This window comes from Dama dama, chromosome 20 (genome assembly GCF_033118175.1).
Source record: "Dama dama isolate Ldn47 chromosome 20, ASM3311817v1, whole genome shotgun sequence".
Lineage (NCBI taxonomy): Eukaryota > Metazoa > Chordata > Mammalia > Artiodactyla > Cervidae > Dama > Dama dama.
In genome coordinates, this window is record NC_083700.1 from 14,750,489 (window position 1) to 14,822,577 (window position 72,089).

The 72,089-nt window shown below is 40.5% G+C and overlaps 1 protein-coding gene across 6 annotated transcripts; it reads left to right on the forward strand.

Moving 5' to 3' along the window:
- Positions 1-28,140: 28,140 nt before the first annotated feature.
- LOC133040591 (T-lymphocyte surface antigen Ly-9-like) lies at positions 28,141-59,430 on the forward strand. 6 transcript variants are annotated; one of them, XR_009689013.1, is made up of 8 exons: positions 28,319-28,340; positions 29,466-29,591; positions 37,540-37,920; positions 54,209-54,505; positions 56,146-56,274; positions 56,473-56,535; positions 56,811-58,633; positions 59,124-59,430. XR_009689013.1 is itself a non-coding variant. In XM_061120479.1 (7 exons), exons 1-7 carry the CDS (start codon positions 28,283-28,285, stop codon positions 56,864-56,866), a joined length of 1,083 nt encoding a protein of 360 aa, XP_060976462.1. In that variant the 5' UTR covers positions 28,141-28,282; the 3' UTR covers positions 56,867-59,430. The 6 variants fall into 6 exon arrangements, 5 of the variants coding, with proteins under 5 accessions (XP_060976462.1, XP_060976461.1, XP_060976463.1 ...); XM_061120479.1 differs by having other exon boundaries at positions 28,141-28,340; positions 29,493-29,591; positions 56,811-59,430; XM_061120478.1 differs by having other exon boundaries at positions 56,811-59,430.
- The last annotated feature ends 12,659 nt before the right edge of the window (positions 59,431-72,089 follow it).

Consider the following 72,089-nt stretch of genomic DNA (forward strand, 5'->3'; position numbering starts at 1 on the left):
TCATATGGGGCTTCCCAGGTGGCACTAGTGGTAAAGAGCCCACCTACCAATGCAGGACATGTAAGAGATGCAAGTTCGATCCCTGAGTCAAGAAGATCCCCTGGAGTGGGGCATGGCAATCCACTCCAGTATTCTTGCTTGAACAATTCCCTGGACAGAGGAGGCTGGAGAGCTACAGTTCATAGGGTTGCAAAGATTTGGACAAAACTGAAGCAACTTAGCACACACACACAGGGTAGTTTTATTCCTAGTTATTTTCAAGGAATCTCCATACTGTCTTGGTGTCTGTATCAATTTACATTCCCATCAACTCTGCAAAAGGGTTCCCTTTTTCCACACCCTCTCCAGCGTTTATTGATTGTGGATTTTTTGATGATGTGCATTCTGGCCAGTGAGAGGTGATTTTATACTTATAGTTTTGACTTCCATTTCTCTAACAATGAGCAATGTCGAGCATCTTTTCTTTTATTTAATAGCCATTTGTATGTCTACTTGATGATCTTCTTGTTTCTTGAAGTAGAATTGTATTGCTATAAACTTCCCTCTTAGAACTGCTTTTGCTGCATCCATCCCATAGGTTTTGCATCATCGGGTTTTATTGTCATTTGTTTCTAGGATTTTTTTTTATTTCCCTTTTTATTTCTTCAGTAAGCCATTTATTATTTAGAAGTGTATTGTTTAATCTCTATATCTTTGTTTTCTCACAGCTTTCTTTTCCCTGAGAGTGAAATCTAGACTCCTAGCATTGTGGTCAGAAAAGATGCTTGATATGATTTTTATTTTCTTAAATTTACTGAGGCTTGATTTGTGACCTAAGATGTGGTCTATCCTGGAGAACGTTCTATGTGCACTTGAAGAGAAAGTGTATTCTTCATTAAGATGGAATGTTCTGAGGATATCAATCATGTCCATCGGGTCCAATGTGTCATTTAAGGCTTGTGTTTCCTTATTAATTTTCTATTTTCATAATCTGTCCATTGGTGTATATGGGGTGTTAAATTTCCCTATTATTATTGTGTTACTGTCAAGTTCCCCTTTTATGTCTGTTAGTCTTTGCCTTATGTATTAGGTGTTCCTATGTTAGATGCAATATTTTAAACTGTTATGTCTTCTTCTTTGCTTCTCTTTTGCCTTTGGATGTGGGGTATGATTTTTCCGTAGGATGCAACATTCTCCTGTCAATGGTTGCTCAGCAGTGAGTGTAATTTCGGAGTTCTAGCCGGAGAAGATGAGTGCACGCCTTCTACTCTGCCATCTTGGCCATGGTAGGGCAAAGGAAAAGCCCCAGCAAGCTAGTAGAAGGGGGAAAATCATGTTTAGAATCAAACCCCAACACACCCCTGAGATTCTCAGAGGACTCAAACAAAACCTTGTGCACACCAGGACCCAGGGACTCCACAGAGACTAAGCCACACCTGCCGTTGAGTATTTGAGTGTCTTCTGCAGAGGGAAAGTTGAGCAGTGGCCTGCCACAGGGGCAGGGGCTCTAAACTTCCTGGAGGAGACCTCCAGGAACCCTACCATAGAGCCGCTGAGCAGATGATGCACAAACTGCAGAAGAAGTATACCAAATAAATTCTTACACTGTTAAGAATGTTCTAGGACCCACAACAGATTTCCCAACCTGGGGATCTGGCAAAGGGACTGAGAACCCACAGGCAATTTGACTTTGGAGGACAGAGGGACTTGATTACAGAACTTACACAGGACTGGGGGAACAGACTCGTGGAGGGCACAAACAGAACGTTGTGTGTAACAGGACCCAGGATAAAAGATCAATGATCCCACAGGAGACTGACCCAGACTTGCCTGTGAGTGTCCAGGAGTTTCTAGTGGAGGCATGTGTCAGCAATGACCTGCTGCAGGGTCAGGGACACTGAGTGCAGCAGTGTGTGCATGTGACGTTTTGAAGGAGTTTGTCATTATCTTCATTACCTCCACCATAGTTTGGTCTCTGGTCAAACAACAGGGAGGGAACACAGTCCCACCCATCATCAGAAAATTGGATTAAAGATTTACTGAGTATGGTCCTGACCATCAGAACAAAACCCAGTTTCCCCCGTTGGGGAAAGAGTGGGGGAAAGACTGATGAGAGAGACAGTCTCTCCCATCAGGAAGCTTCCATAAGCCTCTATCCTTACTCATCAGAGGGCAGACAAGATGAAAACCATAAACACAGGAAACTAATCAAGCTGATCACATGGACCACATCCTTGTCTAACTCAATGAAACAATGAGCCATGCCGTGTAGGGCCACCCATGATAGACAGGTCATGGTGGAGAGTTCTGACAAAATATAGTCCACTGGAAAAGGGAATGGAAAACCACTTCAGTATTCTTGCCTTGAGAATCCCATGAACAGTGTGAAAAGTCAAAAAGATATGGCACTGAAAGATGGACTCCCCAGGTCAGTAGGTGCCCAATATACTACTGGAGAAGAGTGGAGAAACAACTCCAGAAAGAATGAAGAGCTAGAGCCAAAGCAAAAACAACACTCAGCTGTGGATGTGACTGGTGATGGAAGTAAAGTCCGATGCTACAAAGAACAATATTGCATGGGAAACTGGAATGTGAGGTACAAGAATCAAAACAAATAGGAAGTGATCAAACAAGACATGGCAAGAGTGAACATTGACATTTTAGGAATCAGTGAATTAAAATGGACTGGACTGGGTGAATTTAATTCAGATGATCATTATATCTACTATTGTGGGCAAGAATAGCTTAGAAGAAATGCAGTAGCCCATGAGTCAACAAAAGAGTCTGAAATGCAGTACTTGGGTGCAATCTCAAAAATGACACAATGATCTCTGATCATTTCCAAGACATACTATTCAATATTACAGTAATCCAAGTCTATGCCCAAACCAGTAATGCTGAAGAAGCTGAAGTTGAATGGTTCTATGAAAACCTATAAGACCTTCTAGAACTAACACCAAAAAAATAAAAATAAAAAAAGATGTCCCTTTCATCACAGGGGACTGGAATGCAAAAGTAGGAAGTCAAGAGATACCTGGAGTAACAAGCAAGTTTGGCCTTGGGGTACAAAATGAAGCACGGAAAATACTAACAGAGTTTTGCAAAAAGAATCCACTGGTTATAACAAACACCCTCTTGCTACAACACAAGAGACATCTCTCTACACATGTACATCACCAGATGGTCAATACCAAAATCAGATTGATTATATTCTTTGCAGCCAAAGATAGATTAGCTCTATACAGTCAACAAAAACAAGACCAGGAGCTGACTGTGGCTCAGATCATGAACTCCTTATTGCCAAATTCAGACTTAAATTGAAGAAAGTAGGGAAAACCACTAGATCATTCAGGTATGACCTAAATCAAATCCCAAATGATTACACATAATCTACATATATAGGTTCAAGGGATTAGATCTGATAGAATGCCTGAAGAACTATGGACAGAGGCTCATGACAGTGTACAGGAGGCAGGGATCAAGACCAACCCCAAGAAAAAGAAATGCAGAAAGGCAAAATGGCTGTCTGAGGAGGCATTAAAAACAGCTGAGAAAAGAAGAGAAAATAAAGGCAAATGAGAAAAGGATAGATATACCAATCTGAATGCAGAATTCCAAAGAATAACAAGGAGAGATAAGAAAGACTTCCTCAGTTATCAATGCAGAGAAATAGAGGAAAACAATGATTGGGAAAGAGGAGAGATCTCTTCAAGAAAATTAGAAATACAAGGGAACATTTCATGCAAAGATAGGCACAATAAAGGACAGAAACAGTATGGACCTAACAGAAGCAGAAGATACTAAGAAGTGGAAAGAATACACAGATGAACTATACAAAAATATCTTAATGACACAGACAACCATGATGGTGTGATCACTCACCTAGAGCCAGACATCCTGAAATGAGAAATCAAGTGGGCCTTAGGAAGCATCACTACAAAGAAAGCTAGTGGAGGTGATGGAATTGCAGTTGAGCTATTTCATATCCTAAAAGATGATGCTGTGAAAGTGCTGTACTCAATATGCCAGCAAATTTGGAAAACTCAGCAGTGGCCACAGGACAGGAAAACATGTTTTCATTCCCATTCCAAAGAAAAGCAATGTCAAATAATGTGCAAACTATTACACAATTGCATTCATCTCATACACTAGCAAAGTAATGCTCAAAATTCTCCATGCCAGGCTTCAACGGTGCTTGAACCATGAATTTCAAGATGTTCAAGCTGGATTTAGAAAAGGCAGAGGAACCAGAGATCAAATTGTTAACATTTGTTGGATCATAGAAGAAACAAGAGAGTTCCAGAAGAACATCTATTTCTGCTTTATTGACTATGCCAAAGCTTTTGACTGTGTGAATCAAAGCATACTGTGGAAAATTCCTAAAGAGATGGGAATACCAAACCACCTTACCTGACTCCTGACAAATTCGTATGCAGATCAAGAAGCAAGAGTTAGAACCAGACAGGGAACAATGGACTGGTTCCAAATTGGGGAAAGAGTATTTCAAGGCTGTATATTTTCATCCTGCTTATTTAACTTCTATGCAAAATGCAAATGCATCATGCAAAATGCTGGGCTGGATGAAGCACAAGCTGGAATCAAGATTGCCAGGAGAAATACTGATGACCTCAGATATGCAGATGACACCACCCTTTGGCAGAAAGTGAAGAACTAAAGAGTCTCTTGATGAAAGTGAAAGAGGAGAGTGGAAAAGTTGGCTTAAAATGCAACATTCAAAGAACTAAGATCATGGCATCCGGTCCCATAACCTCAGGGAAAATAGATTCGGAAACAGTGACAGGCTTTATTTTGGGGGACTCCAAAATCACTGCCGATGATGACTGCAGCCATGAAATTAAAAGATGCATCCTCCTTGGAAGAAAAGCTATGACCAACCTCGACAGCATATTAAAAAGCAGAGACACTAATTTGCCGACAAAGGTCCATCTAGGCAAGGCTCTGGTTTTTCTAATGGTCATGTATGGAGGTGAGAGTTGGACCATAAAGAAAGCTGAGTGCTGAAGAATTGATGCTTTTGAACTGTGGTGTTGGAGAAGACTCTTGAGAGTCCCTTGGACAGCAAGGAGATCAAACCAGTCAATCGTAAAGGAAATCAGTCCTGAATATTCACTGGAAGGACTGATGTTGAAGCTGAAACTCCAATTCCTTGGCCACCTGATGTGAAGAACTGACTCATTTGAGAAGACCCTGATGCTGGGAAAGACTGAGGCAGGATAAGAAGGGAATAACAGATGATGGATGGCATCACCAGCTCAATGGATGTGAGTTTGAGTAAGCTCTGGGAGTTGGTGTTGGACAGGGAAGCCTGGCATACTGCAGTCCATAGGGTTGCAGAGTTGAACATCTCTGAGCAGCTGTACTGAACTGACTGACTGTCTGATGTCTTCTTCTTGGATTAATCCCTTGATCATTATGCACTGTCCTTGGGAAGGACATATTCTTCCATGACTCATCTGGTAGGTTTTGAGGAGTTTGCCGATAGATGCCAGTATCATTTGCAGCATACCATGGACTCTGAAGATCAGTAGGGAAGAAAGTATCAACTCCTTGATAGAGCTGGTGTTTCAAATGATGGGGAAATTAACAAAACTGTCATCTCTAAATAAACTCCCAAGTGATACAGAGGGGTCTCTGCCTCATCCTATCTTTTATCTCTCTTTTAGTTGATGAAGCAACATAGGAGCCTGTCATACACTCAAAACCTGGGGGAAAGTTATTAAGTTCCCCATCTACTGTACATGTGAAGTAATTACATTTCTTGTTTTCTGACCTGACTTTCCACATTCTTTGTCCATAAGTATATAATCCTGTCTGCTTAGGTTTTTGCTTAGGTTTATGACATTTCTTTCTGGTAAGTGAAACATCTACTATGTGTGAGCAGATATGTTATAGAAGCACGTTCATATTTTTCATTAACTGTAAGTATTGAAACAGTGGCTCACATTTTAAAATATAGAACTGAGTTGGATGAAGGACTTAGTATGTGCCTATCTTCAGTATTTACCACCCCCAATGACCATTTTACTTTTTAATGAAAATTTAATGTCATGAAAGGGAATCCCTGGAATTCTGGTCTACTAGTACAATCAACACATTCATAATAAAAGAAATAGCTCATAGACAAGGGATTCAAATTAAAACAGGTATTTTACTGAACATCTACAAGTGATCTGACTGGTGGCATGAACAAGAGCCCTACTTACCTAATCCATAAACTGCTGAAATAGATAAATACAGCCCCCCCCCCCCCACCAACAGCTGTGAAAAGCTCACAGGCTCAAATAAGTTCAGCAATTTCCAGGGTTATTCAGATAATAAGTGAAGAAGATGAGACTCAGATATAATTCTGTCAAGTCCCAAAGCCCTGGATTTTCCAGGACAGCAGAATAAGGAAGCAGCACAATAAGGATAGTTTATAATGTGAAGGGCACTGGTCAGGACAGAAGCAATGTGGGTCAGCATGTGTCCCCAGAAAAAGGTCACCAGCAACCTGTGCCCCAGAGCAGTGTTTCCAGTCTGGCAGGAAATTCCCAAATGTGGGACACTGAGCCAGCTCAGGGCTTAGTGACTGAAGCAGACAGTGACTAGACTGGAAAGGAGGGCCTAGCTGTGCAGAGACACAACCGTGACCATAAGTATGTGCTGGTGAAACACAGCACTGGTTGCCACTTGCAGTGCAGCTGAAAGAGGCTGGCCTTACTCAGGAACATGTGTGACACCGCAGCGTGCTCACAGGAGGCCTGGAACAAAAGTGAGATGACAAGACTCCCACTCTCAGGTGCTAACCCTGCACTTGCACCAGCCTGAGAGTGGGATCTCCTTGCCTCCTCTGTGCACAGGGCCAGGGGTCTGCGTCAGAAGGGGAGGGCAAAAGCCAGTGACCAGTTCACATCACAAATGACAGACAACTTGCTGAAGTGCTGTGGGAGCCCAGCACAGAGAGCACATGATTCCATCTGGGGCAGGATGGGGAAGGCTCCCAGGGGACCATTTGAGCTTGATTTGAAAGAAGAGGGAGGGAAGGGCCTTACCCCAGGGAGTGGGAGCAAGTATGCAGGCTGGAGACTGATGGGGTTTCTTTACTTAGGCCCATAAGGGGCATTGACCCTTAATATGGGGAGGTTTTTCCCAGTTAATTGCAGCTTCTGGGGCTCTCCTTCTCCCTCTGTCCCCACTGTGATTCTCAAAGATCTTGGGCAAGTTCTCAGGAGCTTTGAGTGGAGATCTGCAAAGCCTGCCCTCTTACCTATGGGGTAGAGTAGTGTGACTTGAGCCCCTGTGGTGGGTAGAAAGTTGTGTTGGGTGTTGTGATCTGTTCTCCTCACACTGGAGAGAAAAGAGATGCTCAGAACCAGTCCAGCCAAGAACTAAGTTTTTTATAAAGAAAGCCCTGCAGAAAGAGGCCTGACCTATGTGCCTGGGGAGTCACCCACACACTATGGTTGGGCAGGAGCCATGCAAGGGGTATAAGCACAATGTGGGAGCAGTCTCTCTACCATGGGGGGGCTTCTCCAGGTTCAAAAGGTGATGTAGTTTGTGCGACTGATCAGATGGTGGTTAGACTAAGATGAAAAGACCCTGTGAAAGCTGGACCATGAGACTCTCTAGGAGGACAGTTCACTGCCCCAGGAAGGACAGCAGGGTTCACTAGCCTTCAGCTCCCAGACAGTGAGGGTCCCCGGGCCCTGCTGGGAGACCAGCTGAGCTTCTTGTGCTAGTGGCTTTTGCAGGTGTGGGAGAGGCTGGAGATTCTGGCCTATCTGTGACGCACTGAGCATAGAGGGAAGTGGCTGTGGTTGGCCAAATGTTGCTTTATTTCTCAGAGGCTACTGAGACACACCACAGGCCTTTGTTCCTCTCCTGAGGTGGTGTGAGAGAGGTGAGAAGCTGTGCTGGGACAGGTCTGGCCTCCTCCCCCTCGTGTGGCCTCTCAAGATTTGAAACCATCTTAGTGTGGGAGATTCACTGTGATGAAAAAGACTTGAATTCAGAAAGACCCTTGGTTGGGGTAGTATAGAACTGGTCCTAGTACTGACTTTCTCATGTATTGACTTCCCAGACCTTGGGCTTATCCATTAATGTCTTTGGATCCTCAGTTTCCACACCTGGAATATGGGAGGTGATCACAGTTGTACCTATATGCAACTCATGGGTGAAAGTGTTTCACATACCAAAAGGTGCTTGACAAATGATGGGCATTTGTTGTAGCCTGGCGGAGCAGAGACCAGAACCTGCCCCATGACTCCAGGGTGCCGCAAACTGTGCCCTCGTGATTGTCCTAGTAAGCATGCTGAAGGGATATAATTGTGGCAGACGGTGCTCTCTGCTCTGCTTCACTGCCTGCTCCTGCATCCGTCCCCCTGGAAACAAAACAAGATGTTTCTGATCAACAGCAAAGCCTTAACTTTACTCCCTCTTCATGGTGCTCTGATCAAACTCCCCAGTATAGCTATTCCCTAGCATATTAAAAAGCAGAGACATTACTTTGCCAACAAAGGTCCGTCTGATCAAGGCTATGGTTTTTCCAGTGGTCATGTATGGATGTAAGAGTTGGACTGTGAAGAAAGCTGAGCGCCGAAAAATGGATGCTTTTGAACTGTGGTGTTGGAGAAGACTCTTGTGACTCCTTTGGACTGCAAGGCAATCCAACCAGTCCATCCTAAAGGAGACCAGTCCTGGCTGTTCATTGGAAGGACTGATGCTGAAGCTGAAACTCCAATAATTTGGCCACCTCATGTGAAGAGTTGACTCATTGGAAAAGACCCTGATGCTGGGAGGGATTGGGGGCAGGAGGAGAAGGGGACGACAGAGGAAGAGATGGCTGGATGGCATCACTGACTCGATGGGCATGAGTTTGAGTAAACTCTGGAAGTTGGTGATGGACAGGGAGGCCTGGAGTGCCGCGATTCATGGAGTCGCAAAGAGTCGGACACGACTGAGCGACTGAACTGAACTGAAAGATCTCATGTGACTTCTACCAATAAAAGTGCAGGCTGAAAGGAGCCATTTTGTCTTCTTGCCATGACCAGCAGGAGGGCCCCCTGACTCCCCACTTGCCAAATTACACGTGTCTGTCTTTTCATTTCGCTCTCGCCCCCTCATCAGGTCTTCCTCTGTGCCAGACGCGGCAGGCATTGGTGGTGATTTAGCTGACTGACCCGAGACCAGAAGAAACGTCCATTATGTTGATTTAGCGGCAGTAGATCAAGCAGTGACCTCATTTATCCACATCAAGCTTCCTCACGTCGTTAACCCTTTAGATCTTAGCCCCAGCAGTACTCCCATTTCACTGCCATGGATACAGGGGCCCATTTCAATAAGCTGAACCCAGAACCTCTTATCACCCACCTTTTGGAGCCCTACATCTCTACAGGAGTTTCTCTCGGACCCAGTCTAAAAAATGGAGATAATTTTCTTTTGTCATATGGAAAAATATAGTTGTTTTTATTTTATCTTTGATACAGCATCAAATAAGTTAGTTAAACAAAATATTCAGTTCCAAATGACTTTCAAACCCACCTGGATCAGATAGAAATTTTATACTCTCTTTAGATTCTCTCATCATCACCTGTCTTTCATATAATTTATTACAGTTTTAAAATTTTAGTTGAGAGTGAAGCATACTTTTAGCTAGTGCTAAGAAAAACTTTTACTAAAAGGCATATTTTATATCAATGATTTTTTGGTAGAATCAAAGAAACAAATCCAAATCAGAGATCCCAGAAACTACATCTGGAACCATACTGTAGAACTGGGCTGCTAACAGTGTCTGCCTCTGCCATGAACAGGAATCTGCAATATCAGGAGATGCTACTCTCTAATCGTGCTATCTCTGCTTGCATTCCATGCCAGCAAAACAGAGGTTCAACTCCTTGCCTAGGCCCCAATATGTCTCAGTCTCAAAAGTCTTGTGTGTATAAAAACGGTGGTGGAAACTTAGCCATCAGAAGTCTGATAATGGGTTTAAAACTTTTTATAAAAATTAAAATATAATATGTCAAAATTCATGAACTGAAACTAAAGTAGCACTTAGCAGGAAATTTGTAGAATTAAAGAGTTAGATTAAGAAAAAAGAAATAGCTGATTAATATTTCATGCTCTAACACAGAAATACAGAACAGACTTTTGAACTCTGTGGGAGAAGGTGAGGGTGGGATGTTTCAAAAGAACAGCATCTATACTATCTATGGTGAAACAGATCGCCAGCCCAGGTGGGATTCATGAGACAAGTGCTCGGGCCTGGTGCACTGGGAAGACCCAGAGGAATCGGGTGGAGAGGGAGGTGGGAGGGGGGATCGGGATGGGGAATACGTGTAAATCTATGGCTGATTCATATCAATGTATGACAAAACCCACTGAAATGTTGTGAAGTAATTAGCCTCCAACTAATAAAAAAATTTTAAAAAAAATATTTCATGCTCTAACTTTAGAACAAGCAAAAAAAAAAAAGGAAACAAAAAATATCAGAGGAGAAACAAATAGAACTGATAAATCTTTAAAAAGGTGTATATTTTTTAAGTTGTAGTTAAAATCACTCTTAATTGTGAAAAACTGAAAGCTTTTACCTGATTTAAAAAAAAAAAAAAAAGATGTTCTGGTAAACCACTTGTATTCATCATACTGACTTCTATCTATCCACTAAGACAATAAAATAAATAAAAAGTATACAGATCTTAAAGGGTAGGTGGTGGGAAATGAAACATTTTTGTAGACAAAATGTTTGTCTATGGAGAAAGCTTTCTAGAACTAATAAGTTTACTAAGATTAAAAGAAAAAAAGAGGTCAATGGAGGAAAAAACATACTTTTGTGTACTAATGAAAGATACCAGGTTTAAAAATTTTTAATTACATGTTGTGGGGAGTCCATTGGGGTTCTTGAAAAAATCTGTAGGGACAGAGATCATCTAGCATAGTGATCAAGAGGGTTCAGTAGGCACTAGCGGAACAGAGCCCCAACAGGATTTGAGGGTTTATCCTGGCCTCAGGTACTCACTTCTAGTCCCCGATCCATCCCCATTACCATTCAGTCTATATTGAAAATATGAATTTTTGTTTAAATTCAAATTGGGGCACTTCTTCCACAGATTATTTGCAGAGTACTTAATGATAATATCGCTGTATACTGTGGCTAGTGCACCTTGTGTCCTGTCGAATTCTTCCTTCTTATTCCCTGCCACTAGCAAAGCTGAGCTTCTGAAAAACTTTAGGGGGAGGAGCCCAGTTCAATACATTCACTGTACAATTCAGAGAAACAATTTTGGTCCCTGTCCATTGAAAATATTGCATTTTCAAGTACTTTGAGTCCTCCTTTCTATTTGTAATCTGAGTTTGGGGGTGGCTTTAGTAATAACTGACAGAGTTGCATGTCTGGGGGGCTTGTGTGTCAGTGTTTATATGTGTGTGTGTATCTGTGTTTGGGTGTGTGTGCTTCCTTGAAGAGGCTGGGATTGGTATGATAGATTCCCATGGTTCTTTCTGATCTTTAGAAATATAATTTAGGTGGAGCTTGCAGGCTAAGGTGGGAAGATTGAAGGAAAGAGAAGAGACATAATTTTTATTTGTTTGAATTTTAAAATTTCAAACAAACAGCAACTTTCTTTATTTGTACTGGGGGTAATATTGGTGGTGGGGAAAAAAAGAGAGAATTTGCTATGCAAGAGAAGATAACTTTTCAATGAATTTTTAGACTCAGGTAAATCAGCTTATGCTATTAATACTTTAACCTCTCCCACTAAAGAAAGAATACATGTATTGCCTGAATACACAAGCAGTGATTGTTTCTGTATTTATTTCCTGTGAGAGAAGAAGCCTTCCTATTTCTCACTAGGTTCAATATAATACCAAAAAGGAACATGGAAGATTGCAGTACAGTGTGACAAGAAGTTACAGAGACATAGTGGAGTATCTCCACCGGTCAGCAGTCAGAGAGAGGGGTGGGGATGGGCAAGCCTATTCCAGGAAACCACAACATCTAGGGCTGTGGGGTAAGCTGAGAAACAACGTGATGACTTAGTGGAACTCTGCTCAAGTGTCCTCACCAAAAAGTACCAAAAACAACTAAAGTTTCACTATTTCTTTCTTCCCAACAATAAGAAAAAAATAATTGCATGTGAGGTGCTTAGCACAGGACCTGACATGTCTCTTGCACTCGATCAACTGCTCCTCAAGGTGGAAGAGAGAAAGGAGTCGAGGACAAGCTCCAGGTTTCCAAAATGGGCCACTTACTGAAACTTGTTATTGTTCAGTCACCAAGTCGTGTCCAACTCTTTGCAACCCCATGGACTACAATACGCCACGCCTCCCAGACCCTCCTCTTCTCCTGGAGTTTGTCCAAATTCATGTCCATTGAATAGGTGATGCCATCCAACCATCTCATCTTCTGTTGCCCTCTTCTCCTTCTGCCTTCAATCTTTTCCAGCATCAGGGTCTTTTCCAATGAGTCAGAACTGAGAATAGGGCCCCAGAAATAGGTTGGAAGCTGAAGACAACAAATGCAGCATCAGACACATTGAGACTGAGCCCCAGTGAAGACGTCTAGTAAAGTTGAATGCAGGGTCTGATGCTCAGCAGAGAATGATTTGGGGAAAGAGTTTGGGGCATCAGCAGCATGTGAATGATAACAGGAGCTGATGGAGTAGGTGTCAGTGAGAGAATGAGAACTGAGATGAAAAGGCAACTGTCTTCAAACACTTGGAAGCAGCAACGTTTGAGGGAAGGACAGAAGTAAAGGAAGAGGAGCCAGAAAAGGAGCCTGAGCAGGATGGCAGGTAGGAAGGGGAGACACAGGGGAGGGGGATATGAAGGAAGCTGACAGAAGAGAGACTTTACCAAGAAGAGAGAAGTCAACAGCGTCAGTGTTGGAGTGGCAGTGGGTCACCCTGTGAAAGCCTAAGGAGTCCTGATGAAGAAAGGCCAAGAAGTGAATGTCTTGAGGCAAGTGTAGAGGTGTGACTGTGATGTGGAAGCGACAGGATTAGGACAGTAGTTGTGGTTATGGGGTAAAGGGTGAAGTCAAGAAAGGGGTGTGCTAAGAGCACTCAAGGGCTCCAGGAAAGGAGTGAGCAAAGTAGGATCAGTTGAAAATACCCAGAGAAAGAGGAAATATGTAAGAAACCGTTTTCCCAAACAGATGAGAAAAGATCAGGCTTGAAGCACAGGTGAAGGTACTGTTAACCATTGAGAAGTTTACACATTCTCCCAAAATGTACATGAGGCATTCTCCAAAATAGGCCATATGTTAGGCCATAAACAGCCTTGTTAAACTCAAAAGATGGAAATCATACAAGTTATATCCTCTAACTCCAACTGAATGAAAGTGGAAAATGGTAGCAACAGAAATATGGAAATATGTGGAAATTAAGCAATATATTCTTCATCAACCAAAGGGCAAAAGAAACAAGGAAATTGGAGAGTTTACTGAGATGAAAAAAACTGAAAACACACAACATTCCAAACTTATGGGATGCAGCAAAGGCAGTACTTGAGGGAAAGTGTAAGTATAAAACCCCATGTTAAAGAAGAAGGATCTCAAAACAATAACCAAAACTTCTAACGCAAGAAACTATAATATAAAGAACAAACCAAACATAAAACAAACAGAAATACAGAAATAATAAAGATTATATATGCCAATGTATGGATTGATATATCACATCTTATTTATTCACTCATCAGTTGTTAAATATCTGTGTTATTTTGACTTTTTGACTACAAAGATAATGCTGATTATTCTCCGTAAATGTGGTTTCAATTTTCTTGGATGTTTACCTAGAAGTGGCATTGCTGGGTCATATGGTAGCCCTATGGTTACCTTGCTGAGGAACTGCCAAAATATTGTTCAAAGTGGCTGGACCATTTTATATTCTTAGCATCAGTGTATGAGGGTTCCAGTAGCATATTGGGCACCTACCGACCTGGGGAGTTCATCTTTCAGTGTCCTATCTTTTTGCCTTTTCGTACTGTTCATGGGGTGCTCAAGGCAAGAATACTGAAGTGATTTGCATTCCCTTCTCCAGTAGACCACATTCTGTCAGATCTCTCCACCATGACCCGTCCTTCTTGGGTGGCCCCACATGGCATGGCTTAGTTTCATTGAGTTAGACAAGGCTGTGGTCCTGTGATCAGATTGGCTAGTTTTCTGTGATTATGGTTCAGTGTGTCTGTCCTCTGATGCCCCCTCGAAACACCTACCATCTTACTTGGGTTTCTCTTACCTTGGATGAGGGGTATCTCCCACAGGCGCCCCTCCTGACCTTGAACATGAGGCAGCTCCTCTTGGCCCTCCTGTGCCCGCGCAGCCACTGCTCCTTGGACGTGGGGTTGCTCCTCTCGGCCGCCGCCCCTGACCTTGGGCTTGGGGTAGCTCCTCTTGGCCACTCCTGCACTGTTGCAGCCTGGTGGGGTAGCTCCTCTCGGCCGTGCTCTGCGGTCCGTCGCAGATGTTCAAGCTTGTTTTAGAAAAGGCAGAGGAACCAGAGATCAAATTGCCAACATCCGCTGGATCATTGGAAAACAAGAGAGTTCCAGAAAAACATCTATTTCTGCTTTATTGACTATGCCAAAGCCTTTGACTCTGTGGATCACAATAAACTGTGGAAAATTCTGAAAGAGATGGGAATACTAGACCACCTGACCTGCCTCTTGAGAAACATATATGCTGGTCAAGAAGCAACAGTTAGAACTGGACATGGAACAATAGACTGGTTCCAAATAGGAAAAGGAGTACATCAAAGCTGTATACTGTCACCCTGCTTATTTAACTTCTATGCATACTACATCATGAGAAACGCTGGGCTGGAAGAAGCACAAGCTGGAATCAAGATTGCCAGGAGAAATATCAATAACCTCATATATGAAGATGACACCACCCTTATGGCAGAAAGTGAAGAGGAACTAAAAAGCGTCTTGATGAAAGCAAAGGAGAAGAGTGAAAAAGTTGGCTTAAAACTCAACATTCTGAAAACTAAGATCATGGCATCTGGTCCCATCACTTCATGGGAAATACATGGGGAAACAGTGGAAACAGTGTCAGACTTTATTTATTTATTTATTTAGCTCCAAAATCAGTGCAGATGGTGATTGCAGCCATGAAATTAAAAGACACTTACTCCTTGGAAGGAAAGTTATGACCAACCTAGATAGCATATTTAAAACAGATACATTACTCTGCCAACAAAGGTCCATCTAGTCAAGGCTATGGTTTTTCCAGTGGTCATGTATGGATGTGAGAGTTGGACGGTGAAGAAAGCTGAGCGCCAAAGAATTGATGCTTTTGGACTGTGGCATTGGAGAAGACTCTTGAGTGTCCCTTAGACTGCAAGGGGATCCAACCAGTCCATCCTAAAGGATATCAGTCCTGGCTGTTCATTGAAAGGACTGATGCTGAAGCTGAAACTCCAATACTTTGGTCACCTCATGTGAAGAGTTGACTCATTGGAAAAGACCCTGATGCTGGGAGGGATTGGGGGCAGGAGGAGAAGGGGACAACAGAGGATGAGATGGCTGGATGGCATCACTGTCTCAATGGACATGGGTTGCGTAGACTCCGGGAGTTGGTGATGGACAGGGAGGCCTGGCATGCTGCGATTCATGGGGTCGCAAAGAGTCGGACACGACTGAGCGACTGAACTGAACTTATGAGGGTTCCAATTTCTCCACATTCTTGCCAAGAGTTGTTACTGTTAGACTTTTTTATTCTAGTCATCCTAGCAGGTGTGAAATGGTATCTCAATATGGATTTGATTTTCATTTCCTAATGATTAATGTTGTGCACCAATATGTTTGTTTACTGGACTTTTATATATACACTTAGGAGAATTATATATTCAACTCCTTCATTTATCTAAAAAAATATTTGTCTTTTATTACCGAAGTAGAAGAACTCTTCATATAATAGTGACACTATACTTATCAAATATGTAATTTGCAAATCTTTTGTCCCATTCTCTGGGGTGTTGTCTCAGTCTGTTCATGCTTGCACAACAAAAATGTTGTACACTGATGACTTAAACAACAAACATTTATCTATGTTCTAGAGACTAGGATTTCCAAGATCAAGGTACCAGAAGATTCAAGGTCTGATAAACCAAGCCTGCATCATAATTTATAGATAGAAACCTTCTCTCTGTGTCCTGAATGGTGGAAAGGGTGACAGAGCTTAATACTTGGGCCACCTGATGTGAAGAGTTGACTCTTTAGAAGAAATGGACAAATTCTTAGAAAAGTATAACTTTCCAAACCAGAGCCAGGAAGAAATAGAAAATCTTAACAGATCCATCACAAGCACAAGAATCAAAACCAAAATCAGAAATCTTCCAGCAAACAATCCCAGGACCAGATGGCTTCACAGCTGAATTATACCAAAAATTTAGAGAAGAGCTAGCACCTATCCTACTCAAACTCTTCCAGAAAATTGCAGAGGAAGGTAAACTTCCAAACTCATTCTATGAAGCCACCATCACCCTAACACCAAAACCAAGCAAAGATGTCACACAAAAAAAGACAACTACAAGCCAATATAATTGATGAATATAGATGCAAAAATCCTTAACAAAATTCTAGCAAACAGAATCCAACAACATATTAAAAATATCATACATCATGACCAAGTGGGCTTTATCCCAGGGATGCAAGGATTCTTCAATATTCACAAATCAATCAATGTGATACACCACATTAACAAATTAAAAGATAAAAACTGTATGATTATCTCAATAGATGCAGAGAAAGCCTTTGACAAAATTCAACATCCATTTAAGATAAAAAAGAAAAAAACCTCCAGAAAGCAGGAATAGGAGGAACATACCTCAACATAATAAAAGCCATATATTATAAACCCACAGCAAACATTATCCTCAATGGTGAAAAATTGAAAGCATTTTCCCTAAAGTCAGGAAGAAGACAAGGATGCCCACCCTCACCACTACTATTCAACATAGTTTTGGAAGTTTTGACCACAACAACCAGAGCAGAAAAAGAAATAAAAGGAATCCATATTGGGGAAAAAAAGAATTAAAACTCTCACTGTTTGCAGATGACATGATCCTCTACATAGAAAACCCTAAAGACTCCACCCAATAATTACTAGAACTAATTGATGAATTTAGTTAAGTTGCAGGATATAAAATAACACACATAAGTCCCTTGCATTCCTATACAATAACAATGAGAAAACAGAAAGAGAAATTAAGGAAACAATTCCATTCACCATTGCAATGAAAAGAATAAAATACTTAGGAGTAAATCTACCTAAAGAAACAAAAGACCTATATATAGAAAACTATAAAACACTGATGAGAGAAATCAAAGAGGACACAAATAAATGGAGAAATATACCGTATTCATGAACCAGAAGAATCAATATAGTGAAAATGAGTATACCACCCAAAGGAATCTATAGATTCAATGCAATCCCTATCAAGCTACCACTGGTATTTTTCAGAGAATTAGAACAAATAATTTCACAATTTGTATGGAATTACAAAAAACTTTGAATAGCCAAAGCAACCTTGAGAAAGAAGAATGGAACTGGAGGAATCAACCTGCCTGACTTCAGGCTATACTACATAGCCACAGTCATCAAGACAGTATGGTACTGGCACAAAGACAGAAATATAGGTCAATGGAACAAAATAGAAAGCCCAGAGATAAATCCATGCACCTGTGGACACCTTCTCTTTGACAAAGGAGGCAAGAATATACAACGGAGAAAAGACAACCTCTTTAACAAGTGGTGCTGGGAAAACTGGTCAACCACTTGTAAGAATGAAACTAGAACACTTTCTAACCCCATACACAAAAATAAACTCAAAATGGATTAAAGATCTAAATGTAAGACCAGAAACCATAAAACTCCTAGAGGAAAACATAGGCAAAACACTCTCCGACATAAATCACAGCAGGATCCTCTATGACCCACCTCCGAGAGTAATGGAAATAAAAGCAAAAATAAACAAATTAGACCTAATTAAACTTAAAAGCTTTTGCACAATGAAGGAAACTATAAGGAAGGTGAAAAGACAGTCTTCAGAATGGGAGAAAATAATAGCAAATGAGAAACTGACAAAGAATTAACCTCAAAAATATACAAGCAGCTCCTGCAGCTCAATTCCAGAAAAATAAGCGACCCAATCAAAATATGGGTCAAAGAACTAAACAGACATTTCTCCAAAGAAGACAAATGGCTAACAAACACAAGAAAAGATGCTCAACATCACTCATTATTAGAGAAATGCAAATCAAAACCACATTGAGGTACCATTTCACGCCAGTCAGAATGGCTGCTATCCAAAAGTCCACAAACAATAAATGCTGGAGAGGGTGTGGAGAAAAGGGGACCCTCTTACACTGTTGGTGGGAATGCAAACTAGTACAGCCACTATGGAGAATACTGTGGAGATTACTTTAAGAGATGGAAATAGTACTGTCGTATACCCAGAAATCCCACTGCTGGGCATACACACTGAGGAAACCAGAATAGGAAGAGACACGTGTACCCCAATGTTCATTGCAGCACTGTTTATAATAGCCAGGACATGGAAGCAACCTAGATATCCATTGGCAGACAAATGGATAAGAAAGCTGTGGTACATATACACAATGGAATATTACTCGGCTATTAAAAAGAATGCATTTGAATCAGTTCTAATGAGGTGGATGAAACTGGAGCCTATTATACAGAGCGAAGTAAGTCAGAAAGAAAAACACCAGTACAGCATATTAATGCATATATATGGAATTTAGAAAGATTTTCACAATGACCCTATATGCGAGACAACAAAATAGACACAGATATAAAGAACACTGTTGGACTCTGTGGGAGAAGGCAAGGGTGGGATGATTTGAGAGAATAGCATTGAAACATGTATATTATCATATGTGAAATAGATCGCCAGTCCAGGTTCAATGCATGAGGCAGGGTGCTAAGGACTGATGCACTGGGATGACCCTGAGGGATGGGATGGGGAGGGAGGTGGGAGGGAGGGTCAGGATGGGGAACACATGTACACCCATGGCTGATTCATGTGGATGTATTGTATTGTGGTGGTTTTTTGCCATACATCCACATGAATCAGCCATGGGTGTACATGTGTTCCCCATCCTGACCCTCCCTCCCACCTCCTTGTAAAGTAATTAGCCTCCAATTAAAAATTTTTTAAATAATATCAAAAAATATAAATAAACTCAAAAAAAAAAGAAAGGAAAAGAAAAGACCCTGATGCTGGCATAGTCTGAAGGCACAGGAGAAGAGGGCAGTAGAGGATGAGATGGTTAAATAGCGTCACTGACTCACTGGACACCAATTTGAGCAAACTCCAGGAAATAGTGAAAGGCAGGGGAACCTGGCATGCTGCAGTCCATGGCGTCACAAAGAGTCAGACATGACTTAGGGTCTGAACAACAACAAGGCAGAGAGAAAGTGGCAAAGATGACACTATTTGATTAGTCTTAATGCTTCTGGTCAGAAGTGGTAGTTGTGCTTCTGTTCACATTCTGTTGATCAAAGCAAATCACCTGGATAAGTCCAACATCAGTAGTGCAGAGAGGTACCATCCTCACATAGGAAGGGCAGTTATTATTTGGGAACAATAATAAATACATTTTATTCTTTATGTTACTTGTCTGGCTAGAATCTATAGCATAACGCTGAATACAAGTGGGGAGAACAAACTCTTTTTTCTGATCTTAGGTGGAAAACTTCCCAGTCTTTCACTACTAAGTATGAGGTTAGCTATGAATTTTCACAGATACCCTTTATCAGTTAAGGAATTTCTCCTCGATTCCTACATCATTTAATGAAATGATGTTGCATTTTGTCAAATACTATCTTGTTGTCTACTGAGTTTGACTATTGTGTTTTCCCTTTAACCTACTAGTATAGTATTTTGTTTTGATTGATTGTCACATGTTCAATCACCCTTGAATTCCTAAGAAAAATCTCACTTTGTCATGCTATATAATCCTTTTAAAGTGATAGTGGATTTTGTTTTCTTAATTTTTGAAGACTTTTTAACCTTTATTAATGAAAGGTATCAGTCTATAGTTTTCCTTTGATATTTTTGTCTGGTTTTGGATCAGAGTAATTCTGACATCATAGAATTAGTTGGGAGTGTCAGAGACAAAGTTACTCTGTGAATTGCTTTAGACTCTAAGGGTTGCCATAACACAATACTAAGACAAGGTGGCTCAAACAACAGCCATTTACTTTCTCACAGTCCTAGATGCTGAAAGTCGAAGTTCACGATGTTGGCAGGTTTGATTTCTCTTGCAGTCTTTCTCTCTGGTTTGCATAAGGCCCCTTCTTGCTGTGTCTTCACATGGACTTTCTCTGTGTGTGCACATAACTCATCACCTAAGGAGCCCAGTGATTCAGATGTAGTGCCCTGCCTTTAGGACTTTTTAACCTAACTGCCTCCTTAAAGACCCTATCTCCAAATACAATCACATTAAGAATTAGGACTTCAAAATTTGAAAATAAGGGACAAGCGGATGGGTTATAATTCAGCTCACAACTGGAGTGTTTTGAATAATTATTCTATCTCATTGTTTGTTATAGATCTGTCCAGATTTTCTATTTCTTCTTCAGTTCATTTTGATACTTTGTGTATTTCTTGGAATTTCTCTATTATCTAGGTTATCAAATTTGGTCATACAACTATTCATACTATTTCCTCATAACCTTTTTTATTTCAGGGCATTGTTAATTAACATCTTAATTTATACAAGTTTGTTCAGATTAACACCAACTAAGTTCAATGGGCTTTACCACCTAGTGGTAAAGAACCTGCCTGCCAATGCAGGAGACATAGAGATGTAGGTTCAATCCCTGGGTTGGGAAGATCTCCTGGAGGAGGGCATGACAATTCACTCTGGTATTCTTGCCTGGAGAATCCATGGACAGAGGAGCCTGTGGGGCTACAGTCCATAGGGTTGCAAAGCATTGGACACAGCAACTTAGCATGCATGCAGTATACAAAAGCTTTGATCTTACATACCTGTTTCTCCTTCATTTTCGCTGCTACTGTTGTACTAAGTTTACCTTTCATCTAGTGTGCCCATAACACATTTTTATTTTAACTGCTTTCTGCAAATTGTCTTTTAAATAAGATAAGAGAAAAAAAACTGTGATAAACAACCACAAAAAAATTACATTGCTTTTAATATTTACCTTTTTTGTTTCCTCTACTGGTACTCTTCCTTAGTTTATATGATTTTATTTATTGTACATTGTCTTCTATTTTAGCCTGATAAAGCAGGTCTGCAAGTAAAAAATTTAGTTTTTGTTTATCTGTGTGTCTTAACTGATACTTAAAGAATAGCTTTTTGTTATTGAGCTCTTGGTTGACTTTTTCTCTCAACACCTGCATTTGTCATCCCTGGGTCTTCTCCACTCAGTGGTTTCTGAAATAAACTGTTAATCTTATTGGGTAATCCCTTGTAATATGATGAGTCACTTTTTGTTTCTACTTTCGAGATTCTCTGTCTTTTGATAACTTGGTTATGAAATGCCTATGTGTAGACCTCTTTGAATTTATTCTATTTTGACATATTGAGCTTATGGGGGGGGGGCGGAATTTATCACTTTGAATCTTCTGTGTGGTCCTTTTATTTTCTCTTCTCTTTTTATGAGAATCCATTATGTGTGTGCTGATACTGTCCCTCAGTTTATTGCTGATGGTGTCCCTCAGTTCTCTGATAATCTGTTTATTTTTTGTGTTTTTTTTTTTCTTTCCATTCTTAAGGCTGGATTATCTAAATTCTGATATTTTTTATTTGTTAGGGTTTTTTTTCTGCCTGTTCATAAATGTTATTGAGTTCCTCTAGTGATTTTTCTACAAGTTATCATATTTTTAAACTCCAGAATTTCTACTTGGTCCTTTATCTTTCTATATCTTTGATGACACTACTATTGATGATACTTTGATCTTATGTTTTCCTTCTGTTCTTCATATTTGATTTCCTTCAGTTCTTTGAACTTATTTAAATAGCTAACCTAGAATCTTTGCCAAGTAAGTTCCATATTTGGTTTTCCTCAGGGATATTTTCTATTGATTGTTTTTTTCTATGTGTATGGATCATATATTCTTGCTTCCTTGTCTTGTATGTTTTATTGGAAATTATACATTTAAAATAATAAAATGTAACAACTCTGGAGATCAGAATCTCCTCCCTAAAAAGACTTTTTAAAATTGAGATATATTTGACATGTAAAATTGTGTAAGTTCAAAATGTACAATATGTTGAGTCAATAGTGAGTACAATGTAATTACTATGACAGCATTAGCTAACACTTCTATCATGATATGATTCTAATTGCTTTGTTGTTGCTACTGCTACTGCTTGTAAATTTTTGTAATTTTTATTTAAAAGTTGACTTTTTATTTGACTTTTCTGAAAATATTCTGAATTTTGTTGTGTGTGTCCAGTGGAGTTATTGATTGGTTGGCTTAATAGGCAACTAGCGTTGAAAGGAAATCTCCTTAAATGTCTGGAACTAATGCATCTTTTAGTCTTTGGTGAAGATCTTTGTTTGAATTTTGGTCTTGTCTTCAATACTCATTCATACAATTCACAGCTCTGCCATAGGCTTCAGTTCCTTCTTCATCCCATACTTGTGATGATCTCCAAGGTCAGCTGCAAATCAAGGAATAGGACCATCTCAGGCTTTTTCTGAAAATGTACATAGCTGTATGCATTTTCTTTACTTATAGAGCCCATAGAATATGTCAGAACTTTTCAAAGCATCTATGAACATATCATTACCAAGATTTTCCTGCTAAGATATTAGTTAGTGTCTTGTTTGCATTACCAGTTATCCAACTCCTCAGGTATCCACAAAATGGAAAAATTGTTCGTAATTACTTTGATGAATGCCACTGGGTAAAATAATTTCACAATGGAAGAGCTCTGAGTTAGGTTAAATACAGACTTCCTTGCAAACGAAGTCTTCCAAATTACCAGCAAATACTTGATATCATGACAATTTATTAGCAATGATTCTGTCTTTTCAAAGCTCCTTGTTTGTCTTTGTCACCTTGAGATACTATAACAAAATACCATAGAATGGTGATTTAACAAGACTTTTTTCTCACAGTTATGGGACTGGTTAAAAATCAAATTGCTGACTGAATCAGTTCTTGGTGAGGGCCTCTTCTTGGCTTGCAGATGGCCAGTTCTTGCTGTATCTCACAAGGAAGAGACAGAAAGAGCTCTCAAGTATCCTTTCTTGTAAAGACAATAATCTCATCATGAGGGCCCCACCTTGTTGACCTCATCCAATTCCAGTTACCTCCCAAATGCCCTATGTCCAGAAAACATCATATTGGAGGTTACTGATACAACATAAAACTTTTGGAAAAAAACCAACATTTGGTTCATAATACTGTTGTGAATGTGATTCAGCCTTTTGTTGTTGTTGTTGTTGTTGTTGTTTTTTACTAGACGCTTCTCCAGTTGCCATAAACCATTGGATACTTTCTAGCATTTTGAAAAAGATCTCCAAAAGTGTAGTTGATTTTCTCACTCTTCCTAAGAAGAAGAGAATTTTGTATGATCCTAAATTTTCTACCTTCCACATTTTAATACGTATGTTAAATTATTCATTGTTTTCTAATCACATCTAAAGTTTTTCAATGTGTGCTATGTGTGTTATGTCTTTAGTCGCTAAGTCATGTCTGACTCTTTACAACCCCATGGAATGCAGCATACCAGGCTCCTCTGTCTTCCACTATCTCACAGACTTTGCTCAAATTCGTATCCATTGAGTTCATGATGTTATCTAACCATCTTATCTTCTGCCATCCCCTTCCCCTTTTGCCTTCAGTCTTTTCTAGCATCAGGATCTTTCCTGAGTCAGCTCTTCACATCAGGTTGCTAAAGTATTAGAGCTTCAGCTTGAGCGTCAGTCCTTCCAATGAATATCCAGGATTGATTTCCTGTAGAATTGACTGGTTTAATCTCCTTGCAGTCCAAGGGGCTCTCAAGAGTCTTCTCAAGCACCACAATTTGAAGGCATCAATTTGTCAGTGCTCAACCTTCTTTATGGTCCAACTCTCACACATGACTACTGGAAAAACCATAGTTTTGACTATACAGACCTTTGTCAGTAAAGTGATGTCTCTGCTTTTTAATACGCTGTCTAGATTTGTCATAGCATTTCTTCCAAGGAGCAAGCACATTTTAATTTCATGGTTGTGTCACAGTCCACAGTGATTTTGGAGCCCAAGAAAATAAAATCAGTCACTGCTTCTATTTTTTATACATCTATTTGCATGAAGTTATTGGACCAGATGCCATGATCTTAGTTTTTTGAATGTTCAGTTTCAAGCCAGCTTTTTCACTCTCCTCTTTCACCCTCATCAAGAGACTCCTTTATTTACTCTTCACTTCCCGCCTTAAGGGTGGTGTCATCTGCATATCTGAGCTTGTTGATATTTCACCCAGCAATGTTCATTCCAGCTTGTGATTCATCTGTTCCAGCATTTCTCATAATGTACTCTGCATATAAGTTAAATAAGCAGGGTGACAATATACAGCCTTGTCATACTCCTTTCCCAATTTGGAACCAGCCTGTTGTTCCAAGTCCAGTTCTAAGTGTTGCTTTTTTTTTTTTTTTTTTGGTTTGACCGTTTGGTTTCTTTTTTTTTTTTTTTTTCCCCTCTCTCTTTTTTTTTTTTTTTTTTTCCTTTTTTTTATTAGTTGGAGGCTAATTACTTCACAACATTTCAGTGGGTTTTGTCATACATTGATATGAATCAGCCATAGAGTTACACGTATTCCCCATCCCGATCCCCCCTCCCACCTCCCTCTCCACCCGATTCCTCTGGGTCTTCCCAGTGCACCAGGCCCGAGCACTTGTCTCATGCATCCCACCTGGGCTGGTGATCTGTTTCACCATAGATAATATACATGCTGTTCTTTAGAAACATCCCACCCTCACCTTCTCCCACAGTGTTCAAAAGTCTGTTCTGTACTTCTGTGTCTCTTTTTCTGTTTTGCATATAGGGTTATCATTACCATCTTTCTAAATTCCATATATATGTGTTAGTATGCTGTAATGAGGTACAAGCCAGTGAGGATGGCTGTTATCCAAAAGTCTACAAGCAATAAATGCTGGAGAGGGTGTGGAGAAAAGGGAACCCTCTTACACTGTTGGTGGGAATGCAAACTAGTACAGCCACTATGGAAAACAGTGTGGAGATTTCTTAAAAAACTGGAAATAGAACTGCCATATGACCCAGCAATCCCACTTCTGGGCATACACACTGAGGAAACCAGATCTGAAAGAGACACGTGCACCCCAATGTTCATCGCAGCACTGTTTATAATAGCCAGGACATGGAAGCAACCTAGACGCCCATCAGCAGATGAACGGATAAGGAAGCTGTGGTACACATACACCATGGAATATTACTCAGCCATTAAAAAGAATTCATTTGAATCAGTTCTAATGAGATGGATGAAACTGGAGCCCATTATACAGAGTGAAGTAAGCCAGAAAGATAAAGAACATTACAGCATACTAAGTGTTGCTTCTTGACCTGCATACAAGTTTCTCAGGAGACAGGTAAAGAAGTCTGGTACTCCCATAAGTTGAAGAATTTTCCAGTTTGTTGTAATCCACACAGTCAAAGGCTTTAGTGTAGTCAATGAAGCAGAAGTAGATGTTTTTCTGGAACTCCCTTGCTTTCTCCATGATCCAATGAATCTTTGGCTCATTGAAACCACCCTTCATCCTGTTTATGATTTTTATTATAATTTTTATTGATGTATAGTTGATATACAATGTTAGGTTAGTTTCAGGTGTACAGCTTGTGAGTCGATATATTGATAGCTTATACTCCATTAAAAGTTATTACAGGACTTCCCTGTTAATCCAGTGGTTAGGAATCTGCCTGCCAGCGCAGGGGTCATGAGTTCCATTTCTGGTCTGGTAAGATTCCACGTGCTGCAGGGCAACTAAACCAATGTGCAACAAACTACAGAAGCCTGCACACTCTACAGCCCGTGCTCTGCAACAAAAGAATTGAGAAGCCTCCACACCACAACTAAAGAGTAGGCCCCACTCACCACAGCTAGAGAGAAAGCCCATGCACAGCCAAAACAAAAATGTTACTGCAAAATAAAGGCTATAATTTCCTGTGCTGTGCAATATATCCTTGCTGCTTATCTATTTTATATAGTAGTTTGTATCTCTTAGTCCCATTCCCCCATTTTTTCCCCTCCCCCTTTCCCTCTCCCCACTAGTAATCACTTGTTTTCTGTATCTGTGAGTCTGTTTCTGCTTTGCTATATATGTTCATTGCTTTTATCTGATAACTTTTAACACCAAATAGATACCTGATTATAGAGCTGGAGGTAAGGAGGAGAAAAAGGACAATGAAGGCAAGTTGTCACCCTGCAACTGCTGCCATCTGTTCCCCTCCCCAGCCCAGCTATGAAATGCCCTGGTGCTCTGCTGCAAATGCTACAGGCTGGAGTGGTGGCTTTTCTCTCTCAGGCCAGCCAGAATGGTCAGGGAGAAGATCATAACTCAGATCGTCTCTACCAACATCTTTTATCTAAGCACCTAGTCTTTCTTACTCCTGGGGCTGAAGTTTCCTTCTACATCAGGCAGTGATCATCCTTTCTATACTGAGGTCCTTTCTCTCTCAGTTAAAACTTGAGTTTCTCAAAATCTACAGTCTTCTCTCCCTCCTGGTCAAGTCCATGGCTCAACTGATGTCAACAGTGTGTGAACACCTTGTTGCTTACTTAAAATATAACTTTGGACAAGTTATTTAATCTCTTTGGACACTCTGGACACTCTTCTATAAGGTGTATGTGATGATTAGATAATAGAATTGCTTTGAGGATTTGATTCAGCAAGTAATGTCAATTAACTGAAAAGATATGCATAAATCTTCTGGTAGAGTGCAGGTATTGAATCAAAATTTTGGCCACCTGATGTGAAGAACTGACTCATTAGAAAAGACCTTGATGCTGGGAAAGATTGAGGGAAGGCAGAGAAGTGGACAACAGAGGACGAGATGGTTAGATGGCATCACCAGCTCAAAGGACAGGAGGACATGAGTTCGAGCAAACTCTGGGAGATACTGAAGGTCAGGGAAGCCTGGTGTGCTGCTGTCCATGGGGTCACAAAGAGTTGGATATGACTTAGTGGCTGAACAACCACAAAGTCTTCATGTAATTCAGTCCTTAAGTGGGGTGTCCTGTCCTGTGCAATTCAAATAAGATAGACATCATCACTCATATTTTCTAGAAGTCCAGAGCCTTCCTATAATTTCTGTCATTTCCTAGAAATTTTGACCTCATTGTCATTTCTCTGACTGGTTTTCCTGGGCTCCCCATCTCATTCAGCTCTACATTTCTTTCTTATCCTATACCCTATAATACACATGTATATACTTGGCTGCAACAAATTCAAGCATCCCTTCCTTTAATTCTCCGAAACATTACCAGTACCAGGTAGTTCCATGTAGTAAGCTCTTACCAAAAGTTTGGTAAGGCAATGTGTACATGTGTATGTGCTATGCCTTAGCACAGGAAGTCTGGGATGCCAAAAATGAGATAAGATCTCTGGATATTCTTAAAGTCCCTGACATTATACCAGCATGGATTAACTGTTGCCTGACTCTTCTTCCAGTGTCTTTGGTCTCCAGTGACATTACTGGTTTCCCCTCTCCAGGGTCCTCCTTCCCACTGCCCATCACCCACATGGTTTTCAGAACTAAAATGTTCTCACACTAGGATTTCTCTCATGACAGTTGTGAGGACCAATTGGAGGAGGGGATTGTGACTTGCTCTCCAATGCCCTAAAGGCAACCAGTGAATAAGCAGCCAGTATTTAATTCAATATAAATAGTTTCTGACCACAGGATGCACAAGCCACATTTATGCTGATTCGTCTGCTATTAGGTGGAGTAGGGAGAAAATAAAACTAGTCTGAATACTCTCTTGTTTGGGATATTGCAGAAAAGATTTTGGAAGGAGCACAGACTAGGCTTCAGAAGACATCCTTGAAGCCACTAAGATGGACAGAGAAAGGGGCTGTGATTGGGGGCGGGGGGGGGGGGGAATGTGTCTTCAGCTTGCTGTCAAGAGTCCAGGTCTTGCCCATTGTTTAGCTCTGTGACCTTTTACAGATTAAAAAAATCCCTCTTGGAGGAGGATTTTACATTCATAAGATTTCACATGAAGTACCTGACTACCAGTACCAGGTGGACCCAGTCCTGTGGACCCAGCTTTGGGGCTTTCTGCCTGAGCAGCTAAGGGAGAAGTTTCAATGGGAAGGAGAAGGAGGTACATTAGGAGGGTGGTGCTGCTCCTCCAGAATATGAGAGGTGAGAGTCTTGGATAATGTGGGGTATCCAGCATGGTGAGAAGAAGCCAGGGCCTGACCCTCAGCCAGTTGTGTGGATTTGGAAGCAGCTGAGGCTGTGGTCAGGAGGAGTGTGTAGATGTCTATCTCTTCCCCTCTGTGAGAGCAAGAATGTACCCAAAGGTGGAGACTAAAGGGAAATGCTTGGCTGTGGCACAATTTCTATGGAGGTGTCTGGCTTTGCCTTGTGTATATAGGGAGCCCAGGTGACAGCCGGGAAGGCCAAACAGATGCAAGCAACAGGTAAATGCCAATATTTGTGTTGGGATGTGGGAAGTTCACACTTCCCCCAAAGAACTTTGTTCCTTGCCACAGCTTCTTACATAGGAAACTGAGTGTTGAAGTTTCTGAAAAATTAGAAAATTTGACTTGTTAAATGGACAAGACAGCAGCCACGAAGCCAAGATGGGGCTTTGCTGTTGTTTAGTCTCTAAATCGTGTCTAACTCTTTTGCAACTCCATGGACTGTAACCTGCCAGCCTCCTCTCTCCGTGGAATTTTCCAGGCAAGAATACTGAGTGGCCTGTGATTTGCTTCTCCAGGGGATCTTCCCAAGCTGAGAACTGAACTTGCATCTCCTACATCTCCTGGGTTGGTGGGCGGATTCTTTACCACTGAGCACCTGGGAAACCCAAGATGGGGCTTAGCCTCTCTTTTTTGAGGAGCATGACTTCTTTGCTTGACCATAGCCTGGCACTGCTGAGCTGGGCTGCCTGAGGCAGAGCTGTTACCCCAGGGAATCACGGAAGAGTATGTGAGAACTCCAAGCTGGCTGTGACTTCACTGAGTGGAGTCTGTCCAACAGTATGCCAGGCACATCACAGAGTGAGATTATTTATACATTCATTTTAAAATTACTTATTGAGTGGGTACTGTATATGCTGGGGATAAGATTAAAGGAGTTTCTCTAGACTGACAGAGCTCGGGCTTCCCAGGTGGCGCTAATGGTAAAGAACCCGCCTGCCAATGCATGAGACATAGACTGACAAAGAACTAACATGCTGGCCAGTGGTCCACTGGAAACAAATTTGTTAGCTCCACCCTGAGGGTGGGAAGCTGGGGCCCAAGCTTTTCTCTTCTCTTGCAGCTACCTTCATCAATATTTCCTCTACAGCTGAACTGGATGGCATGCAACCTGCAATGAGGCTCTGCTCAGAAGACCCCCACCTCTGTTGGACCTCCTGGCTCCTGGGATTCATCAGTCTCTTTCTCAGTGAGTGGCCTGGGCTTCTGGGGAGGGAGGGATATCGGATAAAGCCAGCAAAGCAGGACCCTACCACTTGTAGATCTCTCTAGGTTTTAATGTCTTTGTTGAACAAAAAGGGAAATCAGCTCTGTTATAAGTTTTCAAATGCAGAGTACCTGGTTTAGAGCCCCAGAGTGCAAAGAAAGACTAATATGGCCTTTTGATTATGTGGCAAGTCTGGGACCCCTGAGCTCAGGCAGCCCTTGCCTGCATTAAGAGAACCATTTCCAGGGAGGTGAGGTTGCTTCTGCTGCAGTAACAGGGAAGCCAAGAGAGCCTGCCGAGGGTCCTGAGGAGAGGGAGGGAGACAAAGAACATGGCTCCTTAGGGCAGAGGGCAAGGGACTGAGGTTCTCCTGGTCTAGACTCAGAGGGGCCCTGGAAGCTTATACAACACATCGTGGAGGAGGAGGCCACCAAGAGCCCCAGGTCTGGGCCAGAGGAAGCAACTCTAGTCAGGCTCCTTGGGCTTCTCTACTAGAAAGGATAGTGAACATGCACTCTCCACCAGGGTTTGGGGTGCAGATCCTAGCAGATCTTCACAAAGGAAAGGGTCCTTGCAGCCTCCAGTTTATCACAAAAGAGTTTATAAATTTTGCATTCTACCTCAGTGTTAGTTTTCATTTTCAAAAGTTGAAAAATTACCTCCCAGTAAAACAAGTTCTCTGGGAGGTTGCCCTCTATAATACGAAGCACTGTTTTAGGGCAAAATCCTAGAAACAATTGATCTTTACATCAATTTGGAAATGATTGAACAAGATGGGAGGTTTCTGTACAGTGGAATATTATGAATCCTTAAAAATAAAAAAAACAGTCTACCAAATGGCTGGGAGGTATTTCTAATTTTTGATAGTGTCAAATGCATGGATTTCCATCAGTAAGATGCAGAAAACTGTATGTAATAAAATTCTAATCTTGTGAATAAAACAGTAATATTTGATATTTAAACTCATCTGTACACCCATGTATTTATGAGAGTAGGAGAAAATGCTGAAGAAAATGTAACAGATAACTAACAGAGGATTAAAATGGGGGAAAGTTCGGAGGTAGGAGAAGAAAAAGTGGAGAGGATAAGGAGTTGAGCAAAAAAGAGGAACTGAAAGAAAAAGAGAATGTCCTAAAGAAGGTTGCATACCAAGCAATTATTCTTCAATAAAAAATAAATAAATTTGGAAAATATACAGAAAGAGTGTGAATATATCTATAAATTTATGAAAAATTAGACATTTGCACATATAAAAATTAAATAAAAATGAATGAAGAAAAGAAGAAAATATAGTGGATTGTGAATTCTGGATAAAATTAAACAAATTAGAGAGCATTGGTAAAAATGGGCCAACTTATATTAATAAAGGGCATTGAAATGAGGACTATATCCATTTAACTAAATTGCTTCTGCCTACAGTAAAATGTAGATTTTCTTCACTTTTCCAGTGTTCAGTTCAGTTCAGTCACTCAGTCGTGTCTGACTCTTTGCGACGCTATGAACGACAGCACGCCAGGCCTCCCTGTCCATCATCAACTCCTGGAGTCCACTCAAACCTATGTCCATTGAGTCGGTGATGCCATCCAACCATCTCATCCTCTGTCATCCTCTTCTCCTCCTGCCCCCAATCCCTCCCAGCATCAGGGTCTTTTCAAATGAGTCAACTCTTCACATAAGATGTCCAAAGTATTGGAGTTTCAGCTTTAGCATCAGTCCTTCCAAGGAACACCCAGGACTTATCTCCTTTAGGATGGACTGGTTGGATCTCCTTGCAGTCCAAGGGACTCTCAAGAGTCTTCTCCAACACCACAGTTCAAAAGCATCAATTCTTCGGTGCTCAACTTTCTTTATAGTCCAACTCTCACCTCCATACATGACTACTAAAAAAACTATAGCCTTGACTAGATGGACCTTTGACAAAGCAATGTCTCTGCTTTTTAATATGCTATCTAGATTGGTCATAACTTTCCTTCCAGGGAGTAATCATCTTTTAATTTCATGGCTGCAATCACCATCTGCAGTGATTTTGGAGCCCAGAAAAATAGTCAGTCACTTGTTTCTACTGTTTCACCTGCCATACTGTAAATATATGTTCAAGATTATAGTCTTATCCAAAGTCTAGGGCTAGAAATTCACAAATGAAAAATAAAGAGATGGAGACAAAGTGAGATAAAAGTAGAAAAAAAGAGAGAAATGGTTTGAATTTCTCAAGTTAGAGATGAGACGATCTACACACAGAGAAGAAAAATTACTTTCTCAGGGTTCCCCAGGATCTGGGAAGGAGTGGAATTTGTTGCCACCTTAGTCCCAACCTCCATGGTACTGAATGAGATGGATACTTCCCAGTGGAGGTTGGGCACCCTGGGTGAACTAGAAGGGGCATCATTGGAAGGAACATTAAATTGCTGTACACGTTTGGAGGGGTGGGTGGTGAGGAGTGATGCTGTGGGTGAAGTATCTTTTCCTTTATCATACTTAACACCTTTAACCCTTTTCTGGACATGAGCTTGTAAGTGGGAAAGGAAGCTTGAAGGTGAGTTCAGTTCGCACTGGAATTTCCCAGAGACACAGAAGCTACTGGTAGGTCCTGGGAAGATGCACTCACCAGAGCAATAGTCTCCTTCATGCCCTCAGAGTGTCCCTGTGTCTACTGGCAGAAAACAAAGAAGAAAAGGTCCCTACCATCACTGACATCTAGAGAGAGTCATGGAGACGGAGGAGACAGTGCAAAGGTACAGGTGGGTTTGATTATGAGTTGAGAGAAAACGGCTATTGATTTCCTGGTGTGATGATGAAGGAAGGGTCAGAAATGTGAACAAAATTTTATGTTGATTTTTAAATTTTATAGCATTTAAATAAATTTCACTCTCTTGTTTATAACCACAGCCTTTCTGGCTTAATTTTCTTTCTCAGGATTAGACCTTTTGTAGTTCACAATGCTCTTACTGTCTGCTTTCTTTTTCTATGTCTTCATTCATCTTCCTCACAGCTGGTGCTCACCACCAGCTTCTAAGTCCATCCTCCCTGCAGCCTGAGGGCTGAGCCTCCTCTCTCCCTGGTTCCCTCATTTCCAGCAAGTGTAGGGTCTGGCAGGGCTACTGTTTAACTCAGCGCAGACCAGAAGTCCCTGCTCTGCTGTGTGTGCATGCTAAGTCTCTTCAGTCGGGTCTGACTCTGCAACTCCATGGACTGTAGCCCACCAGGATCCCTTGTCCATGAGATTCTCCAGGCAAGAATACCAGAGTGGGTTGCCATGCCCTCCTCCAGGGAATCTTCCTGATCCAGGGACCAAAGCTGCATCTCTTATGTCTCCTGCATTGAAAGGCAGGTTCTTTATGACTAGTGCCACCTGAAAAGTTACCCCCTGCCCTGCTCAGTTCAGTCCACTTCAATCGCTCAGTTGTGTCCAACTCTTTGCAACCCCATGGATCGCAGCAGTACAGGCCTCCCTGTCCATCACCAACTCCCAGAGTTCACACAAACTCATGTGCATCGAGTCGGTGATGCCATCCAGCCATCTCATCCTCAGTCATCCCCTTCTCATCCTGCCCCCAATCCTTCCCAGCATCAGGGTCTTTTCCAATGAGTCAACTCTTCGCATGAGGTGGCAAAAGTATTGGAGTTTCAGCCTCAGCATCAGTCCTTCCAATGAACACCCAGTAATGATTTCCTTTAGGATGGACTGGTTGGATCTCCTTGCAGTCCAAGGGAGTCTCAAGAGTCTTCTCCAACACCACAGTTCAAAAGCATCAATTCTTCGGTGCTCAGCTTTCTTCACCGTCCAACTCTCACATCCATACATGACCACTGGAAAAACCATAGCCTTGACTAGATGGACCTTTGTTGGCAAAGTAATGTCTCTGCTTTTAAATATGCTATCTAGGTTGGTCAGAACTTTCCTTCCAAGGTGTAAGCGTCTTTTAATTTCATGGCTGCAGTCATCATCTACAGTGATTTTGGAGCCCAAAAAAATAAAATCTGACACTATGTCCAGTGTTTCCCCATCTATTTCCCATGAAGTGATGGGACTAGATGCCATGATCTTAGTTTTCTGAATGTTGAGCTTTAAGCCAACTTCACTCTCCTCTTTCACTTTCATCCAGAGGCTTCTTAGTTCCTCTTCACCTTCTGCCATAAGGGTGGTGTCATCTGCATATCTGAGGTTGTTGATATTTCTCCCAGCAATCTTGATTCCAGCTTGTGCTTCTTCCAGCCCAGCGTTTCTCATGATGTACTCTGCATATAATTTAAATAAGCATATGACAATATACAGCCTTGACATACTCCTTTTCCTATTTGGAACCAGCCTGTTGTTCCATGTCCAGTTCTAACTGTTGCTTACTGACCTGATACAGGTTTCTCAAGAGGCAGGTAAGGTGGTCTAGTATTCCCATCTCTTTCAGAATTTTCCACAGTTTATTGTGATCCACACAGTCAAAGGCTTTGACATAGTCAATAAAGCAGAAACAGATGTTTTTCTGGAACTCTTGTTTTTTCAATGATCCAGCGGATGTTGGCAATTCGATCTCTGGTTCCTCTGCCTTTTCTAAAACCAGCTTGAACATCCAGAAATTCATGTTTCACGTATTGCTGAAGCCTGGCTTGGAGAATTTTGAGCATTACTTTACTAGTGTGTGAGATCTGCTAAGCCCCTGTAATTACTTGCTTCCCCTTTCCCAGGAGAGAAAGTTGGAGGATGATCCTCCAGGAGCTGCTCAGATCCTGGTGATAAGACAGCAATGCTGGGAGAGAAGCCCCTGGGGAGGACAGGGACAGGGTGGGGAGCTGGTGGGAGCTCCTGCAGGGGAGAAGCATGGGGCTGGGAGAGGGGAGCCCTGGTGCCAGGAATGGCTCTGCCCTGTGTGATCCAGGACAGGTTCACCCCATAGGTTGCCTCCTCCTCTGTGACAGGAGGGGCCTGGGCAGATGCCTCCCTAAGGGCCTTCCCAGCTTCTGTCCCCAGATAGGACTCCCCTGTGTGTACGTCAAGGCTCTGCTCTGTCTCCTCATCCCATGTATCCTAGTCCTGTGTCATGACAGGGACTGACAGCAGTGAGCCTGCTCAGGGTACCTGCAAAGAGGAGACCCCCGAACATTACTGTGGTCACTTCTCGGCCCTGCATGGAATGAGGGATGCTCTTCTTCAAGCATCCCCCTTGAAATCCAGGCTGGCCCTCTGTTTTCTCTGCCTCTGCTCCTGAGAGGGGCATTTAGACCACCTCCTGAAAGACATTGTCTTTCACAGTCTATGGAAACTTTGTTTGCAAACCATGCTCTGGAAATATAGTAAAGCAATATTAGGCCTAATGTAAGGCTTCAGGCCTGTGAGGGGAGCTGAAGGGACTGGGATAGAGGCCTGACCCCAAGGAGATGCTTAATTCAGTGAACAAGTGATTAAATAAATACAAAGAAATATCTGAAATACACATATATATGAATACTGGCCTGAGTCACCCTCTACTTCTAATGAGAGCCAGGAATGGGTATAAGTACAATAGAGGAAGGCAGGCTTGACATGAGGAGAACTTACTCATTTGGAGAGGGAACTTTTCCCCCTGGCAGGCAGAGACCAACCCATATCCTGACCGCCTAGAAAAAGCAAAGTATGTTCCCTTCAGGATAAGAGTGTTCTGCGTTACTTTCTCTGGTTCTGTTCTGTCCTACCTTGTCCCAAAAAAGGACAGAGGGTAGCTGGTTCCTGGGGCCTGTGTCTGACGAGGACGGGTGGGCTCAGGATGGGGTGGCCCTGAGAGGAATGTGCCCACTGGTCTCAGCTCTGCAGGAAAGTGATCGAGGAAGGCCCACTGCAACCTCTCGGGGACTGGCTAGGGAAGTGCTGACTCGGTGGCAGGGGCAGCAGAGCTCACTAAATGATCACTTGCTCACTCTCATATTCTAGTCCCTGGTAGTTAGCCAGGGCCTTGTGACCAGTGCTGGCCAGAAAGCAAGAGCAGAGAGCACGCTACTTCTGGACAGAAGTGTGATTCTCCTGTTTCCCCTCCCTGCTGTGGGGCTGGGAGCCTGTGAGGACCCTGTGGGCTCCATGGAGGTGGTGTAAGCCTCCACTCCGTGCGACGGGATCCCTCCCTCGCTCCCTCATGGGGACTGTGGTGGGGCATATAAACTCCTCTTGTTCTAAGATCTTGAGGTATTTTAACTGCTTGTTACACAGCACAGCCTAGCCTCTCCTGACTACCACACTGCTTAGAAGCAAGAAGGAGAACAGCATTCATATTTGTATTAGGTATTTACTGTTGTGTAACCTGTCACCCCAAAAGTTAATGCCTTAAACACCATCAAGTATAGTGTCACATTTGCTCTAGATCAGGGCCCAGGGGTGGGTCAGCTGGGTCCTCTGGCTCAGGGTCTCTCAAACTGAAATCAAGGTCTTGACTGAGGCTACATCAGCCCAGGATCATCTGGGAAAGATCTGCTAGCAGGAAGCTCCTGTTGGGCTGAGGGCCTCAGCTCCTCCCTGGATGTTGCCCAGAGGCTCCCTCAGTTCCCTGTTACATGGGTCTCCCCAATAGGGCAACTGACAGCATGGCAGCTGGATTCCTCAGGGCAAGCAAAGGAGAGAGTGAAAGACAGAGTGTGTGAGAGTGTAAGCAAGAGGGAAGTCACAGTCCTGTGTACTCTAAAACCACTGAGTGACATCCACTGTGTCTGCTGCGGTCCATTCCTGAGAGCAAGTCATTAGGTGCAGTCCACACTCCAGGGAAAGGGGTTAAACAAATGTGCAAACACAAGGAAGCAGGGATGTAAAGAGACATTTTAGAAGCACCTTCTACAGTTATGCACCTAATTTGTGCCTGAAAATGTGCTGGGTGCTTTTCACTTGTGATGTCATTTAACTTATACTGACCTTATGAGTTCGGCAAGGAAATGTCAGGTTAGCAAATTTATGTAACCTATTCAATGTTAAACTTCATTAGAAAGAGGACTTGATTCCAAAAGTTATTTCTTTTTTTTTTTTTTTAGTGATATTTGACTTTTTTTTTTTTTTTCCATTTATTTTTATTAGTTGGAGGCTAATTACTTTACAATATTGTAGTGGTTTTTGCCATACATTGACATGAATCAGCCATGGATTTACATGTGTTCCCCATCCCGATCCCCCCTCCCACCTCCCTCTCCATCCCATCCCTGTGGGTCTCCCCAGTGCACCAGCCCTGAGCACTTGTCTCATGCATCCAACCTGAGCTGGTGATCTGTTTCACCCTTGATAGTATAGTTGATTCAATACTGTTCTCTCTGAACATCCCACCCTTGCCTTCTCCCACAGAGCCTAAAAAAATGCTGGAGGGGGTGTGGAGAAAAGGGAACCCTCTTAGATTGTTGGTGGGAATGCAAACTAGTACAGCCACTATGGAGAACAGTGTGGAGATTCCTTAAAAAACTGGAAATAGAACTGCCATATTACCCAGCAATCCCACTCCAGGGCATACACACCGAAAAAACCAGATCTGAAAGAGACACGTGCACCCCAATGTTCATCGCAGCACTGTTTATAATAGCCAGGACATGGAAGCAACCTAGATGCCCATCAACAGATGAATGGATAAGGAAGCTGTGGTACACATACACCATGGAATATTACTCAGTCATTAAAAAGAATTCATTTGAATCAGTTCTAATGAGATGGATGAAACTGGAGCCCATTATACAAAGTCAAGTAAGACAGAAAGATAAAGACCAATACAGTATACTAACACATACATATGGAATTTTAAAAGATGGTAACAATAACCCTATATGTAAAACAGAAAAAGAGACACATCTGTACAAAAGTTATTTCAATTAATTGTACTTGACTGTTTTACTAGAATTACGGAATTATCCTGGGTGGCTTTCTTTACAAAGAGGTTTGTGTGGGTTCTTTGCTTTATTATTGATGAAAAATATATATGTCCAATTTCCAATCCTTTAGGCATCTGCAGCACTGGGACCAAGAATCCTGGTGCACGTGGTTCTGAAATTCAGGATTCTGGAGCCCATGTTCCCCTGCAGGGGATCCGAGGAGGTTCTGTGTTGTTTCATGTGATCAAGAAGCAAGAAGCTGAACCAGAGGAGGTCTCATGGGGCTTTGGCCCTAAGTCAAACTACAGAGTCCTGCTGCGAGTCCATCGTGGGGCAGACACTCCAACCTGGGTCAACCTCCAGGACAAGTACCAGCAGAGGGTCTATGTGCCCAACAACTTGTCCCTGAAGATTGAGAACCTGACCTGTGAGGACAGTGGACACTACCGGGCTCGAGTCAGCTTTACTGGGGGATTAGAATTTACCCAGGTTTTCCTCCTCACGGTCTATGGTAAGTGACACCTCCTCACCATGGATTCCCTCCTTCTTTTGTCCTAGGAGGGTCACATAGACCCCCATTTTGTAAGATTTTATTTAGACCCCAACCTTCAGACTCTGTCTTCTCACCCAGTAATAAGGTGTGCATGTTAGCCAGAAAAGGAGAGCAGACTTGAGAGTCACCAAAGGGAGAAATCACTTCAGTATTTTGAAGGAGGAAAATGGGAATTTATATGGTAACTTTAATTGTTCTTTCTAAAACTGAATTGCTTAATTTCTCTACTTGTTTTCTGTTACTGCTGTAACAAATTACAAGAAAAACTTACAGCCTTCAGTTCAGTTCAGTTCAGTTGCTCAGTCGTGTCCGACTCTTTGTGACCCCATGAATCGCAGCATGCCAGGCCTCCCTGTCCATTATAAACTCCAGGAGTTTACCCAAACTCAAGCCCATCGAGTCGGTGATGCCATCCAACCATCTCATCCTCTATCGTCCCCTTCTCCTCCTACCCCCAATCCCTCCCAGCATCAGGGTCTTTTCCAATGAGTCAACTCTTTGCATGAGGTGGCCAAAGTATTGGAGTTTCAGCTTCAGCGTCAGTCCTTCCAATGAACTCCCAGGACTTATCTCCTTTAAGATGGACTGATTGGATCTCCTTGCAGTCCAAGGAGTCTCAAGAGTCTTCTTCAACACCACAGTTCAAAAGCATCAATTTTTCGGCCCTCAGCTTTCTTCACAGTCCAACTCTCACATCCATACGTGACCACTGGAAATGGAAAAACTATAGCTTTGACTAGACAGACCTTTGTTGGCAAAGTAATGTCTCTGCTTTTAAATATGCTATCTAGGTTGGTCAGAACTTTCCTTCCAAGGAGTAAGCGTCTTTTAATTTCATGGCTGCAATCACCATCTGCAGAGATTTCAGAGCCCAAAAAAAATAAAGTCTGACACTCTTTCCACTGTCTCCCTATCTTATGGCCTTAAAACCTCTCAAATTGATTACGCTATCATTTTTTAGGTCATAAGTCAGACTTGGGTCTCATGGGGCAAAATCAAGGTGTCGGCAGACCTGTATTCCTACCTGGTGACTCAAGGGAGAATCCATTTCTTGCCTTTCCCACCTTCAAGTGGATACCTGATTTCCTTGGCTGGTGTCCGCGCTTCACTCACCTTCAAAACATCAAATTCATCTCCCATTGCATCTATCTGATCTGTTCTGCCTGTCTTTTTCACTTTTTTTTTTTTTTTTGATGAGAAGTTTTTTTTTTTTAAGTATGCCTTTTACTGTGATCTGTGACAAATAAACTAGATTCAGCCTTGTAGTTAACAATGACACAACAACAACAGCTTGATAGCAACAAGCAAATTTTTTATAAAAAAAAAATTAAGAAGTCCTTGAATATTTGCATTTGCCATAATACAGATACAAAATACACAGATATATCAGATGGGCTCTTAAATTATAAAAAAGTTTATATTAACTATATAGTATTGTTTTTCAAAAGAACTGTAGGTAATTTTCATATGTGTGTGTGGGGGGGGCGGGTGTATGGACTTCCCCAGAGGCTCAGCAGTAAAAAAAAAAAATCCACCTGCAGTACAAGAGTCACAGAAGACATGGGTTCTATCCCTGGGTTAGGAAGATCCCCTGGAGGAGGGCTTGGTAACCCACTTCAATATTCTTACCTGGAGAATCCCATGGACAGAGGAGCCTGGCGGGCTGTGGTCTAAAGAGTTATGAAGAGTTAGACATGACTGAAGAAACTGAGCATGCACATATACTAGTGAAACCATCACCATAACTTATGCCAAAACATTAGATTCATCCTCTCCAAATGCTTCCTCCTGCCTTTATTTGACAGTTGCTGTTGTTGCTTGTGTAACTGCTCACAATTTAAGTGTAGTCTACAGTGTTATATATTATAATTACTTTACATATATTATGTAGTATTGTTAACTTTAGGCACTATTCCATACAGTAGGTCTCTAGGATTTATTCATCTTGTGTAACTGAACCTTTGTACCTTTTGACCAATACCTACTCATTTCACCCTCTTCCCAGATCTGTGCAAGAACCCTTCCACTCTTCACTTCTATAAGACTGATAATATTAGGCTCATCATATAAGTGGTTTCATGTAGTATTTATTTGTTCTTTTCTCTCTGGCTTGCTTTACTTAGAGTAATGTCCTACTGCTTCATCTATGTCACAAAAGGCAAAATTTCCTTCCTCTGTAAATTTGAATAATATTCTTCTAGAGGAAAGTGAAAAAGGAGAGTGAAAGAGCTGGCTTAAAACTCAGTATTCAAAAAACTAAGCTCATGGCATCTGGTTCCATCACTTCATCGCAAGTGGATGGGGGAAAAGTGGAAATAGTGAGAGACTATTTTTGGGGGTCCCAAAATCACTGCAGACAATGACTGCAGCCATGAAATTAAAAGATGCTTGCTCCTTGAAGAAAAACTATGACAAACCTAGACAGCATATTGAAAAGCAGAGACATCACTTTGCAAACAAACGTCCATCTATTCAAAGCCATTGTTTTTACAGTAGTCGTGTACAGATGTGAGAGTTGGACCATGAAGAATGCTGAACATCAAAGAACTGATGCTTTCATATAATGTTACTGGAGAAAAGTCTTGAAAGTCCCTTGGACAGTGAGGAGATCAAACTAGTCAATCCTAAAGGAAATCAACACCAAATAGCCATTGGAATGACTGATGCTGAAGCTGAAGCTCTAACACTTTGGCCACCTGATGCAAAGAACCAGTTCTTTGGAAAAGACCTGATGCTGGGAAAGATTGAGGGCAGGAGGAGAAGGGTGAGACAGAGGATGAGATTGTTGGATGTCATCACCAACTCAATGAACATGAGTTTGAGCAAACTCCAGGAGACAGTGAAGGACAGGGAAGCCTTCAGTTCAGTTCAGTCCAGTCGCTTAGTCTTGTCCGACTCTTTGTGACCCCATGAATCGCAACACGCCAGGCCTCCCTGTCCATCACCAGCTCCCGGAGTTTACTCAAACTCATGTCCATCGAGTCAGTGTTGCCATCCAGCCATCTCATCCTCTGCCGTCCTCTTCTCCTCCTGCCACCAATCCCTCCCAGCATCAGGGTCTTTTCCAATGAATCAGCTCTTCGCTGACTTCACCTTCACTGAGGTGGCCAAAGTATTGGAGTTACAGCTTCAGCATCAGTCCTTCCAATGAACAGCCAGGACTGATCTCCTTTAGGATTTACTGGTTGGATCTCCTTGCAGTCCAAGGGACTCTCAAGATTCTTCTCCAACACCACAGTTGGAAGCCTAGCGTGCTGCAAATCCAGGGGTTGCAAAGAGCTGGACATGAGTAAGTGACTGACCAACAACAATATTCCTTTGTATGTGGCTCAGAAGGTAAAGCGTCTGCCTACAATGCAGGAGACCCAGGTTCAATCCCTGGGTCGGGAAGAGCTCTTGGAGGAGGACATGGCAACCCACTCCAGTATTCTTGCCTGGAAAATCCTGTGGATGGAGGAGCCTGGTGGCTACCGTCCATGGGGTCTCAAAGAGTCAGACACGACTGAGCAACCTCACTTTCACTTTCACAACGTTTATCATCTCACCTGGCAACAGATATTTAGGTTGCTTCCATGTCTTGTATATTGTAAAAATGTTGCAGTGAACATGAAAGTGCTGATATATTTTTGAAATCCTGATTTCATTTCCTTTAAATATATACCCAAAGTATAATTCCTGAATCATAGAGTAGTTATAAGTCATAGTCAAAGTTACGGTTTTTCCAGTAGTCAAGTATGGATATCGGGCATGGAATAGTAGTCAGGTATGGCGAGTCGGTCCATAAAGAAGGCTGAGCATTGAAGAATTGATGCTTTTGAACTACGGTGTTGGAGAAGACTCTTGAGAGTCCCTTAGACTGCAAGGTGATCAAGCCAGTTAATCCTGAAAATTCACTGGAAGGACTGATACCGAAGCGTAAACTCCAGTACTTTGGGACCTGATGCAAAGAACTGACTCATTGAAAAAGACCCTGATGCTGGGAAAGATTGAATGCAGAAGGAGAAGGGGACAACAGAGGATGAGATAGTTGGATGGCATTACTGACTTGATGGACATGAGTTTGAGCAAGCTCAGGGAGTTGGTGATGGACAGGGAAGCCTGGCGTGCTGCAATCCATGGGGTCACAAAGAGTTGGACACAACTGATTGACTGAACAACAGCCAGTTATATTTTTAATTTTTGAGAAACTCTATACTATTTTCCAAAATGGCTGCACCAATTTACAATCCCACCAACAGTGTATGAGTATCCCTTTTTCTCTACCCCATCATCAACACATCTTTTTTTTCTTTTTGTTAGTAACCTTTACTACTTGTATACTCACTGTGGTTTTAGGCTTCCCCTGTGGCTCAGCAGCAAAGAATCTGCCTGTAATGAAGGAAACACAGGAGATGCAGGTTTGATACCTGAGTCAGGAATATCCTCTGGAGGAGGAAATGACACCCTGTTTCAGGATTCTTGCACACACTGTGGTTTTGATTTTTACTTTCCTGGTGATTAATAATGTTGAGTGATTTTTCATATACCTGTTGGCCATTTTTATATCTTCTGTTGACAAATGTCTATTCAATTCATTTCCCCACTTTTAACTAGATTATTTAGGTTTTTTTCCTATTGAGTTTTATGAGTTCCCTTATAAAATTGAGTATTGAGTAAAATAAAATTATGCAAAGTAAAAATAAAATTATGTGTTGAGTTCCCTTATAAAATTTGGACACTAACTATTTATCAGATTTATAGTTTGCAGCTATTTTCTTCCATTTTTTAGGCTTCCTTTTCACTCTGTTGATGTTTCCCATGCTGTGCAAAACCTTTTCAGTTTAATATAATCCCATTTGCTATTTTTGCTTTATTGTCTATGCTGTTGTTGTCATATTCAAGCAATTATTGTCAAGGCCAGTGTCAGGAAGATTTTTCCTTTTGCTTTCTTCTAAGAGTTTTACAATCTACAGCATTACTTTTAGGTCGTTAATCCATTTTTAGTTTATTTTGTGTATGGTGTAAGGATATAATTTCATGCTTTTTCATGTGGATGGAAATAGTGTTATTTCCCCAGCACTATTTACTGAGAAGACTTCCCTTTCCCCATTGTGTTATCCTGGTTTCCTTGTCAAAGATCAGCAGACCATATATGCATGGGTTTATTTCTGGGATTTTTATTCTGTTTCATTGGTTTATATATCTGTATTTATGTCTGTACCATACTGCTTTAAAAGCATTGTGATATACTTTGAAATAAGGAAATGTGATGCCCCCCCCCCCCCCCCCCCCCCGTTCAGTACCTCACACTCTAAGTTGCTTCTCTATTTGGGATCTTTTGTGGTTCCATATGAATTTTAAGATTTTTTTCTCTTTTTGTAAAAACTCCCTAATTATATTCACACAGTTTGGATAGAATCTATATTGCTTTGGTACTGTGAACATTTCAACAATATTAATTCCTCAGATTCATGAACATGTAATGTCTTTCTATATATTTGTGTGTTTGCAAATTTCTATCATCAGTGTTCATAGTTTCTGGTGCACAGACCTTTCAATCCTTAGTTAAGATTATTCCTAGGTATTTTGCTCTTTTTTATTGTAATGTAAGTGGTATTGTTTTCTTGTTTCCCTTTTCAGATAGTTCATGGTTAGTGTATAGAAGTGCAAAAGATTTTCATATGTTGATTTTGTGTTCTGCAATTTTGTTGAAATCACTCATAAGTCCTAAAACGATTTTTCTGTGGAATCTTTAAATTTCTCTACATACAAGATCATGTCGTTTGCAATAAAAATAATTTTACGTCTTCCTTTCCAATCTGGATGCCTTTTATTTCTTTGGCTTGTCTGATTGATGTTGCTAGAACTTCCAGTCCTAAGTTGAATAGAAACAGCAAACAGACACACTTGCCTTGTTCCTAATGTTAAAGGAAAAGCTTTTAATCATTCACCATTGAGTTTGATGTTAGCTGTGGACTTTATATATGGCCTTTATTGTGTTAAAATAGCTTCCTTCAATTCTTAATTTGAGAGTTTTTAATCATGAAAGCATGTTGGTTTTTTGTCATATGATTTTTCCACATCTATTGAATTATTGTGTGATTTTTATCCTTCATTGTTTTAACATGGTATATCATATTATTGATTTGCATATGCTGAAACATCCTTGCATCTTTAGATTAAACCCCAATTGGTCATGGTGTTTGATCCTTTTAATATTTTGTTGAATTCCATTTGCTAGTATTTTTGTGGAGATTTTGCATTTTTGTTCATCAGGGTCATTGGCCTATAAGTTTTTGTGTGGTGTGTTAGTTTGGCTTAAGATATACCAGCATCTTTACATGTGTTCCCTATACTACTATTTTTTTTTTTTTGAAGAGTTTAAGAAGGATTAGATTAATTCTTTGGTATGTGATTTGATAAAATTCACCTGTTACTCCATTCAGTCTTGGAATTTTCTTTGTTGGAGAGTTTTTGATTGCTGATTAAAACTAATTATTTGTTATTATTAATCTTTTTGAGTTGTGTATTTCTTCTTGTGTGTGTGTGTGTGTATTTCTTCTTGATTCAAGCTTTATAGGATGTACGTTTCTCAGAATTTATCCATTTTTTTGACAATTGTCCAACTTGATGGTATATAATTATTCAAAAGAGTTTCTTATGATCTTTTTATTTCTGTGCACCCATAATCTCATTTTCTGTATTAATTGATTCTTCCTTATTTTTTTCTGGTCTTGCTAAGGGCTAGCCAATATTGCTCATCAACACATTCTTAGGTTCACTGAATTTTTTATTGTCTTTCTAATCTCTATTTCATTCACTTCTGCTGTAATCCTTACCACTTCCTTACTTCTGCTAACTTTTGACTTAGGTTTTTCTTTGTTTTCTAGTTCCTTGAGATGTAAACTTAAGTAGTTTGAGAACTTTCTTATTGTTTATTGTGTTTATCACTGTAACATTCTTTCTTAGTTCTGCTTTTTTAAATTTATTTTTTAATTGAAGGATAATTGCTTTACAATGTTGTGTTGGTTTCTGCCTTACAACAACGTGAATCCATCATAAGTATACATATGTTCCCTCCTTGATCCTCCCTCCCCTTCTAGCTAACCCACCCCCTAGGTCATCACAGAATACCAGGCTGAGCCTGCTGTGTTAACTTCCCACTAGCTACCTATTTTGCACATAATTATGTGTATATTGCAAAGCTATTCTCTTAATTCATCCCACCTTCTTCTTCCCTGACTGTGTCCACAAGTTTGTTCTCTACCTCTGCATCTCTATTCCTCCCTGCAATTAGGTTCATCAGTACCATTTTTCTAGATTCCATATATGTGTATTAGTATGCAGTATTTGTTTTTCTCCTTCCGACTTACTTCATTCTGTATAACAGGTTCTAGGTTCATCCACTTCACTACAACTGACTCAAATTTGTTCCTTTTTATGGTTTAGTAATATTTCATTGTATATGTAACAATTTATCCATTCATCTGCTGATAGACATCCAGGTTGCTTCCCTGTCCTGGATATTGTAAATAGTGCTGCAGGGAACATTGGGGTACATGTGTCTTTTTGAATTATGGTTTTCTCCAGGTATATGCCCAGTAGTGGGATTGCTGGGTCATATGGTAGCTTTTGAGAAAGGAATACGACAGGACTGCCTGCTGTCACCCTGTTTGTTTAACCTATACACTGAACACATCATGAGACATGCTCGGCTGGATGAGTTACAAGATGGAATCAAAATAGGTAGGAGAAATATCAACAACCTCAGATATGCGGATGATACCACTCTAATGGCAGAAAGTGAAGAGGAACTAAAGAGCCTCTTGATGAGGGTAAAGGAGGAGAGTGAAAGAGCTGGCTTAAAACTAAACATTTAAAAATTAAGATCATGGCATCCAGCCCAATTACTTCATGGCAAATAGAAGGGGGAAAGGTGGAAGTAGTGACAGATTTCCTCTTCTTGGGCTCTAAAGTCACTGTGGATGGTGACTGCAGCCATGAAATCAGAAGACAGTTGCTTCTTGGCAGGAAAGCTATGACAAACCTAGACAGTGTGTTGAAAAGCAGAGACATTACTCTGCCGACAAAAGTCCGTATAGTCAAGGCTATGGTCTTCTCAGTAGTCACAAATGGTTATGAGAGCTGGACCATAAAGAAGGCAGAATGCCAAATAACTGATGCCTTTGAGCTGTGGTGCTAGCGAAGACTCCTGAAAGTCCCCTGGACAGCAAGGAGATCAAACCAATCAATCTTCACGGAAATCAATCTTGAATACTTATTAGAAGGACTGATGCTGAAGCTGAAGCTCCAGTGTTTTGGTCATCTGATGTGAACAGCTGACTCATTGAAAAAGTCCCTGATCCTGGGAAAGACTGAGGGCAGAAGGAGAAGAGGGCATCAGAGGGTGAGATGGTTGGATGGCATCACCAATGCAATGGATATGAATATGGGCAAACTTTGGGAAATGGTGAGGGACAGGGAGGCCTGGCATGATGCAGTCCATGAGGTCACAAAGAGGTGGATTCAACTGGGTGACTGAACAACAACATGGTAGTTTTATTTCTAGTTTTTTAAGGAATCTCCAATGTTTTCCATAGTGATTTTATCAGTTTGCATTCCTGTCTACGGCCATACCAACCTGAACGTGCCCAATCTTGTCTGATTTTATCAGTATGCATTCCTGTCAACAGTGCAAGAGATATATCTTTTCTTCACACCCTCTCCAGCATTTATTGTCTATAGATTTTTGGATGACAGCCATTCTGACCTGTGAGGTGATACCTCATTGTAGTTTTGATTTGCATTGCTCTAATAATGAGCAATTTTGAGCATCTTTTCACGTGTTTGTTGGCTTAGTACTGCTTTTGCTTCCTTCTGTGTTTTATATTTTTTTCCTTTTCTTTTACTCAAGATATTTTCTTATTCCCTTATGATTTCTTCTTTGACCCAATGGTTGTTTAAAAAAAAAGTGTGTTGGTAATTTCCATGTATTTGTACATTTTCCCATTTTCCTTCATTTATTGTCTTCTAACTTCATTCCATTGTGATTGGAAAAGATATTTTATATAATTTCTTAAATCTTAAGTATTGTTTCATGGCCTAACATCTGATGTATCCTGGAGATTATTCTGTGTGCATTTGAGAAAAATATGAATTTTACTGCTGCTGGGTATAATATTCTGTTTGTTAGGTCCATAAGGTCCAATAATACATGCTTGTTAGGTCCAATTGGTCTATAGTATTGTTCAAGTCTGCTGTTTCCTTCTTGATGTCCTGTCTGAATTTTCTATCCACTCTTAAAAGCAAGGTATTCAAGTACACGATCATTCTATTGCTATTTCTTCTGTCACTGTTTGCTCTATATATCATAGGTGCTCTGATGTTGAGTGCATGAATATTTATCATTGTTATATCTTCCTATTGAATTGACCCTCTTTCATTATGTAATGACTTTCTTTGTCTTCATGGCAGCTTTTGATCTAACATCTATTTTGTCTGCTATAAGTGTAGCCACCCACACTCTCTTTTGATTCCCATTTGCATGGAATATCTTTTCCCATCCCTCACATTTAGCTTGTGTGTGCCCTTAAAACTAAAGTGAGTCTCTTGTAGATATCATATATATATACATATATATATATATATAAAATATATCTAGTTGAATCATGTTTTATTCATTCAGTCACTCTATGTCTTTTATTGGGGAGTTTAATCTATTTATATTTAAAGTAAATGTTAATTGTAAGAATTTATAATTTCATTTTTGGTTTGGGGGGATATTTTTTTACTGGAGTATAGTTGCTTTACAATGTTGTGCTGGTTTCTGCCATACAATGTGAATCAGGTATAAGTATACACATATCCCCTCCCTTTTGATCCTCCCTCCCACCCCACCCCCTATCCCAGCCCTCTAGGTCATCACAGAACAACAAGCTGAGTTCCCTGTGTTTACAGCTGCTTCTTACTAGCTAGCTATTTTACACACAGCAGTGTATATATGTCAATGCTACTCTCTCAGTTCATCCCACCCTCTCCTTCCCCTACTGTGTCCACAAGTTCATTCTTTACATCTGCATCTCTAGTCCTGCCCTGCAAATAAGTTCACCAGTACCATTTTTCTAGATTGCACATATATGAGTTAATATACAATCTTTGTTTTTCTCTTTCTGGCTTATTTCACTCTGTATAACAGTTTCAAGGTTCATCCACCTCACTACAACTGACTCAGGTTCATTGCTTTTTAGGGCTGAATAGTATTCTGTTGTATATATGCATAACTTCTTTATCCATTCATCTGTTGATGAACAGCTAGATTGCTTCCACATCCAGGCTATTGTAAATATTGCTGCTATGAACATTGAGGTGTGTGTGTCTTTTTTAAAGTTTAATTATTTTTTAATGTTTGGAGTGGCTTTACTCATAATCACTCCAAATGAGCAACAGCCAAGATGTTTTGCTAAAAGACAGCTATCAAAAACAAGCACATTTTTTAAAAGTTATATCTATACAATGGAATTCTAGTTGGCAATAAAAGTAACATACTTGATGCATGCAACAGGTGGATGAATCCTAAGTGTATTTTTAAAGTGAAAAAAGCCACATCCAAAAGACATGGGTCTTTTTTAAATTATGGTTTTCTCAGGTGTGTGCCCAGTAGTGGAATTCTGGGTCATATGATAGTTGTATTTTTAGGTTTTAAGGAACCTCCAAACTGTTCTCAATAGTGGTTGTGTCAATTTACATTGCCACGAACCGTGCAAGTTCTCCACACCCTCTCTAGCATTTATTGTCTTTAGATTTTTTGTTGATGGCCATTCTGACCTGTGTGAGGTGATACCTCATTATAGTTTTGAGTTGCATTTCTCTAGTAGTGAGCGATGTTGAGCATCTTTTCATGTGTTTGTTGGTCATGTGTGTGTCTTTTTTTGAGAAACATCCCTTTAGGTATTCTGCCTGTTTTTTTTAATTTTTTTAATTGAGCTGCGTGAGCTGCTTGTATATTTTGAAGATTAACCTTTTATCATTTCACTTGCAAATATTTTCTCCCATTCTGAGGGTTGTCTTTTCATCTTGTTTATGGATTCCTTTGCTGTGAAAAAGTTTTTAAGTTTAATTAGGTCACATTTGTTTATTTATCAATGTCATCTTGTTTAATTATTTTCTGTTTTATAGTACATTTGTTCCATTCTTTATCCCTTACTGTCTTCCCTTGTGACTTGATGATTTTCCTGTATTAACGTGCTTTGGTTTTGTCCTCTTTACTTGCATGTATCTTTTTTAGGTGTACTCTTTGTGGTTACCATGCAGCTTAGATAAAACATACTTATAACATCCTGTTTTGAACAACTAATTTAATTTCAGTCACATACAAAAACTCTACACTTTTACTTCTACTCACACAAATACATTTTATGTTATTAAGTCACAATTTAAATTTTTTATATTTTGTACTAATTAGCATATGTTTCTATTATAGTTATTCTGAATACTTTTGACTTTAACTGTCATATCAAAGTTTAAAAGTGGTTTATGCACCACAATTACAGTATTATTGCAATATTGCATATTATATTTATCTATATTGTCAGTGAGATTTATATTTTCATATGATTTTGTATATTTTTAGCATCTTTTTATTTCAACTTTAAGGGCTCCCTTTGGCATAGCTTGTAAGGCAGTTTTAATGAGGAAAAACTTTCTGTTTTTGCTTGTATGGAGAGTTTTTATCTCTGCTTATTTTTTAAAGAACATTCTTACCAGGTATAATAACCTTGGAGCCAGTGGGGTTTTTTCAGTACCTTGAATATATCATTCCATTCTCTCTTGATCTATGAGGTTTCTACTGAGAAACCTGATGATATTCTTAATAGAGATTCCCTTGAATATGATGCTCTTCTCTTGCTATTTTCAAAAGTCTGTCTTTGTCTTTGAATTTTGAATATTCAATTATTACATGTCTTGATTCATACTTCTTTGATCCTGGGACCTTTGGGCTTCATGGATCTGAAAGTCCATTTACTTTTCCAGACTTGGGAATTTTTCAGCTATAATTTCTTTAAATAAATTTTCAACATTCTTTCTTTGTATTGTCTTTCAATTCAGTTCAGTTAAGTCACTCAGTCGTGTCCGACTCTCTGCCACCCCATGAATCCCAGCATGCGAGGCCTCCCTGCCCATCACCGGCTCCCAGAGTCTACCCAAACTCATGTCCATCAAGTCGGTGATGCCATCCAGCCATCTCATCCTCTGTCGTCCCCTTCTCCTCCTGCCCCCAATCCCAAAAGACCATCAGGGTCTTTTACAATGAGTCAACTCTTCGCATGAGGTGGCCCAAGTATTGGAGTTTCAGCTTCAGCATCAGTCCTTCCAATGAACAGCCAGGACTGGTCTCCTTTAGGATGGACTGGTTGGATCTCCTTGCAGTCCAAGGCACTCTCACGTGTCTTCTCCAACACCACAGTTCAAAAGCATCAATTCTTCAGTGCTCAGCTTTCTTCACAGTCCAACTTCACATCCATACATGACCACTGGAAAAACCATAGCCTTGACCAGATGGACCTTATTGGCAAAGTAATGCCTCTGCTTTTTAATATGCTATCTAGGTTGGTCAGAACTTTCCTTCCAAGGAGTAAGCGTCTTTTAATTTCATGGCTGCAATCACCATCTGCAGTGATTTTGGAGCCCAAAAAAATAAAATCTGACGTGGTGTCCACTGTTTCCCCATCTATTTGCCATGAAGTGGTGGGACCAGATGCCATGATCTTAGTTTTCTGAATGTTGAGCTTTAAGCCAACTTTTTCACTCTCCTCTTTCACTTTCATCAAGAGGCTTTTTAGTTCCTCTTCACTTTTTGTCATAAGGGTGGTGTCATCTGCATATCTGAGGTTATTGATATTTCTCCGGGCAATCTTGATTCCATCTTGTGCTTCTTCCAGCCCAGCGTTTCTCATGATGTACTCTGCATATAAGTTAAATAAGCAGGGTGACAGTATACAGCTTTGATGTACTCCTTTTCCTATTTGGAACCAGTCTGTTGTTCCATGTCCAGTTGTATTGTCTTTGGAACTCCCATAATATGTGTATTGATTTTCCTATAGTATCCCATAGACATTTTTCATTCTTTTTCCTTTTCCTACTCTAAGTAGATAATTTCAAATGCTCTATCTTTGAGTTTGTTGTTTGTTTCTTCTGTTTGATCAGCTCTGTTGATGAGACACTTTATTCAATTTTTAATGCAGTCTTTGTGCTTAAAGCTTAACATTCAGAAAACTAAGATCATGGCATCTGGTCCCATCACTTCGTGGGAAATAGATGGGGAAACAGTGGAAACAGTGTCAGACTTTATTTTTCTGGGCTCCAAAATCACTGCACATGGTGACTGCAGCCATGAAGTTAAAAGACCCTTACTCCTTGGAAGGAAAGTTATGACCAACCTAGATAGCATGTTAAAAAACAGAGACATTGCTTTGCCAACAAAGGTCCATCTGGTCAAGGCTATGGTTTTTCCAGTGGTCATGTATGGATGTGAGAGTTGGACTGTGAAGAAAGCTGAGCACTGAAGAATTGATGCTTTTGAACTGTGGCATTAGAGAAGACTCTTGAGACTCCCTTGGACTGCAAGGATATCCAACCAGTCAGTCCTAAAGGAGATCAGTCCTGGCTGTTCATTGGAAGGACTGATGCTGAAGCTGAAACTCCAATACTTGGGCCACCTCATGCGAAGAGTTGACTTATTGTAAAAGACCCTGATGGTCTTTTGGGATTGGGGGCAGGAGGAGAAGGGGACGACAGAAGATGAGATGGCTGGATGACATCACTGACTCGATGGGCATGAGTTTGAGTAAACTCCGGGAGTTTGTGATGGGCATGGAGGCCTGGCGTGCTGTGATTCATGGGGTCACAAAGAGTCGGACTGAACTGAGCAACTGAGCGACTGAACTGAATGGAGCTGAACTGTGTTTTTAGAACCAGAATTTCTGTTTGGTTCTTCTGAATGTTTTCTATCTCTGTATTTAACTTCTCATTTTGGTCACAAATTGTTTTCCAAATTTTGCTTAGTGATCTGTCTGTGTTCTTTTGTAGTTTGCAGAGATTATTTAATATGACAATATTGAATTCTTTATTAGGCAATTCATAGATCTCTATTTCTTTCTGTTTGGTTATTGGAGTTAATTTTGTTCCTTTGGTATTGTCATGTTTCCCCGATCCTCCATCCTTGTAGCCTTGCATTGATGTCTGTGTATTTGAATAAGCAGTCTTTTCTTCCAGCCTTATAGGGCTGGCTCTAAGGGGAAAAAAGACAGTCACTGTAAAGCTCAGCAAAGTTTGAGGCTTCAGCTGTAGAGGCATGTGGGATGCTGGCTGCAGGGGTATATGAGGTTCTGGGTGTAGGGTTGCATTGACCACCGTCTGTGGGTATATGTGAGAAATGGTTTTCAGGGCCATGTGGCCCAGCTGCTGTGATCTCATTCCACTTATATTTGTTTGGAAAAGAACCCACTTGCCAATGCAGGAGACATAAGAGATGCAGGTTCGACCCCTGGGTTTGGAAGATCCCCTAAAGAAGGACATAGCAGTCCATTCCAGTATTCTTTCCTGGAGAATCAGATGGACAGAGGAGCCTGGTGGGATACAGTCCATAGATTTACAAAGAGCTGGACATGACTGAAGTGATTTAGCATGCATGTACGCTCAAACGATGTCCTTACTGTTCTGGGTGCACTGAGACAGAAGCCAACTTCCCAGGCATTGCCTCACAAATTATGGGGAAGCTAGACTGTCACTTCATTCCCTCTTTCTCCTGTGGGAAAAGTCACAGTATAGAGGCATCTCTCTCAGCACTGAGTCATCCTGGGGTGGGATTAATGTGATGAGGTAAAGCAAACCTGTTCTTCCTACACTTTCCCTGTGAATGACCTAGGATTTTTGGTCCATCAAAGTGCTGGAATCCCCCAACAGAACTCTGAAGATCTCTTAGAGGTATTTCTGACCATGGATAGTTGTTAAAATCATATAGCCTGGTGTCTTGCTGGCACCAGTGACTTCTTTCTCTTTTAAGGAAACTTATGATTGCATTTTGCCCATCCAGATAGTCCAGAATAATATCACTATTGTAAGGTCAACTTATTAGCAGCTTTCATTCTATCTGCTACCTTAATTCACCTTTTCATGTAATATGACATATCCACAGATTCCAAGGATTAAGACATGGACATCATTGAGGGTCCATTATTCTACCATGATTTGGACATCCAAGTGTAGTTAGTACCCAGTGAACACTGTCTTCTCTCTCAGAGCCAATCTGTTAATGGTCTCACTCAGAAAAGACACCACAATTTAGTTCTTAAATGCTACATGAGCATAGGAGAAAGTTTACACTGCAATGCTTATTAAGGAACCCATTTAGCAAACACTGTCTTTCCCTAAAGATCCTCCCTGTATAGGGAAGTATCCTTCTATGGAGAAGACAACTCATAAGTCCCCATGGGATTTCAAGGCAGCTTGAAAATCTGTCACTTTTCTTCCTGTGTATACCACATGAATACACATTTACACTTTTCTTCCATGTATATACCATGTTCAGTGGCATGCTCTAACCACACTTGGAATTGTCATTCCTAGTTGTAACAAATGCATCTCCCACAAATGTCTCTACTTTAGGAAGTTAGTGCCTTTCTCTGGCCTCCCAAAACTAACCAGACCTCCTTCCCCATAAGCGTCGTGCTGTCCCAAGCTTCACCTCAGCTGGAGACACAGGGTAAGGGCCATGAACCAGGACAAGCCCTTCTGTCCTAAACTTCTTTCTCTTCTGGGAAAAATCCCAATTTTTAAAAAAATAATAGACCCTAAGAAAATGAAATTTAAATTTTATTTCCTTGTGGATGATTTTTAAGCCTGGTAAATCTATTGACGTTGCATAGGGCCTAATCCAATGGCCCCATTCCAAGCTCTTGGTGAATATTTAGCTTTAGGAAAATTATGTTTTAAGTATAAAATGCACCTACTTTCTTTATAGGAGAAGGAAATGGCAACCCACTCCAATGTTCTTGCCTGGAAAATTCCATGGACAGAGGTGACTAGCAGGCTACAGTCCATGGGATCGCAGAGAGTCAGACATGACTGAGCAACTATCACTCACTCACTCACTTTCTTTATAAGGCTTCCTTACACTCCTTGGCTACAATGAGGTAATAGACATTAAACCGTGGCATGTAATGTTTTCCACATCTGTGAAGTTTTATTCTTTTGTTGCCTCCTACCGCAGAGCCTGTGCCCTTTCCCCAGATTCTGATGGGGTCAACATCCATCACACCAGACCGGTGCAACGTCACCCTGGAGTGCAGAGTCTCTGGGGCCACAGAAGACCTGAATGTGACCTGGGAGAACAAGGGCCTCCCCGAAGAATGGGAGCAGAGAAGGACATTAGAACCAGCCTCCAACTCACGCATCCTGGCTGTCAGCTTGCCTAGAGGCCAGCCGCATGCCAGCCTCGTCTGTGTGGTCAGCAACCCGATGGGAAATAAAACTGCCTCCTTCGACCTTGGGAGAGTCTGCGTCCATGGTGAGTGCAATCTGCCAGAGAGGAGAAGCACTCTCAGACCTCAGATAGCACTGAGGCCTGGGGGTTCAGAGCTTTCCTTCCCACCGTTTTGTTAGCACTGCTTTCTATCTGGCTGCTTCATACAGGAGTCTAGGAAAAACAGCCAACTTAGTTTTGCTTTTCAGTGTGTCACACACCCATGACCTACTCTAAACTGCTTGCCCCTGCTAGTCCAGGTAGTAGTTTTGAGTACCTCTCTCCACCACTATCCAACATTCACTGTGCATTCAGCATGGTCTTTAGGAATGTAATCATACTGGGTCATTTGTGGCTTTTCTTCAAGTCTGACCTCCATGACTCCCTGCGGGATATCATGGAGGGGCTCAGAGGCTCCTCTGTCCACATTTCTGATCTTATTTATACACTTACCACTGAATTTCTTGTTTGTCCTTCCAGAATGTGCCTTGCTTTTATAAGTTTTTGCACCTCTGGACATGTTGTTTCCTTGACCATCAGCCCATATTCACCCTGGGTCCTTGACTTCCTGTCTTATTCTTCATGGAGGATTCTCCTCAGCCACTGCATATATGTGGGCATGTGAAAATGCATTCACACATGGCCCTGCCCTAAGATAGGCCCCATGATTTGTCTAAAAATCTGCCTATTTGTCTAAAATTCTACTGATGTCTTAAATTTTTCATAATTTTTTTCAATTTTCATAATTTTTTAACAAGGAGCCTGCCTTTTCATTTTGCACAGAGCCCTGAAATAATGTAGCCATCCTGCCTTCAGGCATCGACTCCCTCTGGGTGTCTGTGGCCACCCCCATACTGAGTGGTGATTATCTGTTTATGGATTTGTCTCCTGCATGGACAGGAATACTATGAAGGCAGGAGCCACATTTTGTTCTCCTTTGAATCCCTGTGCAAGCACAAGCTTCTGGCCAAAGTTTATGTAATCAAAGTTGCATTGAATGAATGAATAACTTTATCCTGTGTGTGGTCTCACCCTCTGTAAACCATCCTCTATAAGATGTAAAGGGGTCTGAAATGCCAGGATCACTTAAAACATCTGTTAATTGGACCTCTCTACTCCAAGGCTAGAGTATCAGGTAATTTTCAATACTCAGCATTACCCACAAACCCTCATTATTCCCCCTTTTCCTACATCTGGTTCCCTGCCCAGTCCTGCCTGCTGCAATAAGGTGCTGGCAACTCCCAGGGGCTGACTTTAGATACTACCATTTCCCAAATGTGGCATCCCTCCTTCCTGGAATGCTGTGCCCACCCTGAATATCTGGGAAACTGCTGCTCATCCATCAAGGTCAGTTTATGCATCACCTCCTCTGGGTGACCCTCACTGAGGACCTCTCTGCAAGAGGTAAAGCTCTGTTTTACTGCAATCCCTCTGGTTAGCAGACTTTGATATTTTCTCAGTTCTCTCCACTGGGTGACTTCATCATACTCATCTCAGTACCCTTGGCACCAAGCAGAAGTTCAGGACCTGGTTGAATGAATGATACTACAAAGTTCCTCGCTCTTCAGCCTCTGAACCAGGACTCTTTCGACTTCTCCACCTCCTGTCTATCTTCATTTGGCAGTGGGTATCTCAAGTTCTCTCTTGACTTTAACTTATTTGCTCTCTGTGTTTGAGGAAAACAGATTCAGCCAACCAGGTCAATGCTGATCTCCTATCTGGCATTTGTGGGGCAGTCGCAGCTGTGTTATTGATCCTCGGAGGTGGACTGTGCCTTTGGAAAATCCATGGGAAGAAGATGAAGACTGGAAGAGGCAGGTTGCCCTTCTCCTTCCATGCCCACATACCTCTCTTTCTTCACTGGATTCTTAACATCCTTTCTCCTACAATTTGTTGCCTGGAAATGTCCCTGCAGAGGGGTTAGTGGGTGTGGCCATGGTCTGTGTCCATAGCAATGGAAGAGGGTACAGATTTCCAAGGCTCAGATTCAAGCCACTCTGCCTATCTCTCAGGTGCAAATCACAAGAGGATGATGATGACGCAGCCAGCAGGAATCTCTAGAAAGCATGAACAAGGTAAGACCTGGGCACTGTGCTTTTCCAGGTCTCTCACTGCCTAGCCTGGATTTGTCAAATCTAGTCACTGATGTTTCTTTTCCTACTTCCTCTTTAACACTTTCCAGGCAATAAACAGTGTTAACTAAGAAAATTTACATTTGGGAAGAATATACTTCTGGGCACTTAGGGGAATTCATAAGTATTACATGTCAATAGCATTGATTCTTTTCTGGTCCTTCTAGGACTCCTCTATCCCTCAGCTGTTTCAGGAACCCTTTGTCGTGCATTTCCAGGTTATCAGGGAACAGCATCTGAAAGAAAATGGACCTCTCACTACTATCAACAGTGAGGTCTGTAAGCCAGGTCATGCCATGAAGATAGTTTAATTGGAGGAAACAGAAGAATTGGCCCTCCTAGGACACCTCCACCAGGAGCTTGATCCCTGAAGACACCCGCCTATTCCACCTCTAGTCCAGTTCCAACTGCCTTTTGTCTGTTACCTGGGCCTATGTGGTCTTATTGCTTCCTCTGACACCTCTCCAAACTGCCCTCCTATTCAGGATCCTCACAGTTGCAGGATGAGCACTCCTCCTCTGCCATTGGCTCAACTCTTGACCCCTCACCTTCTGAAGCTTTCCAAAGAAGACTTTTCTGACTGTGTTAATCCCCACAGCCTCTGCTCTGTGGCTGCTGTGTGTCTTTCCTTGAGAACATGAGCCCAGGCATGGGGACTGTGTGGAGATGGTCCATGCCACAGAGGAGGGAGTTATGACCTTGATGTTGAATGCTGAGTTGGGGGTCAATGGAAGCAGCATGGGTAGGTATGAATCCTTAAAAGACTGGCCTGAGGATTCCTTTGCACCTTACATAGAGCAAAGTGTGTGTCAAGCAGTACACTTGTACTGGGAAGAATGTCTAGTGTATCTTATAATCTTCTTCTTGGTTACTTGTGTTAACCTGGACTTTGGCCTCAACTTGGCCCATGGGCCCCAAACCCACCTTCCTGTAAGGTGGGAAGAGGAATTTGTAAGTCTTCACCCCCTTCCAGGACTTAATTTTCTCAGAAAATAATCCTAGAACCTATAAGTCAGGAATTGCATTCTTAGGAAAATAGTTTCAGCCTGTCCCTTTCTGGGATAGGGGTACTTGGTCATGATGATGAATGTGCAGTATCCTCTGACCATCCTTGATGAGGCTTCCAAGGGATAGGAAGAGTGAAGTTTGTAGGAAGATCTGCACCAGCCCTCTCTGGTCTTTTCTATTGAAGAGTCTTGCTGGCCTCCGTCTAAAGGTCAGCCTCCTCTTTGCTCACTCACATCCCTTTGTCCAGAAAGATGGCTCCCTTTCCCTACTCCTTGCTCCCACCCCTGCCTACTGGAATCTTATCATTCTGCCCAAAGTCCTCTTCCAAACCACAGGTTCCATGAAGCCTATCTGGTTCCCAAAGGTTTAGAGATGGTCTTTCATATATCTGACCGTTTCAAACACCTTGGAGTCCCTGACACAGTCTGCCCTGGATTGATCATGAGTCTTCCCTGCTGGACTCACCTGGGGCTCCCTCAGGAGGGTGTTGGAGTCACAAGAAGCCAGCGCCAAGGAGACAAGCACCTCTGTCTGTGAAAGATCTGGGCAACCCTTTTTTTCCAACTCCCGGGGGACTCAGCAGACTGAGACCAAGAGCAGAGGCTGCTGAAGGTTTTTCTGGCAGTGAGTCCACATGGAAGCAAAGATGGATGTGATGACCTCCAGCAAGCCCACCTGTCCCAGAAGTTGGAGATGGGGATATCTTCACACCACCTCCAGCCTCACATGGCCCGAAGACCTGTTTCAGCTGCACTATGGTGTGTGAGAGCTTCTCCTTTCTCTGAGAGTCCTCACCTCCTGGAAGCCCCTGCTTCCTGCCTTGGGTCCAAGCTCTTGTGTAAGAAGTGGGCTCACTCTAGCAGTGAGCTGCTGTGGTTTCTCAACTGACCCAGATTCTTGAGTCATGTGGTTCTCCTCCTTGCTCAGCTCAACTCAGCTGCTTCATATCTGCTTTCAGACTGTCTAAACATGGTTCCCGCTGAGGGCTTGAGCATCATGAAGCAATGCCATGAGCCTACTGGATGGTAAACAGGTGAGAGGGGGAGGTGGGGATCTGCAAAAAGTCACCTTTTCTGATTTCCTGTCCCTCAGGTGGAGCAAAAACCTGAGGGAGAGATAGGCACCATCTCCTCACAGACTTCCCATGTAACTGGTCTTTCTGGGCACCAGCGCCCATAAGCCCAAGAGCACTGTAAGATGGGACCATCTAGTAGCCATTCCCACCCCACCAAAAGTAGAAAAAAATAAAATGAAGGGACCTGGGTTTTTCCAAACCTATAGTGAACCAGGGTTTGTCCCATGCACTTTGGAAATATTATTCTTCTAATCTTTATAAGGAACCTCTAAGGTAGGTATAGTTATTCTCATTTGAATAACAGAAAATTGATATCTCAGACTAGTTCAGTGGTAGAGCAAAACCTTAATCTAACAAAGTTCACAGCTTACCCCTTCACCATTAATCACTGAAGATCTTGGAATTCTAGAGTATTCAGATGGAAATAGCCAATTTTTCCTCTCCCAAGGATCTTGGACTCTGACTGAGGTGCCTCAATATCCTAATTGATATGGAGCAGCTGGTGGTTAGAAAGGATTACTCCTGAAGTAATCCCCTGAAGTGGACAATGCAGCCTTCGTGGGTGGGAAACCATAGAATGAGAGATCTTGACTTCTGATGCAGATGAGACATTTTAAGAGATGTTTCCACCTCTTGCCTCTCTTTCCATGCAAGGTGTGTGTGGATGTCATCACTTCATCTTCAAACCAGTTTCCCCTTTGCAATGTTATTCATAAAATCATTCAACATTCAATAAACTTTCTGTAAGTCTCTCATTTATGCCTTTAACAATACTGTGAGCAAAGATCTCTATCATACAGATGAAGATATATAATCCACAGATATTAAGTTCTTCCACAAAGTCTCCTGAGTGTAAATGATTTGCGTCAAAGGGAATCATAATTTCATTCATTTTGACTCCTTCTTCTCCCTCATCCCAGACACCCAACCAATCACCGTGTGCCATTGAGATAATCCTCATTAAGTTTCTTGCATTCCATTCTCTTATTCTTTTAACCCCATTGTCTACCTAAAAGATCTACTACTTACATGACATCTTCATTTGGATATCTAGCATGTCTAAATTTGAACTCCCTAAACATGCTTTCCATATACATACATTAAAGACACGTGCACCCCAATGTTCATCGCAGCACTGTTTATAATAGCCAGGACATGGAAGCAACCTAGATGCCCATCAGCAGATGAATGGATAAGGAAGCTGTGGTACATATACACCATGGAATATTACTCAGCCATTAAAAAGAATTCATTTGAACCAGTCCTAATGAGATGGATGAAACTGGAGCCCCTTATACAGAGTTAAGTAAGCCAGAAAGATAAAGAACATTACAGCATACTAACACATATATATGGAATTTATAAAGATGGTAATGATAACCCTATATGCAAAACAGAAAAAGAGACACAGAAATACAGAACAGACTTTTGGACTCTGTGGGAGAAGGTGAGGGTGGGATGTTTCAAAAGAACAGCATCTATACTATCTATGGTGAAACAGATCACCAGCCCAGGTGGGATGCATGAGACAAGTGCTCGGGCCTGGTGCACTGGGAAGACCCAGAGGAATCGGGTGGAGAGGGAGGTGGGAGGGGGGATCGGGATGGGGAATACGTGTAACTCTATGGCTGATTCATATCAATGTATGACAAAACCCACTGAAATGTTGTGAAGTAATTAGCCTCCAACTAATTTAAAAAAAAAAAAAAGAATGAAAAAAAAAATAAATGTTACCTCTGTCCTTCTTTTTGTTCTGGCTACCAAACCTTGGTGTCATCCTTAATCTTATTCTTTTTTTATACTACATACTCTCTCAGCAAATACTGATTATCTTTTCATTTTATATATATAAACACATACACATAATATAACCACCTGTCACTACCTATTTGATCCAATATGACCAACATCTCTCATCTGGACTACTGCAATAGTCTCACAGTCTTTCTGTTTCTGCTCTTGGTCTCTTAAAAACTGTTCACAAAATAGCATCAAAAGTGATTCCTTCAAACATGTTTCATTTCGTTACTCCTTAGCTGAGTATTCTTCCTTCACTCCCACTTTTCCTGCAAGGCCCTACACCACCTGACCCCACACTCCCTTCTTCCCTTAGTCCACTCTAGGACACGGGGGCTTTTTGCTATACCTTTAACATAGCAGTCATGCTCCTGCCTCAGAGTCTTTGTTTCTGCCTAGAATACTCTTATTCCAGACACTTGTATGTCTCATTCCCTTACCTTTTTCAGGTCATTGCACAAATTTTATCTTCTTCACTCCCCTATTTAATACTGCACCCTTCTTCTGGCACCTCCTCACTCCTCCCTGATCTGTTTTATGTATAGCACTCATAATAAGGATGTACTTAATCTAGAATGTCCTCTAAGACAAATATGCAAATCAGTTCTCAAAGAGTAACCTGCAAATGCTAGTATACAAATATCATTATTATTTCCAGGAAATTGAAACACTGATAAGTTAATGAACTTGCTCTAGGTCACACAGCTAATAAGTTGGCAGAGCTATGATTTAAATGTTTGAGTCAAATCAAGTCCCTGATCTTGACTACTAATTATATTTATTAAATAAATTATATGAAGGGATGCTATTTATGATTAAAAATAGTGAAATACATCTTTATATATTTAAACTGCAAAGTGTCTGTGAATAGTAAATGTTCCAATCTATTGTTGATTCCTTATAGTGCAGTTTTTCTTTTTATTTTTTTAAGTTATTTATTTATTTTACTTTACAATATTGTATTGGTTTTGCCATACATTGACTTGAAGTTTTTAGTTCAGAAGAAAAAATGCATGAACACAGTGAGATGTTGAACAAACAATTTTTTTTTAAATAGGACCAAACAGAACTGAGAAATACAATAACTGAACTAAAAATTACACTACAAGGAGTTAATAATAGATTAGATGCTACAAAAAAAAAAAAAAAGAAGAAGAAGAAGAGGAAGATCAGCAAACTGGAAAACATAAGAGTGGAAATCACTCAAGCTTAGCAGACAAAAGAAAAAAATTTTAATTAAGACCATTTAAGAGATTTTTAAGACAACATCAAGCATACTAGCATTCACAGTACAGGGGGTCCCAAAAGAATAAAAGAAAGAGAAAGGGGTATAGAACATATTTGAAGACATAATAGCTGAAAAGTTCCCTAATCTGAAAAAGGACACAAGCATTCAGCTCCAGAAAGAACAGAGTCCCAAGGATGATCAACCCAAAGAGAATTACACCAAGACACACTATAATTAAAATCAGAAAAATTAAAGATAAAGAGAAAATATTAAAAGCAACAAGGAAAAGGAAACAAGTTATGTGCAGAGAAAAATCACATAAGACTATCAGCTGATTTTTCAGCAGAAACTGTAGGTCAGGGCGGGTGGCATGATAAAGTGATGAAAAGGAAAAGCCTACAACCGAGAGGCTACCTGGCAAGGCTCTCACTCAGATTTGAAGGAAAAATCAAAGTTTTACAGGCAGGAAAATTCTAAAAGAGTTCAGCACCAACAAACCAGCTTTATAACAAATGTTAAAGGAACTTCTCTAAGCAAAAAAAGAAAAGACCACAACTAGAAATATAAAAACTATAAAAGGAAAAAGCTAATAGTAAAGGCAGATGTAAAGATAAGAAATCATCCATACACAAAGCTAAGAAGAAGGTTAAAAGAGAAAAGTAGTAAAAAATTATCTATATTCACAATAACCAGTTAAGGGATACACAAACCATATGTAAAATATGATATCAAAAACAGTAATAATGAGGGGAGAAGAGTACATGCAGGATTGTTAAAATGCATTTGAACTTGAGAGCGGTAACTTTATATTATATGTGTGTGTGTGTGTGTGTGTGTGTGTGTGTGTATACAAATGCCAATATATATGCCTCATATACATTTAAGCCTCATAGTAGTCACAAGACAAAATCTATAACAGATTCACACACAGAAAGAGAAAAGAATCCAATCGTAATACAAAAGATAGTCATCAAGCCACAAGAGAAGAGAGCTAAAGAACAAAAAATAAATTAAAAAAGAACTGTAAAAACAACCAAAAAACAATTAACAAAATGACAATAAGTACATAACTATCAATAATTGCTGTAAATTTAAATGGACTAAGTGCGCCAATCAAAAGACATAGAGTGACTAGAAGGATATCCCCCCAAAAAAGGATCCATATGTATGATGTCTGCAAGAGGCTCACTTCAGTTCTAAATACACACTGAATCAAAATGAGGAGAAGGGAAAAGGTATTCCATGAAAACAGGAACAAAAATAAGCTAAGGAAGCTATACTTACATATGACAAAATATACTTTAAAACAAAGACTATAACAAGAGACAAAGAAGGACATTATATAACAATAAAAGCATCAATTTCAGGAAGAGACATAACAATTGTATTAATAACTGTATTTCTCCCAAAACAAGAGAACCCAAAGCAAATATTAACACAAATGAAAGTAGAAACTGATGGTAAAACAATAATAGTATTATTATTGTTTATCTATATCTATCTATATATATCTGTTATATATAGATAGATATATAGATAATAGTATATATATATATATACTATTAGATAATAGTATGTGTGTGTGTGTGTGTGTGTGTGTGTGTATATAACAACACAATAGGAAAGTTATGACCAACCTAGACAGCATATTAAAAAGCAGAGATACTACTTTGCCAACAAGGTCCGTCTAGTCACAGCTATGGTTTTTCCAGTGGTCATGTATGGATGTGAGAGTTGGACTGTGAAGAAAGCTGAGGACCGAAGAATTGATGCTTTTGAACTGTGGTGTTGGAGAAGACTCTTGAGACTTCCTTGGACTGCAAGGAGATCCAACCAGTCCATCCTAAAGGAGATCAGTCCTGGGTGTTCACACTTACATCAATGGAAAAATCATCCAGACGGAAAATCAATAAGGATACATTGACCTTAAATGACACATTAGATCAGATGGACTTATAGATCTACATAGAACATTCCATCCCAAATTAGAAGAATACATATTCTTTTCAACTATGCATGGAGCATTCTCCTAGACAGATCATATTCCAGCTACAAAACAGGTCTCAGTAAATTTAAGAAAACTGAAATCATATTAAGCATCTTTTCTGACCACAATGCTTTGAGACTACTATGCTCATAGTATGATGCTCATATTATGATGCTCATAGTATTCTGACTACAATGCTATGAAAACAACTACAAAAAAAGAAAAACCCACAAACATGTGGAGAATCTTATCCTTAAGCCTCTTATCCTTCTCCAACAAATGGCAGACAGACTGAAAAACCACAATCACAGAAAACTAACCAATCTGATCACATGGACCACATCCTTGTCTAACTCAATGACATTATGAGCCATACCATATATGGTCACCCAAGATGGATGGGTCATGGTGGAAAGTTCTGACAAAATGTGGTCCTCTGGAGAAGGGAATAGCAGACCACTTCAGTACTCTTGCCTTGAGAACTCCATGAACAGTATGAAAAGGCAAAAAGATAGAACATTGAAAGATGAACACCCCAGGTAGGTGGGTTCCCAATATTCTACTGGCGATCAATGAAGAAATAACTCTAGAAAGAATGAAGAGACCGAGCCAAAGCAAAAACACCCGGTTGTGAATGTGACTGGTGATAGAAGCAAAGTCCAATTCTGTAAAGAGCAATATTGCACAGGAACCTGAAACGTTAGGTCCATGAATCAAGGCAAATTGGAAGCGATCAAACAGCAGATGGCAATAGTGAAATTCAATATTTTAGGAATCAGCGAACTAAAATGGACTGGAATGGGTGAATTTAACTCAGATGACTAGAGTAGCCATCATAGTCAACAAAAGAGTCCAAAATGCAGTACTTGGGTGCAATATCAAAAATGACAGAATGATCTCTGTTCGTTTCCAAGGCAAACCATTCAATATCATAGTAAGCAAAGTCTATGACCTGACCAGTAATGCTGAAGAAGCTGAAATTAAATGTTTCTATGAAGACCTGCAAGATCTTCTAGAACTAACACCCAAAAAAATGTCTTTTTCATTATAGGGGACTGAAATGCAAAAGTAGAAGTCAAGAAACACCTAAAGTAACAGACAAGTTTTGCCTTGGAGTACAGAATGAAGCAGTGCAAAGGCTAATAGAGTTTTGCCAAGAGAATGCACTGGTCATAGCAAACACTTTCTTCCAACAACATAAGAGAAGACTCTACACATGGACATCACCAGATGGTTTATACCAAAATCAGATTGATTATACTCTTTGCAGCTGAAGATGGAGAAGCCTTAAACACTCAGCAAAAACAAGATCAGGAAATGATTGTGGCTCAGATCATGAACTCCTTATTGCCAAATTCAGACTTGAATTGAAGAAAGTAGTGGAAGTCACTAGACCATTCAGGTATGACCTAAATCAAATCTCTTATGATTATACAGTGGAAGTGGCAAATACGTTAAAGGGACTAGATATGATAGACAGAGTGCCTGAAGAACTACAGATGGAGGTTTGTGACATTGTACAGAAGACAATGATCAAGACAATCCCCAAGAAAAAGAAATGCAAAAAAGCAAAATGGCTGTCTGAGGAGGCCTTACAAATAGCTGTGAAAACAAGAGAAGCCAAAAGCAAAGGAGAAAAGGAAAAATATACCCATCTGAATGCAGAGTTCCATAGAATAGCCAGGAGAGATAAGAAATCCCTCCTCAGTGATCAGTGCAAAGAAATAGAGGAAAACAATAGAATGGGAAAGACTAGAGATCTTTTTAAGAAATCAGAGATAAGGGAACACTTCATGTAAAGATGGGCACAATAAAGGACAGAAATAGTATGGACCTAACAAAAGCCGAAGATATTAAGAAGAGGTAACAAAGCTACACAGAAGAACTATACAAGAAAGATCTTCACGACCTAGATAATCATGATGGTGTGATCACTCACCTAGAGCCAGACATCTTGGAATGTGAAGTCAAGTGGGCCTTAGGAAGCATCACTATGAACAGCTAGAAGAGGTGATGGAATGCCAGTTGAGCTATGTCAAATCCTAAAAGCTGATGCTGTGAAAGTGCTGCACTCAATGTGCCAGCAAATTAGGAAAACTCAGCAGTGGCCACAGGACTGGAAAAGGTCAGTTTTCATTCCAATCCCAAAGAATGCTCAAACTACTGCACAATTGCACTCATCGCTCATAAAATAATGCTCAAAATTCTCCAAGCCAGTCTTCAACAGTACATAAACCTGGAACTTCCAGATGCTCAAGCTGGATTTAGGAAAGGCAGAGGAATCAGAGATCAAATTGCCAACATCCACTGGATCATTGAAAAAGCAAGAGAGTTCCAGAAAAAAATGTCTTTCTGCTTCATTGACTATGTCAAAGCCTTTGACTGTGTGAATCACAATAAACTGTGGAAAGTTCTGAAAGAGATGGGAATACCAGGCCACGACCTGCCTCTTGAGAAATCTGTATGCTGGTAAGGAAGCAGCAGTTAGAACTGGACATAAAACAACAGACTGGTTCCAAATAGGAAAAGGAGTACATCAAGGCTGTATATTGTCATCCTGCTTATTTAACTTATATGCAGAGTACATCATGAGAAACACTGGGCTGGATGAAGCACAAGATGGAATCAAGATTGCCGGGAGAAATATCAATAACCTCAGATATGCAGATGACACCACCCTTATGGCAGAGAGTCAAGAGGAACTGAAAAGCCTCTTGATGAAAATGAAAGAGGAGAGTGAAAAATTGGCTTAAAGCTCAACATTCAGAAAACTAAGATCATGGCATCTGGTCCCATCACTTCATGGCAAATAGATGGGGAAACAATGGAAACAGTGGCTGGCTTTACTTTTCTGGGCTCCAAAATCACTGCAGATGGTGGCTGCAGCCATGAAATTAAAAGACACTTACTCCTTGGAAGAAAAGTTATGACCACCCTAGACAGCATATTAAAAAGCAGAGACATTACTTAGCCAACAAAGGTCTGTCTAGTCAATGCTATGGTTTTTCCGGTAGCCATGTATAGATGTGAGAGTTGACTATAAAGAAAGCTGAGCAGTGAGGAATTGATGCCTTTGAGGAGAAGACTCTTGAGAGTCCCTTGAACTGCAAGGAGATCCAACCAGTCAATCCTAAAGGAAATCAGTCCTGAATATTCATTGGAAAGACTGATGCTGAAGCTGAAACTTGGCCATCTGATGTGTGAAGAACTGACTCATTTGAAAAGACCTTGATGCTGGGAAAGATTGAAGGCAGGAGGAGAAGGGGACGACAGAGGGTGAGATGGTTGGATGGCATCACCATCTCAATAGACGTGAGTCTGAGTAAACTCTAGGAGTTAGTGATGGATGGGCTGCCTGGAATGCTACAGTCCATGGGGTCTCAAAGAGTTGTACACAACTGAGCAACTGAACTGAACTGAACTGATGTGGAGACTAAACAGTATGCTACTAATCAATAAGAGTTACTGAAGTAATTAAAAAAGAAATCAAAAACTACTTGGAGACAAATGAAAATACATGATTCATATTTTATGGGGTGCAGCAATACCAGTTCTAAGAAGAAAGTTTACAGCAATACAAGCCTACTACAAGAAATAAGGAAAAGCTCAAATAAACAACCAAACTTTATAACTAAAGGAACTAAAATAAAAAAGACCATACCAAATCCAAAATTAGTAGAATGAAAGAATAATAAAAATCAGAGCAGAAAATAGAGACTAAAAAGACAATATAAAAGATCAATGAAACTACGAGCTTGTTCTTTGAAAAGACAAGCAAAGTTGGTAAAATTTTGGCCAGATTCATCAAAAGAAAAAAAGACAGATAAATAAAATAAGAAATATTTTTAAAGTTATAACTGACACCACAGAAATAGAAAGGATCATAAAGTGTAATGCAAATAACTTTACACCAATAGAATGGACAGTCTAGAAGAAATGATCAAATCCCTACAAATGTACAATCTCCCAAGACTGAATCAGGAAGAAATAGAAAGTATGAACAGATCAATTACCAGTAATAAAATTGTATCAGTAATGAAACAAAAACTCCCAGAAAGCAAAAGTCCAAGACCAAAAAACTTCACAAGTGACTTCTACCAAACATTTAAAGATATTCTTCTCAAACTATTCCAAAAAATCAAAGAGTGAGAAAAACTTCTGAACTCATTCTACAAAGTAAACATCACCCTGACATCAAAACCATACAAAGATATTACAGTGAGTCAATATCACTGATGAACACAGATGCATAAATCCTCAACAAAATATTAGCAAACTGAATTCAACAAGACATTAAAAGTAGGATTTGTTCAGTAAGATTTATCCCAACGTTTCAAGGATGGTTCAATATTCACAAATCAATGTGATATACCACTTTACCAAATTGAATAATAATAATAATATTTATAGGATCAACTCAATAGATACAGGGGAAGTTTTTGATAAAAGTTATATTCATTTATGATTTTTAAAACTCTTAACAAATTACATAGAGATGGAATGTACCTCAACATAATAAAGGCCATATATATATGACAAGCCCACAGCTAACATTACACTTAACAGTGAAAAGCTTAAAACTTTCAGTCTAAAATCAAGAAAAAAAACAAGGGTGCCCACTCTCATCACTTTTATTCAACATAGTATTGGGAGTTCTGGCTAGAGCTGTTGAGAAATAAAAAGAAGTAAAAGTCATCAAAAGTAGAAAAGAAGAAGTAAAAATGTCACTATTTGTAGAAGACTGAATATTATATATAGAAAACTTTAAAGATTCCATCAAGAAACCACTACAGTATTGTAAAGTAATTAGCTTCCAACTAATAAAAATAAATGGAAAAAAATAAAAAATAAAAGAAACTGTTTGAATTAATAAATTCAGTAAAGTTGCAGGATTAAAAATCAATACACAAAAATGTTGTATGTGTATGCATTAATAACACTTATCAAAGAGAAATTAAGAAAATAATCCCACATACAACTTCATCAAAAAGAATAAAACACCTAGGGATAAATTTAATAGAGGTGAAAAAACCTGTATATTGCAAACTATAAGATATTGAAGAAAGAAATTGAAGATGACACAAATAAAAGAATAATATTCAGTGCTCACATATTGGAAGAATCAATATTGCTAAAATGTCTAGACTACCCAAAGCAATCTATAGATTCAATGCAATCCCTACCAAAATACCTGTGATAGTTTTCAAAGAAATAGAACAGATAATCCTAAAATTTAGGGAAACACACACACGCCCAAAGGGCAAAAGCAATATTGAAAAAGAAGAACAAACTGGGAGGCATCACATTGCCTGATTTCATAATGTATTACAAAACTATAAGAATTAAAACAGTATGGTGTTGACATAAAGACAAACACATATCAATAATCAGAACTGAGAGCCAAAAAATAAACTCATGCATATACAATTGTTAACAAGGGACCCAAGAATATATAATGGGGAAAGGACAGTTTCTTCAATAAATGGTGTTGGGAAAACTGCACAACCATATGTCAAAAAATGAAATGACTGTGATTTCACACTACACACAAAAATTAACTCAAAATGAGTTAAAAACTTAAACATAAAACCTGAAATCATAAAACTTCTAGAAGAAAACATAGGCACAATCACCTTGGACCAGGTCTTGGAGATGATTTCTTTAATCTGACTCTAAAAGCAATAAAGGAAAAAATAAATAAGTGGGACCACATAACACCTAAAATGGTGTGCTCAACAAAGGAGACCACCAACAAAATGAAAATAAAACCTACTGAATGGTATTGATTTTTTAAAAATTCAAAACATATATCTGATAAAGGGTTAATATACAACCTTTATAAATAACTCATACAACTCAATGCGGAAAAAGCTAACAATACAATTAAAAATAGGTGTAATATCTGAATAAACATTTTTACAAAGAAGACATAAATATGACCCTCACACCTGTTAGAATGGCTATTATCAAAAAGACAAAAGACAGCAAACATTGATAAGGTTATAGCTATAGAAAAAAGGGAACCATTATGAAAAGTTGGTAAAAAAAATAAATTGGTAAGTTCAGTTCAGTTCAGTTCAGTTGCTCAGTCGTGTCCGACTCCTTGTGACCCCATGAATCACAGCACGCCAGGCCTCCCTATCCATCACCAACTCCCGGAGTCCACTCAAACTTATGTCCATCGAGTCGGTGATGCCATCCAGCCATCTCATCCTCTATCGTCCCCTTCTCCTCCTGCCCCCAATCCCTCCCAGAATCAGGGTCTTTTTCAATGAGTCAACTCTTCGCATGAGGTGGCCAAAGTACTGGAGTTTCAGCTTCAGCATCAATCCTTCCAATGAACACCCAGGACTGATCTCCTTTAGGATGGACTGGTTGGATCTCCTTGCAGTCCAAGGGAGTCACAAGAATCTTCTCAAACATCACAGATCAAAAGCATAGATTGCATTCAAGTACTGCATTTTGGACTCTTTTGTTGACCATGATGGCTATTCCATTTCTTCTAAGGGATTCCTCCCCACAGTAGTAGATATAATGGTCATCTGAGTTAAATTCACCCATTCCTGTCCATTTTAGTTTGCTGATTCCTAGAATGTCAACATTCACTCTTGCCATCTCATGTTTGACCACTTCTAGTTTGCCTTGATTCATGGACCTAACATTCCAGGTTCCTATGCAATATTGCTCTTTACAGCATCAGACCTTGCTTCTATCACCAGTCACATCCACAACAGGGTATTGCTTTTGCTTTGGCTCCATCCCTTCATTCTTTCTGAAGTTATTTCTCCACTGATCTCCAGTAGCATATTGGGCACCTACTGAACAGTATGAACAGTATGAAATTGGTAAAGCCACTATGAAAAACTATGAATGTTCCTCAAGGAAATAAATAAGTAAATAAAACTACCACATGCTAACTTGCTTCAGTGTGTGCAACTTTTTGCAAACCTATGGACTATAGCCCTCCAGTCTCCTCTGTCCATAGGATTCTCCAGGCAAGAATACTGGAGTGGGATGACACGCCCTTCTCCAGGGGATCTTCCCAGCCCAAGGATCATACCTGTGTCTCTTACATCTCATATACTGGCAGGTGGGTTCTTTACCACTAGCACCACCTGGAAAGACATAAAACTACCACATGATCTATCAAACGCATTTCTGGGTATATATCCAAAGGAAGTGATATCACTACCTGGAGGAGATATCCAGCTCTCATGTTCACTGCAGCATTATTTACAGTAGCCACAAGAAGGAAATGTAAATATCAATCAATAGAACAAAGGACGAAGAAAAACGCAGCATATATATATAAAGAAATGTTGTTCAGCCGTAAATAAGAAGAAAATCCTGCTGTTTGTGGCAAGATAGATGGACCTTGAAGACATTAAACTAGTAACAGAGAAAAACAGATACTATATGCCAGGTAGTTTGGAAACAGTATGCTTGGTTTTTTAGGAAACTGCAATATGGCCTTCCAAGGTTGCTGTGCCATTTTGCATACTCACCAGTGGCGGATGATACTTCCTATTGTATCGCATCTTGTTAGTGTTCTGGATTTGGCCACTTTGATTGGTGCAAAGAGATGTCTTATTGTTGTTTTGATTCACATTTCCCTGATGACACATCGTGTGAAGCATTTTTTTTCACGTGTTTATTTGTCATCTGTGTATATTCTTTGGTGAAGTGTCTGTTGGAGTCTTTGGCCTATTTTTTTATTGTTTCATTTGTTTTCTTATTCTTGAGTTTTTAGCGTTTCTCTTCTATTTGGATAAAAGTCCTTTGTCCAATGTGTCTTTTATATTTTCTCCCAGCATATAATTTGACTTCTTATTCTTTTGTCGTTGTCTTTCACAGAGTGATTATTTTTTTAATTTTAATAAAGTCCAACACATCAATGATTTCTTTTGCGGATTATGTCTTTGGTGTATTTAAAAGTCACCACCATACCCAAGGTCATCTCGGTTTTCTCCCATTATATCTTCTGGAAGTATCATTTTATTTTTTTAATGGAGCATAATTACTTTACAACGTTGTGTTAGTACCTGTACAACAATGTGAATCAGCCAAATTGTTGTTCAGCTGCTCAGTCATGTTGACTCTTTGCAACCCCATGGACTGCAGCATGCCAGGCTTCCCTGTCCTTCAAGATCTCCTGAAGTTTGCTTAAAATTGTGTCTATTGAGTCGGCAATGCTATCTAGACATCTCATCCTCTGTCATATCCTTCTTCTCTTGCCCTCAATCTTTCCCAGCATCAGGGTCTTTTCCAATGAATCAGCTATATGTATATATATATTCCCTCCCTCTTGAGCCTTCCTCCCACTCCCACATCCCACCCCTCTAGGTCATCCAGAAGTTGTATAGTGCTGTATTTTAGGTATAGGTTTATGGTCCGTTTTGAAT

What these genes read in the sequence shown, in the direction of transcription:
- LOC133040591 (XM_061120479.1), top strand. Translation starts at nt 28,283, where the DNA reads ATGGGAAGGAGAAGGAGGTACATTAGGAGGGTGGTGCTGCTCCTCCAG. An exon ending in GAAGATGAAGACTGGAAGAG is followed by an intron (nt 56,275 to 56,472) that starts GCAGGTTGCCCT and finishes CCTATCTCTCAG; the next exon opens with GTGCAAATCACAAGAGGATG. An exon ending in CTCTAGAAAGCATGAACAAG is followed by an intron (nt 56,536 to 56,810) that starts GTAAGACCTGGG and finishes GTGCATTTCCAG; the next exon opens with GTTATCAGGGAACAGCATCT.